General features: G+C 40.0%; 2 protein-coding genes across 2 annotated transcripts in view; both read right to left on the bottom strand.

The window, feature by feature from the left end:
* LOC113428165 (vomeronasal type-2 receptor 26-like) overlaps positions 1 to 929 on the bottom strand; it is a 15,480-nt gene extending 14,551 nt beyond the window's left edge. Inside the window, exon 1 of the mRNA XM_087946560.1 lies at positions 759 to 929. Coding sequence (XP_087802686.1) covers positions 759 to 929 — 171 coding nt within the window. The remainder of the gene's footprint in view (positions 1 to 758) is intronic.
* Positions 930 to 21,899: 20,970 nt separating this feature from the next.
* On the bottom strand, positions 21,900 to 31,273 carry LOC113428841 (vomeronasal type-2 receptor 26-like). Its single transcript, XM_087947433.1, has 6 exons — positions 31,056 to 31,273; positions 29,826 to 30,003; positions 26,863 to 27,723; positions 26,149 to 26,376; positions 24,193 to 24,319; positions 21,900 to 22,798 (listed from the first exon to the last, which is right to left on the bottom strand). The coding sequence occupies exons 1-6, from the start codon at positions 31,271 to 31,273 to the stop codon at positions 21,900 to 21,902; spliced, it is 2,511 nt and encodes an 836-aa protein (XP_087803559.1).
* Between the last annotated feature and the right edge of the window lie 40,816 nt (positions 31,274 to 72,089).

Raw genomic sequence — 72,089 nt, 5'->3', positions numbered from 1 at the left:
CCTCTCTCTCAGAACAACTGATTTTACAAGGTTGAAAATAGGAAAGAGTATTGTTCAACTTCACTGCCTCAACTTATTTATAAAAATAGAGAAAAATTCATACAACATAGAATAATAGAGCTGGAAGGGACCTTAGAGGTCTTCTAGTCCAACCCCTGCTCAAGCAAGAGATCTATATCATTTCAGACAAATGCTTGTCCAGTCTCTTTTTGAAAACCCCCAGTGATGGAACACTCACAACTTCTGAAGGCAAGCTATTCAATTGGTTGATTGTTCCCTCCATTAGGAAATGTCTCATTAATTCTAGGTTGCTTCTTTCTTGGTTAGTCTCCATCCATTATTATTTGTCTCACCTTCTGGTGCTTTGGAAAATAATTTGATGCCTCATCTTTGTAGGAGAACAAATTTTTGTGTCTCAAATTTTCAAACATCGCTATTATGTCTCACCTAGTCCTTCTTTTCATTAGAGTAAACATACCCAATTCCTGTAACCATTCTTTTTATCTTTTAGCTTACTCTGATAATCTTTGTTGCTCTTCTCTGCACTCTTTCCAGAGTCTCAACATCTTTTTTTATATTGTGACCAGAACTGGATGCAGTATTCCAAATGTCGTCTTACTAAAGCTTTGTAAAGCAATACTAGAACTTCATGTGATCTTGATTCTATCCCTCTATTAATGCAGCCTAGGATTGCATTGGTTTTAAAGAGGAAGCCACATATCAATAGGATTTTGTTTTTTTTCTTGAGCAGCAATTACCTGTGGAATCTTGTAAATGCTCAGGATGTCTTCCATAACCAGACTGATAAAAGAATTGGGTCCTGCAATAATACAAACTGAATTTCGGTCTATGTTGCATTTATAGTTGGGAACAAATCTCCCTTGTGAAGAAAGAAGCTCCATAGAAGCAAGGTAGGTCCTTGTTGCCATGAAATAACTATTAGATATCCCAAATCCCAGAGTTATATTTGGCAAGATCTGAGGAGTTTCATTGATCTCCTTTGTAGTAAAGATCAAGGATAGTATATGCTGGTAATTCTGCAGAAACATCCTTCAAGAGAATTTAATGCTTCTGTCACACATTTGCATTTCCAAACATTTTTTTTTTTACATTTCATATTAAAAATCATTGTTAACAACAAGGTCAAAAATTGGACTGTACCCACCCTTCAAGAGAAACAGTATGGAAAATATCTGTCTTCACTGTTCCATAAAGTTAAATACAGAATTACATTTTTGGCAGACAACCTGTTTGGTGTCCATTTCCTTCCAAAATGTATTATTGTACTTTACTATTTGATAGCATTGAGATATTTTTATCTCACATTGAATCAGATTTGATTGATATATATCAAGAGAGAGGGGGGAGGGACAGACAGACATTTTTAATTCTTAGGGTATCTTATTTTTGATATCAAGGGTATTTGATTAATGAAAACATATACATTTACTATGTGGTCACATTTAACAATTCTACTTTCCTTACCATCATTTCTTCCCATTTTCTTCTCTCTCCCCTCTTTATTCCAGTGTAATTAAACTACTTTCTCAACATAATAATAATGCCATGCAACAATTGATGATTGAATTTTGAAGAAGTATCTAGGATTCTCAGGTATCTAGGACTGATTCTCAGGTATCTAGGACTGATTTGGAAGCAAATTGTTTGCCATGTTATGTTGTCATGAAACCATCCTAAGGATTATCCTTCACAACTGAAGACAAGCTATGTTAAAATCTCTTCTTAAAAGCACCCAGAACTTCTGAAAACAAGGCATGGTTAATTATTCTTATTGTTAGAAAATTTCTCCTTAGTTCTATGTTGTTTCTCTCCTTGATTAGTTTCTGTCCATTGCTTCTTGTTTTGCCATCTTGTGCTTTGGAAAATAGTTTGACTCCCTTATGTTTGTAGGAACTCCTCAAAGATTGGAATATTGCTCTCATGCCATCCCTAGTCCTTCTTTTAACTAGACTAGACTACTCTTTTCAGAGTATCAACATCTTTTTATAATATGGTGACTCAACTGGATGCAATTACATCTGTTATATCTATTCCTGTAATTCTTCAAGAATTCCAGCCAGACTCAATCAAGAAAAAAGTAACATGGAACGATACAGCATAATCATATTTATATAATGGAAACAGTAGAAATGCATAGAAGGGTTTATTTAGCCTCCCCAAATGAAATGTTTAAATATAGGTTTATCTCAGAAATTTCTGTTCTGGAAATTGGTGGAAGTGGTATATTATGGAAATTTTTGGCCAGAAGCACTTGGAAATTAGGAAGCAGAGGTTGGATAAAACAACACCCAGGCGAGTACAATTCTGTTAAGTTTATGAAGATGAAACAAAGTGGAAAAACTTTGTCTTGATATTAACAAGTTATTATGAAGTATGTAAGGAAAAGGGTAGACTATCCCAGCAGAGGAAGGATAATTGAAAGGAGATGAAATTTAAATGTCAATCATTTCTAACACATAGATCCACTATCAGTTAAGTGCTGGCATAATTAAGAATAATAGATACATACACAGGATCATCAAGAAATTCTTCAGATGGAATTGTTTTGAAGGTAATCAGGTTAGACATTATGTAAATCAGAAATATAATGCCACCAATGATGAGATCACCTGAATGATAAGACTTGTATTTAATACTAAGGTTGCTGATGGTGCATTTAGCATCACAACATATAAACTGTGGAATATCACCCATAGCATGAAGACTAACATAGCAGATCATATTGCTATGGCAAACACAAAAATGTATAACAAAAACACGTTTGTTCAGGCTTTATGTTTGAATATGTTTAGGAAAAAGAACAATTAATAGCATCAATCAGTCTTGTTTGGGTTCCTGTTTTGCTTTGCTGTTTGGAGCTCTCTAGGGTCCAAAGAAATAGAATTAAACATGATAAATTATAGGGCATTGCTTGCTCAGCTGTTTGTGATATTGCAAAAGAAGGTAGGTGATGTTACCTTGGTGTAAAAGGTTTGTGTGTAGCAGCAAGAAAAAAATGTGTGTGTGTGTGTGTATACACACAAGACACACATAAAGACTGAACTAGGCACCCTGACTAAAGTACTGACAGCCAATGGCTTCCACAAAAGCAAAATCAAGGAATTAAAAATGGAACTTAAAAATATGAGAGAATTACTACAGGAAAGAGGTGAATCACTTTGTTCTGTGTTAGAAAAAATGGAAATGGCGATTGAAGAACAAGAAGAAAGTGCTTCAGAGGTGGAGGAGTCGACTTAAGGAGAAGACATCTTAAATAGACAATTAAAACAAAGGACGCTGCAAAGAAGTGGGGAAAAAGGAAGGTTAAGTTGAGACTTAAGAAGGCAATCAAAAGGGGGAATACCTGTGAAAAGACAGAAAGACCCAGCAGAAAAGGGGAAAGGAAGATATTAAGAAAGAGAGGGATATAAACTGAATTGAGAAAAGATATGGGGAAAAGAGGGGAGGAGAAGCAGTAAGAAACAGGTGCATGAAATAAAGAAATACGGAAATAGTAAAATGTTGAAAAGAAATTGTTTTTCAGAGAATGATTGATGAATTAAAAAGGGTGATGGGGGTAATAAGAATATTTCTGCAATTAAAAATATTTAGAAAATAGGGTAATATAGATATTGATAACTCTTATTAAAAATTAAGGGGGAAAATATGCTACGGAATCTAAATGAAAAGATGAAATGATTATTATTGTAACTTCTTAAAAATAATGGTTTACTGGGAATCAAGATGAGGGAATCAAGGTATATTTTAACAACTGAGGTATCACACTCAAAGCAGTTCTTTAGTGTTAAAACTTGTATTAATTTAGAATTTATAAAAAGAATGTGTAATGGAAAGGAATATGACAGACTAAAGAACCAAATAAATTAATAAGTCAATATAGACTATTAAAAGCAAGGAGAGACATTGGCAACTTTTTTATGATGATGATGATGTAAACACATATTGTTTATCTTTATTTTTAAAATAAATATTAAAGGATTCTATTTGAAATAATTGAAATGAAACAAAAAGATATTTCGATTGAGATTAATTAAAGAGGCTAGAATTAATGTGTTTGTTTCTCTCCTTACTGAAAATTTGGAATGGAAAAGGTAATAATAGAATAAAGTATGCATATATGAATGTATAATTGCTGTCATATTTGTATGTAAATGTGATGACCTGGAAATATGTTGTCCACTAAAAACAGATTTTTGTTTTTATGTGAAAAACTGAATAAAATTTGTTAAAAAAGAAAGAAAGAAAGAAAGAGACTCTTCTAAACACTGTAATTCTCTCCAGATTTTTAATATAATCTATTATATTTAGAACTTTTCTAATGGTCCAAACCAGAAATTTGATAAACAAGCATCATTATTATGAGTGATAAGTGCCAACTAGAAAACAATAAACTTTTGCCAGTGGTACCCCAAAAGCATAATGTTGGAAAACAACTTGGAGGTAATTTGGAAGCAGGAACTTCATACCATTTTTGACATTTGTAATTCCATGAGACAATATGTTTCTGTGAACCAGAATACTCCAGTGAAGGAATTCCCAGTTCTTTGCAGCTCAGGGACATATTTTGAATTTTGTGAATACATCATGAGTGCTTTCAGGCAATGCCAGATATGGGAGTGTGTTTAGGAGATGTGTTTTGTTCATTCACAAGATCTGTATTTCTGACAGGATCTTCCTTCCTTCCTTCCTTCCTTCCTTCCTTCCTTCCTTCCTTCCTTACTTCTTACTTACTTACTTACTTACTTACTTACAAATAGCAATGTAGATATTGCAGCCCATGTAGTCCTCAACTAACAACCACAATTGAAACTCACATCATTACTGTTGTTGTTAAATCAGCTACACTGAATTTTATGAGCTTTTTTTTCCTGCCCTAAGTCTGTTAAGCAATTCAAATGGAGCCAATTTATTCTAATGATTAAAGTACAAGGCTACAAGCTAGAAGGCTGTGACTTTTAGTCTGATTTTAGGCATAAAAGCTGGCTGGGTGACTTTCAGCCAGTCCTCCTCTCCCTCTCTCTCAGAACAACTGATTTTACAAGGTTGAAAATAGGAAAGAGTATTGTTCAACTTCACTGCCTCAACTTATTTATAAAAATAGAGAAAAATTCATACAACATAGAATAATAGAGCTGGAAGGGACCTTAGAGGTCTTCTAGTCCAACCCCTGCTCAAGCAAGAGATCTATATCATTTCAGACAAATGCTTGTCCAGTCTCTTTTTGAAAACCCCCAGTGATGGAACACTCACAACTTCTGAAGGCAAGCTATTCAATTGGTTGATTGTTCCCTCCATTAGGAAATGTCTCATTAATTCTAGGTTGCTTCTTTCTTGGTTAGTCTCCATCCATTATTATTTGTCTCACCTTCTGGTGCTTTGGAAAATAATTTGATGCCTCATCTTTGTAGGAGAACAAATTTTTGTGTCTCAAATTTTCAAACATCGCTATTATGTCTCACCTAGTCCTTCTTTTTCATTAGAGTAAACATACCCAATTCCTGTAACCATTCTTTTTATCTTTTAGCTTACTCTGATAATCTTTGTTGCTCTTCTCTGCACTCTTTCCAGAGTCTCAACATCTTTTTTATATTGTGACCAGAACTGGATGCAGTATTCCAAATGTCGTCTTACTAAGGCTTTGTAAAGCAATACTAAAACTTCATGTGATCTTAATTCTATCCCTCTATTAATGCAGCCTAGGATTGCATTGGTTTTAAAGAGGAAGCCACATATCAATAGGATTTTGTTTTTTTCTTGAGCAGCAATTACCTGTGGAATCTTGTAAATGCTCAGGATGTCTTCCATAACCAGACTGATAAAAGAATTGGGTCCTGCAATAATACAAACTGAATTTCGGTCTATGTTGCATTTATAGTTGGGAACAAATCTCCCTTGTGAAGAAAGAAGCTCCATAGAAGCAAGGTAGGTCCTTGTTGCCATGAAATAACTATTAGATATCCCAAATCCCAGAGTTATATTTGGCAAGATCTGAGGAGTTTCATTGATCTCCTTTGTAGTAAAGATCAAGGATAGTATATGCTGGTAATTCTGCAGAAACATCCTTCAAGAGAATTTAATGCTTCTGTCACACATTTGCATTTCCAAACATTTTTTTTTTTTACATTTCATATTAAAAATCATTGTTAACAACAAGGTCAAAAATTGGACTGTACCCACCCTTCAAGAGAAACAGTATGGAAAATATCTGTCTTCACTGTTCCATAAAGTTAAATACAGAATTACATTTTTGGCAGACAACCTGTTTGGTGTCCATTTCCTTCCAAAATGTATTATTGTACTTTACTATTTGATAGCATTGAGATATTTTTATCTCACATTGAATCAGATTTGATTGATATATATCAAGAGAGAGGGGGAGGGACAGACAGACATTTTTAATTCTTAGGGTATCTTATTTTTGATATCAAGGGTATTTGATTAATGAAAACATATACATTTACTATGTGGTCACATTTAACAATTCTACTTTCCTTACCATCATTTCTTCCCATTTTCTTCTCTCTCCCCTCTTTATTCCAGTGTAATTAAACTACTTTCTCAACATAATAATAATGCCATGCAACAATTGATGATTGAATTTTGAAGAAGTATCTAGGATTCTCAGGTATCTAGGACTGATTCTCAGGTATCTAGGACTGATTTGGAAGCAAATTGTTTGCCATGTTATGTTGTCATGAAACCATCCTAAGGATTATCCTTCACAACTGAAGACAAGCTATGTTAAAATCTCTTCTTAAAAGCACCCAGAACTTCTGAAAACAAGGCATGGTTAATTATTCTTATTGTTAGAAAATTTCTCCTTAGTTCTATGTTGTTTCTCTCCTTGATTAGTTTCTGTCCATTGCTTCTTGTTTTGCCATCTTGTGCTTTGGAAAATAGTTTGACTCCCTTATGTTTGTAGGAACTCCTCAAAGATTGGAATATTGCTCTCATGCCATCCCTAGTCCTTCTTTTAACTAGACTAGACTACTCTTTTCAGAGTATCAACATCTTTTTTTATAATATGGTGACTCAACTGGATGCAATTACATCTGTTATATCTATTCCTGTAATTCTTCAAGAATTCCAGCCAGACTCAATCAAGAAAAAAGTAACATGGAACGATACAGCATAATCATATTTATATAATGGAAACAGTAGAAATGCATAGAAGGGTTTATTTAGCCTCCCAAATGAAATGTTTAAATATAGGTTTATCTCAGAAATTTCTGTTCTGGAAATTGGTGGAAGTGGTATATTATGGAAATTTTTGGCCAGAAGCACTTGGAAATTAGGAAGCAGAGGTTGGATAAAACAACACCCAGGCGAGTACAATTCTGTTAAGTTTATGAAGATGAAACAAAGTGGAAAAACTTTGTCTTGATATTAACAAGTTATTATGAAGTATGTAAGGAAAAGGGTAGACTATCCCAGCAGAGGAAGGATAATTGAAAGGAGATGAAATTTAAATGTCAATCATTTCTAACACATAGATCCACTATCAGTTAAGTGCTGGCATAATTAAGAATAATAGATACATACACAGGATCATCAAGAAATTCTTCAGATGGAATTGTTTTGAAGGTAATCAGGTTAGACATTATGTAAATCAGAAATATAATGCCACCAATGATGAGATCACCTGAATGATAAGACTTGTATTTAATACTAAGGTTGCTGATGGTGCATTTAGCATCACAACATATAAACTGTGGAAGCCATATCACCCATAGCATGAAGACTAACATAGCAGATCATATTGCTATGGCAGTTTCTCTTGCGTTGAACACAAAAATGTATAACAAAAACACGTTTGTTCAGGCTTTATGTTTGAATATGTTTAGGAAAAAGAACAATTAATAGCATCAATCAGTCTTGTTTGGGTTCCTGTTTTGCTTTGCTGTTTGGAGCTCTCTAGGGTCCAAAGAAATAGAATTAAACATGATAAATTATAGGGCATTGCTTGCTCAGCTGTTTGTGATATTGCAAAAGAAGGTAGGTGATGTTACCTTGGTGTAAAAGGTTTGTGTGTAGCAGCAAGAAAAAAATGTGTGTGTGTGTATGTGTATACACACAAGACACACATAAAGACTGAACTAGGCACCCTGACTAAAGTACTGACAGCCAATGGCTTCCACAAAAGCAAAATCACTGGCTTGATCCACAAAAACACACTGAGACATAATGGAGACCTAGAAGATGAACAGACCTATGGAACAGCTGTCCTGCCCTACATAAGAGGTACTACAGAAAAAATCAGTAAGATACTACACAGGCATCACATCAAGACTGCCTTCAAAACAGACAGAAAAATAGCAGCCATCCTAAGAAACCCCAAAGATAAAATTGACCTGGAAAACCAAGGCATATATGAAGTCCTCTGTGCATCATGCCCTGACACATACATTGGACAGACCAATAGAAGAATAAGTACCCACCTAGATGAACACAAAAATGCAGTGAAAAAACTGGAACACACTTCCTCACTAGTCCAACACGTGAAAGCCACAGGTCATAGCATCAACTTCAATGGCCCCAAAACCCTAGCCACTATAGAAAACCCCAGCTACAGAATTATCAGAGAAGCCATAGAGATTGAAAAAAGACCTGAAAGCATGAATAGAAGAGATGACACCACCAGACTGTCAATCATCTGGAAGCCTGCACTCACAAACAAAAAAATCTCAACACCACAAGCCAAGAAAACACCTGGGCACAAACAGACCCCCCTGATACCTTCAGCTCAAACACATCCGAACCAGGCACTCAGATGAAACCTAGCTTTCTAATAAATGATAGCTGTCCATTTACTCGAAGCCAAGCCACACCAAAAGTCTCCAATACAGGAAACAAAATGTTGCCAGCCAATCAAGATTTTAAAAAATGCTACAAAACAGACAGAAGATATTAGAAACACCAATCAAGCAGAACACAGCAAACTCCAAGACCAATAAACACAGACCAAGACTCCCAACCAATCAGGATGAAGAAAAAACCATTCTGGCACAGCAGTAGGCTAGCCCCAAATTCAAATCTGAAACCACTGTAAAAGTCTGACTCACAGACAAACACAATACAGAAGCCTGATGATGGCAGATGAGATTCTGCCAAAATGTTGCTACAACTTTAAAAGCACAACTACAATGACATGGGAAAATACCCGAACAAAGCTGAATAACATACATGTAAGTACCCGCGAAAACTTAAGAAAATATCTATCTATCTATCTATCTATCTATCTATCTATCTATCTATCTATCTATCTATCTATCTTTGGTTATTCGGGTTTTCTTCCGCGTAAGATTGGAAGTATCTAGGCAACGTTTCGATGAAGTCTCGAAGCCAAACAGCAAGATCACAGCTCACCAGCTCAAATCCCCCAGCAACTAAGACTAACCTGAGCACAACCAAGCCCCCACCTGAACAGAACACACCTCCAGCCAATCAGAACACGGCCAACCCCCAACCAATCAGAACACAGCCAAACCCCAACCAATGAGAACACACCCCCACCCAATCAGAACACAGCCAAGCCCCCACCTAATCAAGTCACACCCCTACCAGCAGTTAAAAGGAAGAAGCAGCTGCAAGCTCACATCACTCTGAGAAGCATAGAGCTGAAGACACCAGCCTGAAGATGATGAATGAGACTTCATCGAAACGTTGCCTAGATACTTCCAATCTTACGCCAGAGAAAACCCAAATAACCAAAGATCCACATGCTAATACCCGCGAGAACCTCAGAAAATATATATATATATATATATATATATATATATATATATATATATATATATATATATATATATATATATATATATATATATAGTTATGTCTCACCTGTATCCAGAGGTGAGAATACACAGTTCCAAAGTTCAGATATTCAAGCAAAACAAAACCACACCCAAAAGAGTTAAGTGCTCTGTTTACACAGTCCTTAGCAGTCCTGCTGGAATCTTTCTGGCAAAGCTGAATTGTTCATAAATCACAACGCTGTAGTCAGACGCACTTCTTTCCAAAGCAAAATCCACTTTGCTTTGAGCAGGGGAAAGGCGTTAGCATGCTCCTTAAATATCCCCTGAAGGGGCGTGTCAGTCTCATTAATTAATCCTTTGCTGGACGTCTCTTTTCTAATTGAGATTGACATCTCAATCTTCTCCTAGTCTGAGCATCCAGCCAGCATCCGGCAGTTTCATTATCGCTTGAAGCCTCTGGCACACTTTCCTGATTAACAGTTAACACCTGAGATGCAATCAGGGAGGGAGTTCCAGAAAAGGAAGACGTCTCTGAAACTTCTAATAAATCAGGTTCATCTCTCAGATTCAACTCCTCCTCTTCCCCCAGACTCCTCTCAACGTCGCTCAGCAATGCAGGCTCGAATCTCAATGCCAGATCTTCCTCCTCACTCGAGCCTACATCTGCTGACTGACCTGGTTCAAACTTTGGAGGCACAACACTATCCCTCATCACAGGGCCCTTCCCCTGAGTCTGATGAGCTGGATGCGGTTTCGATGGGAAGTGTTCATGGAACCTCCGGATAAGGTCTGGAGCACAAACCGTTGAAGCATCTATCCAAGAGAGAACCTCCGATCCATTCACCAGCCGCCCGACAAAGTATTGAAATCTCCCCTTCAGCCAACGAGAATCCTGAATGCTGACAACCGTGTCATCAGTGGCGATCTCATCGCTGGGTACCAATGGAGAAGCTGTACCATCAGGAGAACGGAGTGTACATGATGGGGAGTCAGGAACCAGAAGGGAACGGTGGAAGACAGGATGAATGCGCATGGAGCGCGGCAGGGTGAGTCGATACGCGACGGGATTGCTGACCGCCTCAATAGGGAATGGACCAATGAAGCGGTTGTCCAACTTCTTAATCCGGCGATCAACCCGAAGGTGCTTTGTGGATAACCACAGCTTGTCACCCACAGCTAGTGGAGGCGTCGCCCGACGTGAACGATCGGCAAACCGTTTGTAGTCCTCCTTCCAGTTGTTCCAGTTGTAGTTCCAGTTGTTGGGCCACTAATCGGTGAACCGACTGAAACTCCTCGAGAAATTCTCGCGTTTCTGGGACCGGGGAGTCCACAATTGACAACGGGAAAAATCGTGGATGGTAGCCCACGTTCGCATAAAATGGCATTACGCGAGTAGATGTATGCTGCGAATTGTTAAAGGCAAACTCTGCCAAAGGGAGGTAAGTCACCCAATCGTTCTGCCGATGGTTGACAAAGCATCTCAGATATTGGGTGAGGATGCCAATCACTTTTTCAGTCCTGCCATCAGTCTCCGGATGGTGCGCCGATGCCAAACACACCTGCACTTGTAATGCCGTCATGAGGTTCTTCCAAAACCGAGCGGTAAACTGGACACCGCGATCCAAAACAAACCCTGTCCGACAGACCATGTAAATGGAAAACATGCTGCAGAAATAACTGGGCAGTAGTGCGGGCCGATGGCAACTTCTGACAAGGGATAAAATGAGCCATCTTGGTGAGCATGTCAACCACCACAAGTACCATCGTATAACCCGATGACGAGGGCAAGTGCGTCAAAAAGTCCATGGAGATTGCCCCCCATGGTCTACCCGGAGTCAGCAGCAGTTGAAGGAGTCCAGGAGGTGCACCCGACGCGGCCTTCGCTTGTCGACACGTAATACAAGAGGCGACGTAAGAAAAGACGTCATGTCGGACTCAAGGCCACCAAAAAGTCCGTGTGACTAGGTGAAGAGTTTTAAAGAAGCCAAAATGGCCAGCAGCAGGATTGTCATGACATTGAGTCATGATGAGGGCTCTAAGCGTCCTGGTGGGTACGTACAATAGTCCTCGATGCCGTAGCAAGCCCTCCTCTAGAGAACATGGGGAGTCAGGTCCAATTTCCCCCATTCTTTGCTGTGACGAAGCATCTACGCGCTGTGCCTCTCTTACTCGAGCCCTCAAATCCACCGGGTCCTGAATAACAGCCAAAGCTTCTGGTGGCAGGACCGTACGTGGAGGAAGAGGGTCCTCGGGACTATGGTACTCGGGTTTACAAAATAGACCATCCACTCTCCAATTTTGTCCACTGGGAACGTATGTGACTGAAAAGTTGAACCTAGCGAAGAACAACGACCACCGGATCTGTCGTTGGTTCAAGTTCTTGGCAGTGGACAAATGTTCCAGGTTACGGTGATCCATCCAAACCTCCACCTTGTGCCGAGCCCCCTCCAGATGATGTCGCCAGGTCTCGAACGCAGCCTTGATGGCCAGCAACTCCTTTTCCCCAATGGTATAATTGCGCTCAGAAGTTGTGAGCTTCCTTGAATAATATGTGCACGGGAAAAGAGGTGCGCCCTCCGTTGGGGCTTGTAGCAATACCACCCCAATAGCTACATTGGAGGCATCTGTCTCAACCACAAATGGACGATTCGGATCAGGATGCCTCAATATAGGTTCAGCAACGGCTTTCTTTAGAGCCTCAAAAGCCTGTTGCTGCGGGGGCCCTCACTTGAACGGGACCTTCTTGCGAAGGAGCTGGGTGATGGGATCCATCAGCTTGGCAAAATCCGGGATGAAGGTCCTGTAGTAATTAGCGAACCCCAAGAGACGTTGCACGTCCTTTACTCGATGAGGGGGTTCCCAACTACACAAGGCCTCTACTTTCCTCGGGTCCATGACAATGCCCTCGGGAGAGATGATATGTCCCAAGAACTCTATGGAAGTTTGGAAAAAGAGGCATTTCTCCAGCTTCGCATAGAGTTTATGCTCCCGAAGATGTTGTAATACCTGACGGACTTGGCGAAAGTGGCTATCCCTGGACCGGGAGTAGATCAAAATGTCGTTCAGGTACACCACCATGAACCGATCAAGCATGTCCCGTAAAATGTCATTCATTAGATGCTGGAAAACCGTGGGGGCGTTGGTCAACCCAAATGGCATTAGGGTGTATTCAAAATGTCCATATCGGGTGCCAAACGCTGTCTTCCACTCGTCCCCCTTGCGCATCCGCACCAGGTTGTAGGCCCCTCGAAGATCGAGCTTTGTGAAAATAGTGGCCTCCCACAACCGCTCCATCAACTCTGGAATGAGCGGCAAGGGATAACTATTCTGTACCGTAATGGCGTTCAACCAGCGGTAGTCACAGCACAAACGTAAGTCCCCCGTCTTCTTTTTCACAAAAAGAATGGGAGCAGAAAGAGGAGACGAGGATGGTCTGATAAATCCCCGGGCCAAGTTCTTATCCAGGAAATCTCGGAGAGCAGCCAATTCGGGCTAAGACATGGAATATAAACGACCCTTAGGCAGTGGGGCATCAGGTAGAAGGTCCACGGGACAGTCATAGGCTCGATGCGGTGGTAACTGATCCACCTCCTTCTCGCTGAAAACGTCAGAGAAGTCCGATAGCTCCAGTGGTATGGAAATAGCAGGGGCGGCGATGTCCTGGCCAGCGCAGATATGTCTCAGATGATCCATGCACTGGAGACTTGGGAAGGAAATGGCGTTCTGCACCCAAGCCACTAAAGGATCATGCAATCGTAGCCAGGACACGCCAAGAACCAAAGGGAGATGAAGGTCCGAGGTGATATAGAATCTAATGGCCTCCTTGTGGTCTCCGATAACCAAACGCAGCGGCTGGGTAGCAAAGCAAATGGGCCCCAACCTAAGCTCACACCCGTCAATGGTTTCCACCTTGATGAGTGGTTCCACAGCAACCAAAGGGACATCAAAGCAAGTTGCGAAGGCCCGGTCCATAAAACTAGTCGTAGCCCCTGAGTCCACCAACACAACCGCAGGAATCCTCTCCTTCCGGGACTGTAGGAAAACCTGCATGTCCAAAAGTAAATGCCAGGGAGGGCCAGGGCTCACCTCAGCCACTTCGGGTGGTGGTGAGATATGTGCCCGACCTAAGGTTTCCCCGAGGTTGGGTCTACCCCATTTTTCCCACGGCCCAGGATTTGATTCTGGCACTGGTCTTCGTATCCCCCTCCATTTACAAGAACTGGCAAAATGTCCCTGCCCCCCACAATAAAGGCACAAACCTCCCTGGAACCTTCGCGAGCATTCCTGCTCCGTCAACTGCAGGCGGAGTGCACCCAACTCCATCGGCTCCTCGGTCCTGGGCACAGTATTGCAGGATACCAAGGGCGCGGGTTGTACTGGAGGTTGCGGCCGTGAGTGAGAGAGCGGTTCCGGAACTGGTTGTTTGCTCTTGCGTTGATGAAGCTGGGCGTCAATACATAGACATTGTATGACCAAGGCATCCAGGGTTAGAGCCCGCTCTGCATGCACCAGCTCATCCTGGATATGTCAGCCAAGCCCTCCTGAAAGGCATCCATGTGGGCTGACTCATTCCAAGTAGAGTCCATGCAGAGCAGACGAAACTCCGCAATGAATTCTTGCAAAGGACGTTTCCCCTGACGAATGTCCTTCAAGCGTCTGGCCACAGTTTGGCTCTTAATGGGATTCTCAAACATGACACGTAATTGCTGCTGAAAACCCTGGTAGTCATTTAGTAAAGGGCTATCTTTTTTTTTTTTTTTGAAAACAATTTTTATTGATTTTCTACAAACAAACAAGACAAACAAAACATTAAAACATCAACTATCTTATGTACATACAGTGTGTCGGTTGGTTCATCAGTTTTGTGCATTCATTTCGTAGTCTCAATTACAGTTATGTTACATAACAACTCATATTGTCAATCCAAACTTATATATCCTAATATCGCTATTAAAAAATCATTTGACTATACTTTTAATCATTCATGCTTTATGAGATAACAATACTTTAAACAGTTTATTCTATAACAAATCATATAATCATACCAAATTTATCCTAGAAACACTTTATAGATATAATGTCAAATATCTATCCTAGAAACACTTTATAGATATAATGTCAAATAACAAAGGCGAAAGAAAAGATAAAGGTATTCCTTGCTGTCTAACATTCTAAATATTCTATTATCGTATTTTGTCATCTAGCCATTGATAAAAAAAGATCCCAAATTTCATAAAATTGTTTATCCTCTTGCTCTCTAATTTTAAATGTCAATCTACTCATCTCAGCACATTCCAATATTTTCTTAATAATTTCTTCCTGTGATGGTATTTTCTCATTCTTCCAGTTTTTAGCAAATACAATCCTAGCCGCTGTTAATACATTTACAATCAGATATTTCAAGTCTTTACTGTATGTATCTGGTAAGATTCCCAATAAAAAGAACTCCGGTTTCAAATCTATACGTTTCTTTGTCATTTTTTCCAACCACATGTGAATTTTAGTCCAATATTTTTTAGCGTCCTCACAAGTCCACCACATATGGTAATATGAGCCAGGTATCTGATGACATTTCCAGCATTTTTCAGATTTGTTCTTGAACATCCCTGCTATTCTTGTCGGGGGAAAGTGCCACCTGTAAAACATCTTATACAAATTTTCTTTATATGCTGTTGACATTGTCATTTTATAATTTTGAGACCACAATTTTTGCCATTTCTCTAAATCAATCCCATATCCAAAATTCTTCCCCAAACAATCATAGTTTCTTTAACTTGTTCTTCCTCTAATTTAATTCCCAGTAAATAACTATATAATTTTTTAATCACCTTCTCATCAGTACCCATCAAGATCTTATCTAGATCAGTCTGTTTATCATAGAATCCTTCTGTTTTAGAATCTTCATCATACCTTGAATATATTTGCACATATGAAAACCAATTCATCTTTATACCTTGTTCCTCTAAATTTTGTATCGATTTAAATTCACCCTTTTCATCCAATAGTTCCCCATATCTAACTGTTTGTTCCTTCTTATAAATTATAGGATAGGAAAATGCTTCAATAGTCGATAACCAAACTGGAATTTTCAAATAACATTGTCTTTTTATCTTCTCCCAGTTTAACCACAAAGACTCCACGTATATAATGTCTTCTAAAATAACCCTGTGTTTTAGTTCCCTTATACCATAAAAAAGCATGCCAACCCAACAGCAAATCATGACCTTCTAGTGTCAACAATCTAGTCTTTCTTAATGTTATCCATTCCTTAACCCACATCAAACTTGCAGCTTGATAGTACAATTCCCAATTGGGCAGGCCAAAACCTCCTCTAATTCTAGCATCTTGCAAAAACTTTAGCTTTATTCTCGCTTTCTTACCTTGCCATATATACTTCAACATAATTTTATTTAAATCTTCAAAATAGTCTTTTCCGAGCCTAATTGGTATTGTTTGAAACAGAAATAGGATTCTAGGTAAAATATTCATCTTAATTGTTGAAATTCTCCCTATTAATGACAATTGCAAGTTTTCCCATTTCTTTAAGTCTGTAGCTATCTGTTGTTTAAGTTTAATATAATTATTCTCTTTTAATGTGCTACATCTTGCTGTCAAGTGTATCCCCAGATACTTGACCTTATTCGTGAATTTGGATTTTCAACAGGTCTGCCAGTTCTTCTCTTTGTCTCAGTAGCATGTTCTTTGTCAAAATCTTTGTTTTGTCTTTATTTATTTTCAAACCAGCCACCTCACCATATATCTCTATCTTTTCCAATAACTTTGGAGCTGTTTCTAACGGATCTTCCAAAATAAAGGCTAAGTCATCAGCAAAGGCTTGCAGTTTAAATTCTTCCTTTTTAATTTTCATTCCTTTTATGCTTTTGTCATCTCTAATATTTCTATTCAACACTTCCAAAGTCAATACAAATAGCAAAGGAGATAGGGGACATCCTTGTCTAGTGCCTTTTCTTATATTGATAAAGTCTGTAAGTTCTCCCTCCATCATTACCTTTGCTGTCTGCTTATTGTATATGGCTTCTATTGCTTGAATAAATTTTCTAGCAAAATCCATCTGTTCCAATAGTAATAACATAAATCTCCAGTTCACGTTGTCAAATGCCTTTTGAGCATCTAGGAATATCAAAGCCATTTGCTTTTCAGAGTGTGCCTCATAGTATTCCAAAGTATCCAAGATTACTCTCATTGTCTCTAATTTGTCTCTTTGGCAGAAATCCATTTTGATCTGGGTGAATGAAATTATTTAAGTATTTTTTAAGTCTTTCTGCTAAAATTGAAGCAAAGATTTTATAGTCTGCATTTAATAAAGAAATAGGTCTATAGTTCTTAATTTGCAGTGGATCAGCCTCTTCTTTTGGAATAAGTGTAATATAAGCCTCTGACCATGTTTTGGGTATCATCTTCTTTGACATAGCTTCATTCATAACTTCTAGCAATGGAATGCTCAATGATTCTTGAAATGTTTTATAGAATTCTGCCGGAAGCCCATCTGGACCTGGTGCTTTCCCATTATTTTGTTTCTTAAGTGCTTCAGTTAATTCCATCATTGTTATGTTGCTTTCTAGCATTTCTTCGGTCTCTTTAGGTATCTTCGATAGGTTAGCATTCTGTAGATACTGTTTGACTTTTTCCTCATCAATATTCTCTTGTTTATATAGTTGCCCATAGAAATCTCGAATAATTTCCTTTTTCTCCTTATTACCATAACAAACTTGGCCTTGATCATCTATTAACTGCAATATTTTTCTTGATTCTTTCTCCTTTCTCAATTTATATGCTAGCCATCTACCTGGTTTATTTGCATCTTCAAAATAATTCTGTTTAGCATTTCTAATTTTCTGTGCCAATTCTTCTTTCTCTATTAATTCCATTTTATGTTTAATTATATCCAACTTCAATTTAATATCCTTTTTCTGTGGCATTTTCTGTAATTCTTTTTCAAGTCTTTTATACTCATCTTCCAAGGCCTTAGTGGCTTGCCTTTTCCTAATATTCTTTTTTCTTATATAATCTATTATCAAACCTCTAACATATGCCTTCATTGTATCCCAAACATTCTGTGTTGAAGTATCTTCTTTTTTATTTTCTCTAAAGAAAAAGCCAATTCTTTTCTCCATCCATTGTGTAAAATCTTTTTCCTTTAAGATAGTATTGTTTAATGTCCATCTCGATCTTTTTTTTGTCCCTTCCATTTAATTGTCATTGGGCTATGATCTGCCCAAGTACTTGTTTCAATATTTGTTTCTTGAATATTAGATATTAATTCTGTTGAGATCCAAATCATATCCAATCTGGACCATGATAAATGTCTATTTGAATAGAAAGTATATTGTTTAGCTTTAACATTTCTTTCTCTCCAAATGTCTTTTAAGGTTAATTCGTCTGTCATTTTAAAAAAGGATTTAGGGAGAGTCTTTCTATTTTGTGTTGTTCTTGTTGCTATATAGTCCATTTTATTGTCCACAATTCCATTAAAGTCTCCCATCATAATTATATTAACATAGTCCAGTCCAGTTATTTTCTGAGAACCTCAGAAATATATATATATATATATATATATATATATATATATATATATATATATATATATATATATATATATATATATATATATATATATATATTCTGAGGTTTTAAGGGTATTTGTATGTGGATCTTTGGTTATTCGGGTTTTCTCCCATGTAAAATTGAAAGTATCTTGGCGACGTTTACGAAGTCTCATTCGTCATCTTCAGGCTTGTGTCTTCTGGCTTTGTGCTTCTCGGAGTAATGTGAGCTTGCAGCTGCTTCTTCCTTTTAACTGCTAGTGGGGGTGTGACTTGATTGGGTGGGGGCTTGGCTGTGTTCTGATTGGGTGGGGGTGTGTTCTCATTGGTTGGGGGTTTGGCTGTGTTCTGATTGGTTGGGGGGTTGGCTGTTCTCTGATTGGCTGGGGGTGTGTTCTGTTCAGGTGGGGGCTTGGCTGTGCTCAGGTTAGTCTTAGTTGCCGGGGGATTTAAGCTGGTGGGCTTTGATACTTTTGTTTGGCTTCATGTTCGTGGTCATGCCACATCTTCATGGTAGGCGTCTGTTCGCTTCATGTATGGGTCAGAGGGGTTTGAAGTGGGTAGTGATGCAGCTGCGGTATGGCTTCTGGTCCGTGGTCGTGTCTCATCATCTGTGTGGGTGTGAGTCTGCTTTCTGCATGGAAGTGTGGTGGTAGTATCTTATGTGGCCCTCGTGGGTGTGGGTCTGGTGTCATTCTTCATGTTAGGTACTCATTTGTTAATGAGGGTGGATTTCCAAATGGCTGGTAGGCAGGAAGTGTCATCTCGTTTGTTCATGATGTGTGGGCGTTTTTCTATCTCTATGGCTTCTCTGATTATTCTGTTGTTGAAGTTTTCAGTTTTGGCGATAGTTCTGGTATTTTTTAAGTCAATCTCATGTCCTGTGGCTTTGAGGTGTTGGACCAGGGAAGAGGTCGGTTCTTCTTCTTTGATTGAGTTCTTGTGTTCTTCAATGCGTGCACTTATTCTTCTGTTGATTTGTCTGATGTATGTGGTGGGACAGGTGGTGCATGGGATTTCGTATACTCCTTGGTTTTCTAACTCAATTCTGTCTTTAGGGTTTCTTAGGATGGTGGATATTTTTCTCTTTGTGCAGAATGCTGTCTTAATGTTGTGTTTTTGGAGGATCTTGCTGATTTTGTCTGTAGTGCCTTTTATATATGGGAGGAGGGCTTTGCCGTTCTCTTGTTCTCTGTCTTGGATTTTGGTTGGGGTTTCTTTTGGGATTATGTGGGTAATCTTCTTTCTTGGGAATCCATTGGCTTTTAGTACATTAGTGAGAGTGTGCAGTTCGGTTTTTAGGTGTTGTTCATTGGCTAAGCATTTTGTTCTGGAGATGAGTGTCTCGGCTACGGAATTGATCTGTTCTGGGTGGTGGTGTGAGAGTGCATGTAGATAGTGGTTTGTATGTGTTTTTTTTCCTGGTAGATGGTGTGTCCTAGGGAGCCATTGGATTTTTTGTATACTAAGAAATCTAGGAAGGAAAGTTGATTGTTAGCTTCTGTTTCCATGGTGAATTGTATTTTGGGATGTAGGCTGTTGAGGTGTGTGAGGAAGTTGTTCAGTTTTTCTTTCCCATGTGGCCAGATTATGAAGGTGTCATCTACGTATCTGAGCCAGAGTTTGGGTTTGTGATCATATTTTTCTAGAGCTTGGGTTTCAAAGTGTTCCATGTAGAGGTTTGCAATGACAGGTGAGAGGGGTGCTCCTTCTATTTGTTTGTATTTTTGTCCATTGTAGGTGAAGTATGTATTGGATAGGCAGTGGTTGGTCAGATCTAGGATGTGCTTGGGGGGTTGTATTTTTTTTGGATGGCTGTCAAGGCTTCTTTTCTAGGCACTTGGGTGAAGAGGGATATGACATTGAAGCTCACTAGTAGGTCGCTGGGCTGTAAGTTTTGTTTCTTTATGATCTCAATGAACTGGAATGAGTTTCTTATGTGTGAGTTGATTCTGCATAGGGCTGTAGTTGTTTGGTGAGAAATTTGGCTAGGTTTTGTAGAGGTGAGCCTATGGAGCTGACTATTGGTCTAAGTGGGGTTCCTATATATATACACACACACAAACATACTGCACACACACATTCTCTCTCTCTCTCTCTCTCTCTCTCTGTGTGTGTGTGTGTGTGTGTGTGCGTGCGTGTTTGTATGTATATATGTTTATATATACAAAAATGGTCTACATTATGATCCAGGAATCAAAGCCTAGGAAAAGCTGGATGCAATGCAGAGAACAGAGGATAAATCCAACAAAGGACTTGCTATTTATCATTACTGCTGCAATATCAAGTTTGGGTAAAATTCCCTTTGAGGGTGAGTGAATCTCTCAGCTGGGAATTCTTTTGGCCTCCTCACTACTGATCCATCTACAGGTGAAGGGGTAGCATTCCTCCAACTTCTGCTGCTCTTCCAGTTTAATCCCTATCTGGAATGGGAAGTGCTGGTTAAACCAATATATCTTGATAATTGCAAAATGAGGCTACATTTTGGCATTGATCCTTGTCTTGGAAGTCATTAAAGATAGATAAAGAGGCAGTTACTTGTAGTTAAAGCACCAGGTTAGAAATGAAAATATTATGCATTCTAGTCTTGCTTTAGCCGTGAAAGCCTACTAAGCCAATCATTGTCTTTCAGCCCTAGGAAGCAGAAAATGACAAGCTACATCTGGAAAATCATGCCAAGAAAATTGCAGAGACCTGTCTAGGCAGTCATCTGGGATCAACAGACTTTCAACCAACATCTAAAAATGGATATGATTTAAAAGTCATACAGGCAGGGTATAAGAAATAATTTCTAAAGTCTTGATTCAGGAAATATCATGGTAAAAATGGAACAGTTTTTGCTAAGTCTGATTGGCACTGAATATTGGAGAGCACAATAGGTTATCTTTCATCCAGCTCCCTTTTTTAAGGTCCAGGAAAGAAAATAAACAAATCAAAGGATAGTAATATAAAAATAAATGCAACTGCATTGCCTTATGCTTAATATCTCTTTATCTATTCTATTAGTTATATGAAGTATTACTGATGGTCTACAAAGACTAGGTGGAGAGGATTACTTCCATGAAACCAAAGTTCATCCATTACCATGTTCAATGGATGAACTTAGTCTTTATGCATATATTCTGATTGAAAAAGATCCACCTAGACTGGTTTGACAGTAAATTTATGCTATTTACTCAATAACGTATCCACCAAAAGAAAGTTGGAAATTGCCATTGAAATCCAATAAGAACTTATTAGCTACTTAAGAGCTCTGACTTTTGGTAACTATCATCTTATACTTAGTCCTCCTTCAAAGCATCACCCAAGGTCCATGAAGATCCAAGACTAAAAAAAAAATCTGAGTAAATGCAAGCAAAATGTTGGGCAAAATTGCTATGGGAAGAAATTGTACTTTATTGGTTGACATGGATATAAATCTAGGCACATTCCAACATTAGACAAATATTTATTTTGTACATTTTAAAAAAAAATATGGCTCAGTTTTCCCAGGCTATGAAGTCTAGCACAAAAAGGAAACACAAAAGTGAGGAGAGTTTATAAGATTCGGAAACATAATTCAGATTTGTTTAATAATCTTGTCCTTTCTATTTAAATCAGGTCTCAGAAGAATAATATAGCATTTTGGGAAAAAGATACAGGCAAGCAATCCCATTGCGGAAGCCAAAATAGAGAAGATCTCCACCACCACCATGTATTTCCCCTTGGTGCTCAAATATGTGGGAACAAATGTTACCCAAACACTGCAAAAAACCAACATGCTGAAGGTGATGAATTTGGCTTCATTGAAGCTGTCAGGTAACTTCCTAGCTAGGAAGGCTACTGTGAAACTGATACCAGTCAAGAACCCCATAAAGCCAAGGACAGTATAAAACATGATGGCTGATCCTTCATTACATTCTAGTACAATTTCTTCAGCCATGGAGTGCATGTCAGAATCTGGGAATGGGGGAGAAATTGCTAACCACACTGCACAAATGAAGAATTGTATCATGGAGCATGAAAGAACAATAACATTGGCCAGCCTTTTCCCCACCCATTTCTTTATTTGAGAACCTGGTTTAGTGGCCATGAAAGCAAGAACCACTATGGTTGTTTTACCCAAAATGCAAGAAATGGCTACAGAGAAGATGATGCCAAAAGCAGTTTGTCGCATGAGACATTTCACTTGTTCAGGCTGTCCAATGAAAAGAAAAGTGCAGAGGAAAGATAGCTGAAGAGCAACGAGAAGAATATAGGTGAGATTCCTGTTGTTGGCTTTGACTATGGGGGTTTCCCACTGTTTAATGAAGATCCTCAGCACCAAAGCTGAAGTTACAAAAAACAAGACAGCTACAGCAGTCAAAGTGATTCCCAAAGGTTCTTTGTAAGACAAGAAAGTTATCTGTTTTTCAATGCAAAGATTGTGAAATTCATTTGGATATTGATTTTCTGGACATTGGGAACAGTCACCTGCATCTGCAAAAGAAAACATTAATATTTATAGCTCAGAGCTATAAAATGAAGGATCCTTGGTGCTCTCTGAGCTTGGTTGTTTTCTTGCAAACATTTCATTATCCAAAGTAGATAATATCATCAGTGCTAGTGACTACATTGATGGCATTATCTAGTTTGGATAATGAAACAAGATCACCAACGACTCCTCAAAGAAAACATTGTGGCCATATAACAATTAATGCAACTCTATTTATTTCTAATTATGTCTATTTCATTTGTATTATGGTATTACAAATTAAGAATGAGAACATCCATATGCAGAAAAGTAACCTGTATATGCTCGATCACACAGAGACAAAGAATGTTGTTTGTTTCAATCTCAATGTCATGTTGGAGGATGGAAGGATCGTGCAAGAGAAATGTTTATGTTAATTCAGAGTTTCCTAATTTATTTTCCAGAGAAATGTTGTAATATTTCTTTGTGATCTAATCTTGGACAATTAATTTAATAACTGACTTATTTTATGGAAAATAAGTTAAAAATTTCTTCTTAATAAGTGGCTTCTCTATATCTAGGAAGAGGTAATCTAATTTCTGGGAGAAATTTCCATTAACTCATCAGCTTTTTCATTTTGGATATTCTTCATGTTCAACTGACAATTATTTCACAAGAATTATAGTTATTTAAAGATCCATGAAGATTATAATTCATTGTCAGAGCAGCAGCAGGATCAATATTTATATTTCATATCTATTTATATTCCTGCTTCTCTCCAGCAAGAACAAACTCATCTTCTTGCTTCTTTATACCTAATGTAATATCATAGTATCATGAGCCATGGTGGTAGAGTGGTTAGAATGCCAGCAGTTCAGCAATTCAGTTCTCACTGGTTGACTCAGCCTTCCATCCTTCTAAGATTGGTAAAATGAGGATCCAGATTGTTGTGAGCAACATGCAGACCCTGTAAACCATTTAGAGAGGGCTGTACAGCACTATGAAGTGGTATATAAATCTAAGTGCTATTTCTATATTCAATTAATTTCCTTCAAAGATGAAAAAAAAATCATAAAAGACTTCTTCCCAAGTGCTCCAAAAGGACTTATCTTAATTTAAAAAAAAAAAAAAAACTTCTCTCACTTAGTAAGTAGACTTTTCATGATGTAGAATTTGATTCTGCATTTATGGGAAGCCAAAATCAGATATAATTCAGGGACAATACAGACCAGCAATTCAGATTTAGATTTTAAGAAAAACTTTTGAAAAAAAATCTAATATAGAGGTTGACTGTCTTCAATGAAGCCAAGACTACAAATTCTGAATAACTGATTACATTTGAGAACAATACAGTGCAGGTACACAATACTGGTGGTGAGAATCTATAAGTCTTCTCAATTATATACATGACATATCTTACCTAATCTGTTTGAAATTTTCCCCTCTGCACAAGGAAGACAATCATAGCAGCAAAATGGTTTCTCATCTATTTTTTTCTTGAGATAGCCTGGATAACATTTTTTATTGCATACAGATAGTGGGAGTGCCTATTCAGAAATGAAATCATGAGGGAGTTCAATAGTTGCATTTATACACTCATATTTCACTGTGTATATGATATTCTGATAAATCTGCATGGATTTTTGAGAAATGCTATACATGGGACACAAACTCAACATATTAGATAAGGGCATTTAATTGATGTCACCATAGCAATGTGCCATTTTCTATATGTCCTCATGGAATCATGTATTTCCTAAGATATTTTATAGTCAGAAAACCTAAGAGATTTTCAGAAGTTCAAACTGGACTTCCCTCAAATTCCATTTTGGTCAATCTGATTGGTAAATATCTGTGTCAACCCTGAAGTAAACATGGTTGAGGCCATCTTGGAGGCTTCAGGATTGCCACACGCTAGAGGGAAATAGGGGGAAATAGTTAATAGCAATAGCACTTAGACTTATATACCACTTTATAGTCCCTCCCTAAGCAGTTTACAGAGTCAGCATATTTCCCCCAACAATTTTACCCACTTCGGAATGATGGAAGGCTGAGTCAACCTGGAGCCTGGTGAGATTCGAGCTGCCAAATTGCTGCCCGAGGCTGCAGCAAAGGTAGCTTGCAGTACTGCACTCTAACCACTGCACCACTGATGCTCTAAATGAGGTTTGTAGTCAAAACAATACAACTTTCCTGTGGGAACCCAAGGACATTCACACAGGTGGCTGGCCAGAGAAGTAGTGAAGTATCCAAACTACCAGCCAGCTTGTGGATTGGACAGCATAACCAGTGATATTTTTTGGGGGGGAGAGGAAAATTTTTACTTTTAATTAGGTGAAAGCCACAGGAACTTTTAAAGTTGGCTTTCACCAGTTGTGCCAATATGATACACCCAATAAAACTGTTCTTTGAGGAATTTGCCTGCTTCAGAGTTCTAATTTCTATGGGTGCATTACTTGGAATGCTGACTATCTCTGGAGATTCTCAATCATGGGTTGAATAATGGTTGTCCCAAAGGTGCTTTTCAAAAGACAACTGGATTTTCTTGGTTTTTTTTTCCTTGAAAACATTTGAGAAACATTCAGTTCTTTGAATTCATCCAAGTTGCTTGGATGAGAAATGAAATGTTTTAAAAGGGAAAAAATAAACAAGAAAGTCCAGTTGTCTTTTGAAAAGCACCTTTGGGATGAATCTGATTAGTAATTTATGCCATGATTTATAGGTGAAATTAAACCTTGGAATTATCTGCATTTTCATTGATTCCAATCCTTTCTGTCAAATAGGTCCTGAAAAGTAGTACTATAGAGAATTTACTAATGGGATACAGAGTTCCTGTTGCATCTAATCAGCCTCGTAGAAATTATGAAATAGAGCATGTTTTAATGGTGTCAAAGTTGCAGGTTAAACTTAGAAAATAGATGGGATTTCAAAATATGTCTTAGACAATGTGCAGTTAGAATATAATCAAATTATAAAGTAGTGATTTACTACCCTTAATTGATGAAGAAAAATAAACTTGGAACAATGAGCAGGAATAAGATATTTCAAACAGTAGAGGATCTCAGTATGTAGCTTGTTTATTATAAAATAATTTCCAGCTTTTATAACTTAAATATGGTTTCCAATGTTTGGTAACCTGAAAATTGCAGCTGGGTAACTTCAGGAATTCCCATAGATATCTGGAAGGACAGTAACAAGTTTAATACTGTACAGTACTGTAATGGAAGCCCTATATAACCTAATCCTGCTCTTTCATGTTCCATCATATTTTATTGCCTTAATTTTATTACTAAAGAGTCACTCAAATGATAAAAAAGATTTTTAAAAGTCGCATGGAGGACGATTCTAGACAACCTGATATGTCAATAGGAAATACCTGGTTGAACATGGTTGGCCAGATGATATTTTCTTCAGAAACCATGAAAGACTCTTCAGAAGAAGCCAATGGGTCTATCTTTCCAATTTTGATTTTAAGAAAAGTTTGGTTTGGGAATGTGATCCAGTTGATGATATCAAATCCAGTTCCTAATTCTCCCTTTTCATTAAAGAAAACTTTTTCCCCAACACTGTTGTTAAATAAGACTGTTTTCAGGTAAGGATGGAGCTAAATGGAAGCAGATCAAACACAAATGTTTTGTGTTTGAATTATATAGGTTCTTTAGCTTTGTGTTTTAATTGTGCATGCTGTCCAGGGTTACATCTGTGAGATGGGTGGTTGTATAAATTCAACAAATAAATAAATAAATGCAAATTATTTGGAAAAAATAAATATCCTTATGCTAAATGTACAGTATTACCTTTTAAAAGTTGGAATATGACTGTGCCGGTGAATTATAATTCATCAAAGTGAAATAGCTTGACAAAGCTTCACACTGAATTATGAAATTGTGATTTAGTCAAATGCATTTTTCAAATTAGATCCTTCTTACACAGCTCCTCCATACTGCTGTCATAAAACATGAACCAGTGCAAAGATTTGTGTAATTTCTGAGCTATATGGATAGTGAACCTGAAATATACAGTTTTGCAGCCAAAAAATTTCCTGATCGCATCAGAGAAGCTTGATCAATGTAATTTCGTTTATTATTACCTGCCATGTTTCTTCCTTGAAAATCACCAGGCTTCCAGGCTCCACCCTTGCTCTGTGGTTATATTTAGCTGAAAACATGTCTTTCAAAGCATATGCCACAGCATAGATTGCATTATAAATGCTGTAACTCTGCCCGGTCATGGTGGTCTCAAATATAGAATTAGGAAGAGTCTCCAGCTTCTCTTCTCCAGTGCACAGCACTCTACCATTCTCATCTAACTTATCTTTAAAGAAAGAACATTCAAATGCCTGTTCCCAGAACAATCTTGTTATATGGTCTTCTTCTTCTGAAGTAGGGCTTCTCATCTGCAAGAATGGTTTGAACTCAGTCACCTCCTTAGAAGAAACTGCAAAAGATATGGCACCATGAATAAAGTCTAAAGGCCGTATTTTTTGAAAAGGGACTGATGTGAACTCCATTTGGCCTGGCATGATCCAAACTTTGTCTTTTCTCCTTACTGGTATATCCTCATATTCTGAAAGATAGGGAAATAGTCTGAAAATGGCAATGACCTGGTTTTCACAGTAGAGGATCACAACATTGGCAGTGCTGTTCATGACAACCTTGTACAAGTCAATAAAATCTTTAAATACAGTGTCAATGTCATTAGAAAAAGTTTCTTTGGGCAACTCTTGCATGAAGTCAAAGCAAATACCTTTCTGGGCAAACAGTGTAAGGGCATGCTGTACAAACCTCTGTCCACTCTCATCACGTTGGGAAATCAGCCCTATATAACTCCACTTTAAATGCAACAGCAACTGAAGAATCCCATTGGTCTGAAGCTTCTCATTTGGGAAAAAACGGTAAAAGAAAACTGTGTGTTCACTGTTGTCTATCATTGGAGCAGATCCATATATGAGCTAAGAAAAATAATTTAAAATAGTTGGGTTTTAGAGTCTGTGATTCAGACTATGTTGGTCAACAAACTTCAAGAGAAATATAGTCTAGAAAGAAATTAGTTTTTCCTTTAATAAGTACAAATGAAATAATATTTGAATGCCAGAGAGTAGATGATCTATTCCTGAACTTCAACAGGATAACAAAATAACAGAATAACAGAGATGGAGGTTTCTAGTCCAACCACTGCTGAATCAGGAAATTCTATAGCATTTCAGATAAATGTCAAATCTCTTCTTAAAAACCTCCAATGTTGGAGTGCCCACAACTTCTAATATATTCCACTTATTAATTGTTGTAACTGACGGAAATTTTCCTTAGTTCTAGGCTGGTTCTCTCCTTGATTAGTTTCCATCCATCATTTTTTGTCCTCCCTTTAGGTATTTTGGAGGATACATTGCCCCTCCTCCTTTTCTTTGTGGCAATCCCTTAGATATTGGAACATGACTATCATGTTACCTTTAGATCTTATTTTCATGAAACAAGACATCCCAATTCCTGCAGCTGTTCTTCATATATTTTAGCCTCCAGTCCCCTAAACATTTTGTTGCTCTTCTCTACAATCTTTCTAGTTATATTTTAATTCACAAAATCTTCTTCTCACTTTCCATGTGGTTATCTGCTGTGATATATGATGATATGACATGTGACATATGATATGATATTATGATATGATACGATACAATATATTGCCTTCCATATAAGAGACTGTGGCAGGATTACTAAGAAGTAGTGTCTCCTTGCCCCATCCTTTAAAACAGGTGTGGGAAATACAAATGATAATCTGAAAACATTAGTTCACAGTTGTACAGAAGTCAGACTACTGCAATGTGCTCTATATAGGCTGTCTTGGAAGAAAGTTTGGAGAATAGGGAAGCTATGAATATGGTTGCTAGATTACTAGTCAAGACACTTGTCATTGTCACACATACACTGTGATCACTGCCTTGATTGCCAACACTCTTCTGCACTCAAATGAAAATAAAGGAGAACATTTCAATAAAGGACACTATCTCCGGTTATTTTCTTGCAGACATTTCATTATCCAAACTAGGTAACATCAACTGTGCTAGAATATTACATATGTTTCAACTACACAAATCCTCATGATCCATCTGAAGAACCCAGAGGAGTCATGGATCTAGCCACAAGTGATAAAACTTATACCGCTGAACACCTTATCCATATCCTCAGATTCCACAAACTCAAATGAACCTGAAGCTATTTTCAAGCTGATTTCAAGATGTCACCTTGTTTATTTTGCTTGTCTCTGCCCAACTGGCACCCAAACTAGAAAAAAATTATTAGTTTGTTTGTCATATTTAGATATCACCCATCTCACTCACAGAATGATTCTAGACAGTGTACTATTTTAAAAAAACGCTAAAAACTATAGGTTCATAAAGTTTGCAATTTGCTTATTTACATTTCTATATTAATCAACACCTCTGAACCTGAGGTCACTTCTGTACAAAACACTACAATAGAACCATCTTATCTCTCTAAAACTCCTCTGACTTTTTTCTTTTATCCACTTTACACTTTCATGTAACTTTGCAATAATAATCAAATCAACCAAGTACATAGCTAGCTATACCCAATGCACTGTCATACTAGTTTTCTAAGTGTAAAGTCCAACAATGATGTCTTGTAAAGATTAAATTGAATATCAGTACAGATATAGTGTGCATTGTTTTACCATAGCTCAAACTATCTCAGGGCCAAGGAAGTGAAGCAGTAAGCAATACATAACATTGATCCAAACTGGGTTGGTCACTTGGACCAGGGGTTTAGCCTTTTAAGCTTTCATCTTGTGCTGAAGCCTCAGGGAACTTCTCTCTACTGGAATGTGTATTAATCAAGTTTCAGATTTATGCACATATCACATAACTAATATAACATAACTAATCCCTACTGTTTTGGCAGTTTTGCCTTTTTATTTTACTCAGATAGTCAATTTGTATGCAAATCTCAATTTTTTTGTAAAAAAAAAAAAAGAAAGTTAATAAAAAGCATGGGTATTAGACATTGTGAAAAAATATATTTATTAATAAGTAATTCTTACTTGTGGCATCTTGTATATATTCAGAATATTTGGCATAAATGGAGAGATATTTGCATTAGGTCCTGCAATAACAGATATTGTCTTCTCCTGGACATCACACTTGTAATTAGGGATGAATTTGCCCTGTGTGGACAGCAGCTCCAATGAAGCAAAATAGGTCCATTTTGCCATGAAGTTGCTGTTTGTGATGCGAATGCCCAGGGTCATGTTAGATAAGAGCTGAGGGTTTTCATTAATCTCCTTTACAGCAAAAATTAAAGCCAGGGTGTGTTGGTAGTTCTGAAGAAAAAACCTGCAATGAGAATTATGGATGCATAAAATTCTAGAATGAAAACCAATGTCATCTTCTGGCAGCATCTAGGATTGGGTTTTCTGCTTTCAAATATATTTTAAAACTAGCCTAAAGCATGAAATATATGTTTATATGAGCAAGAACAAACATCTTTCATTAGAAAATGGATGAATGATGAAATGGAATATTAATGAATAGTGTTACGTTTTGCTTGTCTAATTATTTCTAGTCCTGCTTTCCACATCTTCTTCCTTCAATTTTTTTCCTATAAAAGGTTAAGCTATGCAAGATGCAAGAGTGCAATTGTAATAATTCTTTGCAACTCTTTAAAACAACCATGCTGTTTGCCTGGATCATGTAGCAACTGCAGAAAGCAGATATGCAATCCTGGAGAAAAATGCATTTACTTCAAACAGGTTCAAGATATCCTTTATCCACTATAATGTCTAAAGGACCTTCTAAGACTTGAACTCAAAATGCACACAGACCTACATTTTCCTTAATATCCATGAAAATAGTTCAAATCCTAAATATTGATGTCTGATTAATTGCAAAGAGTGATCTGGGGCACATTATTGGTGATTTATTCTACAGTGTATAAATTAAATAGATTTTCATCATTTCTAGAAACAAAAGGAATTACTGCACATTTTATTTAGCCACTTAATATTATAAGTTTTGTTTTATTTTTCTTTAAGACAGGAAGCATATAAGGGTATCTATATACATACAAGAAACTTGGATCAATCAACAAGAAATACTGACTATTATTGGTATGGTTGATGCAATTATTATATGATAATTATTACTATAAAGTAATTGGAAGGTAGGATTTCCATAAGTTTTACATTCCCCCTTTAAATATAGTTAAACACTCAAGTCATCATAGTAAAGAAAGATATCTATTTTATTATATGTTACACTTAATAGCAGTATACATGAGGTCATCAACTAGTTCTTCAGATGGATGCCTTGTAAAATTCACTGCATCAGAAATCATGTAGAATTGAGAAATAATGCCAGCAATGATGAGATCTCCTGTATGATAATAATTATGCTCAAGAAGATTAGGGTTGCCCAACACACAGCTAGCAGTAGCAGGAATATGGCATACCACATCTGGAAGTAATATCATCAATGACATGAACAGTATCATATTGTACAAGAAATCTGAATTTCCTGCTGAAAAATAAAAGCCTTGTTAAAGTTTAATACATGTGTAATATATGTTCTTTTACTTGCTTGATTGGGATTTGGAATGTACAGTTTGAAGAACTTGATTGTCACAGTTCTGTCTTTTGCATCCCAGGTTTGAATAGACAAGAAATGTTATTTGCTCTATTCAATTGTATTTCATTGTTATGCTATGTTCCCTGAAGCTCCATAGAGATTTCAGAAGGAATTTAATTAATAAAGTATATTTTGGTAATTATAGGAGAGATAACCATGACTCCTTCCAGAGACACTGAATGGAAAATAACTCTTTTTTTCAGAAATAGCAAGAGAGTCTTATGTCTGTCATTTCCCCAGAAAAGTTTGTAAATACCATTAAAGCTTACTTCACAATTGATCCCAGGTTAGACAGTAAGGAAAGAAAGATTTTATAATAACTTTTTCAACACTTTTTAAAAAGCAGAATAAAAAAAATGGCTTGTTTCCCTATATCCATGGTGGCAAACCTAAAGTATGGCACATGTGCCAGAGGTGCAGAGGTGGTATTCAGCAGGTTCTGACCAGTTCTGGAGAATCAGTAGCAGAAATTTTGAGTAGCTTGGAGAACTGGAAAATACCACCTCTGACTGGCCCCACCCCCATCTATTCTCTGCTTCCCGAGTCCCAGCTGATTGGCTGGGTCTTCTTTTATTGCCCTGCACAGGAGAATGGAGCTGAAAAGCAGGTTAGTGGGGTGGGGAGGGAATGGGATTTTGCAGTAACCTTCCCCTGACATGCCCACCAAGCACATTCACCAAGCCAGACCATGCCCACCAAGCTACGCCTGCAGAACCAGTAGTAAAAAATTTTTTAATCCCACCACTGTAGAGGTGACATGCAGAGTCCTCTCTGTGGGCATGTGCACCATCACCCCAACACAGAGTATGCCCTAGGGTGGGTTTCGGCAAGCTGTGGGCTCTTTCTGCACCTCCACTGCACCTCCCTGTTGGGTGATCCCACCACCACCCCTCACTGCCCAGTCACCCCAAAGGAGTCTTTGAGGGTTGAATGCTGAGAGGCATGGATTTCTTCCACCTTTTGTGTTTCCACACCATACTGAAGTAAACCTAATGGGCTGGGGTCTCCCTCCCCACTAAGCAGCCTCACCGAGTCTACTTGTTTGGCTCACACATCCCTCCTCGCAAGCACCATTGCCATGATAGGGGTGGGGAAGGTGCATGCCCTGCCTTCTCCACTCTCGCTGGCCAAAGGTGGGGCTCCACACCATTGCCTTCCAGCTGGAGCATCATATTTGTTTCCTTGATGGCCGCCTCCAAGGAGGAAGTTGCCCTCAGGCCACCCAGGCCCCCACCATGGGAGGAGAGAGGGAGAGAGAGAGGGTGTCTCTCCAATAGGATTCAGATTGGAGTTGTCATATTTTGCATGGATCTCCAACGCTTGACTTTGCATGCAAGCCTCCACTCCCTCTCCACAGCCCAAGTGGTTGGATTCATATGACATGTGAAGTTGGGCAGGAGAACACAGAGAGAGAGGGGGGAGAGAAAGAATAACAGAGAGGGAGGTAAAGAAAATGAGAAAAAGAGAGGGGGAGGGAAAGAGAGAGGGAGGGAGGGAAAGAGAAATATTACAAAAGTTTTTCTTTTTTTAATTGCTGCTAAACATAATGTTTCAAAAGCATAAAGAATGAAGTGGCATAAAAGTGCATTTATCAGGTTTTTCTTAGAACAATTAACTGAACTCTGCCTTGTTTATCATTATTTTAGGTAGTAAAACTTCAGTATTCAGGTTAAATTGCCATGTTGGCACTTTGCGATAAATAAGTGGGTTTTGGGTTGCAGTTTGGGTACTCGGTCTTTAAAAGGTTTGCTGTCACAGCCCTATATTCATTTACTGCATATAATTATTAATTCATAATCAAGAGGTGCATGCCATAACTTAACAAATTTAGTGAGAACACGGAGTTGCAATTGCATCCATTTATCTCTTGGTATTTTAACAGCTGCAATATAAACCAATCTTTAATTGTTTATAGGTTACTTCATTTTAATATCCACTCTCTAAAGCACCTGAAGGTCAGACAAGGAACAATGGATGGAAACTGAACAAGGATAGATTTAACATGGAAATAAGAAGAAACTTTCTGACAGTGAGAACAATCAACCAAATGAACAGCTTACCCTCAGAAGATGTGTGAGCGTCATCACTTGAGACTTTCAAGAAGAGATTGGACTGCCATTTGTCAGAAATGGTTAGGGTCTCTCGCTTGGGTGGGGGTTTGGACTAGATGACCTACAAGGTCTCTTTCAACTCTGATTATCTGTTAAGAAGCAAACTCTACAGGGAAGCCAGTAAGAGGTTGGCAATAACAATCACATCAGTGAGCAAGGACTACCTGCATTTTCTTTTTCAAATCCAAATTTGAACAGATGGAAGTCAAGGAGAAAAAAAATATTATAGGCCTTTTTTTTACAAGGTCAAGAAGTCTGAACTCTATACTTCGATGAAACAGAAGGTCCATGTTACATATGATAATTACATTGAGAATCTAGGCCCTCTTGATTATCTAGGTCAACAAATCACTTGAAAAGTATCTGCCAATTCAGAAGAACAAAGGAAAATAAATTGTGAGTTTGGCTCCTCAAAATGTAATGCAGTAGGAAATCAAAATGTGTATATTAGGATTTCTGTCAGCGCAAAGATCTTAAACCAATTGTGTCATTTATGAACATCTTCATCTGCCCCTCTTAGTAGCAATTGTCTCAAGGGAATCAGAGTTAGTGTCATCTGACAGAACATGTTTGTTAGCCTTCAAGATTTTCTCCCTTTGCTTTGCATCTTTTGGCTGTCATAAGTAATGAGGGGAGGAGGGGGGATATGGTTATGGGAAGGGAGCTGGAGGTGTTACAAAACAGAACTGTATAAGTTGGGGAGGAGGTTTTTGCTTAGGCTTCTATCCTACGCTATGCGCAGCTGCAACTCTTTATCAAAATATGTCAAGGTCAACGGACAGAGGCCTCATCACCACCTGGAGATGCCCACTTGATGACATACACAAATTTTAATTGAATGAGCCAATTGAACTATTGGAGGTGGGAACGTTGCCATTATTTTGTATATGTGATTTACACACCTGTTCTGTATGATCCATTAGCATACTTGTAAACACCGCGCCCTGATTGGCCAGGGTGTATGGTGACCTGATTGGCCGAGCGAGCCGCACTGATTGGCCTGCCGAGAATCCCAGCGATTGGTGGAAACTAATCACAGGAGATTCAAAGCGGTGCCATTAGCCACGGCCGCCGCGGCCAGACAATATAAGCCGCCGATCTCCTAAACCCCGAGTTGATCTCGGGACTAATAAAGAGCTGAAACCAAGTCACTGACTCCCGAGCCTTCTTCCAACGGCGAATTTAACACTGGCGATGAGGATGGGATCGTGGAACTGATACCCACTGAGCACGTGGCACCGAGACAATGAGATCGCCGAAATGGCCAGCACCCTTTAACCAAGCTACTGAGGACTGGGAATCGTACATTGATCGGTTCCTGATGTTCCTAGAGAGTAGCAATCTCAAGGATGCAAACGGGCAGAAAAAAAGGGGTGTTTTCTTGACACACTGCGGGCCCGCAGTGTTTAAAATGGCAAAAGCCCTCACGAAACCCAAAGACGTGAAGGCGATGGACTGGACCGACCTCAAACCACTGCTACGAAGCCACTATGCTCCCGCCGTGCCCACCCTCATCAGACGGCATGACTTCTACCGCGTGAACAGAGACCCGGTGAGAGCATCAGCGATTTCGTGGTAGACCTGCGAAATCTGGGAGGCATGCGGCTTCATGGACATGGACGAGGCACTACGAGATCGCGTCGTCCTCGGGCTCAGGGACCCTGTCCTACAGAGCCAGCTGATGGCAAAGGGCGACATCTCCCTCACCGACGCCTCTTGCCGAGGCCACCGCAGCCGAGGCGACCCAAAAGTCAGCGGCCCGAATGCGGAGACCAGACACCGGGACCGAGCCACAACCTCCGAGGCAACCCTGACAGCTGAAGCGCATCCAGAAGCAAGCCGCCGAGTGACCACCACCCACCATGGCGACCTCGACTCCGCCTCTGACACCACAGACAAAGAGGAGGACATCCATCGACTCCAAACAGAGCGAGACCAGCACGAGCGGCGGAGTCGTAAGTCGGGGCTCCATGTGCTGGGTGCAGGGGTGACCATCCACGATCGGAGTGCCGGTTTTTCGACGCGATCTGCCGGCAATGTGACAAGAGAGGCCACATCGCCCGAGTCTGCCACCTCAAGAGAGCTTACAGCCCCGGCGATGAGACAACAGCGGCCGGAGGTGGGACGGCACCCCCCAGGGCAAGGGACCGCCAAACCGAGAGTCGATGGAACCGGGACGGACGGGGCCAGGGAACGGCGAGAACCGAAAGAGAGAGGAGACCCACCAGTCGGTCATTGTTAGTGTTTGGGGATTAACCCCTAGCAGAGTATTGCAGCAGTAGTCAAGCCAGGCAGCCAAACGAGAGCGGAAGGGCCCCAGAGTATACACACACTGAACACAAACACTGTTTTTAGTTTAAATAGTTTTTAATCCATTTAGAGTTTAAAGCATTGTCATTCAGTCCATTAGTCATTCACTATATTTCCATCCAGTAAGACTCACTATTACAGTCCAAGTTAAGAGTCCTTACAATATCTTTATTAGCCGATAAAGATATCTTCTCCTCCTCGGTGCCTCTCTCTAGAGGAACAATCGCTGGATATTCAGCAAGACGCTCAAACAGTAGAACAGTTGAATTCCGCAGTAAATCAGCAAACAGTAGCAGACAGGAACATCTCAGTCACAGGCACAGTTACAGTCACAGTAAGACACAGTTAGTCGCAGTAAGCTTTCCAGCTTCTAATGCTTCCTTATATTGTAACTTCTAACTGCACCCTTAATCGGCTAATTGCCTGCAGCATTGTGCTTAAAGTGATAAGCACTTAAACCATGATATCTAAGTTTTATATATTTATTCACCCAAACCATATTTGGTATCAATGTTATACCTAACATACTCCCTTTTGGGTGAAATAAATATATAATACCTTACAATCTAACCCCATATTTTTTACAACTCTCCTGGTGCTTACTGGCACCTTGGGCTTTAGTAAAATTATCAGCTAAATTGTCCTCCGACACTACAGTACTCTAGCTGAATCATCTTACTTCTTACAGATTGTCTCACGTTTAGGTATCTTAGATCTGTATGCTTGCTCCTTGTTTTTACTCCAATATTTGTGGCCATTTGAATTGCTGCCTGATTATCTTCATGTATAATTATAGGATAATCTACAGTTATACCTATATCAATTAACATTTGTTTATACATTATTAATTCTGTACATAACAGTGATAAACAGGAGAATTCTGCCTCCATAGTAGACAAACTTATATGCTGTTGTCTTATTGACTTCCAGCCTATTAATGTCTTACCCAGCATTATGGCTGTTCCTGAAGTCGACTTTCTAGTGTCTCTTTCTGATGCAAAACTAGCATCTGCATAAGCACTCAGAATTAAATCACCCTTTGGTTCTAAATACAATGAATAATTCATTGTCTTTTAAGATATCTTAATATCCTCTTAGCTGCAATCCAGTGTCTTTCATGGTGCAGAATTGAATCTAGCCAACTGATTCACGCAGTACGAAATATCTGGTCTAGACCAATTACTAATATAACTCAAACTACCAATTAAAGATTGATAAATCACCTTATCAAACTCCGCTTTGTTCATCAGTGTTGCTAAACTCCTGACTCATTGGAGTCTTAGCTGGCTTACAAAGCTCCATCTTGTAATCTTTTAGCAATTTGCTTATCTTATCTTCCTGAGATATCTTAAAACCTTTCCGTGTTTTCTTTATATTCAAACCGAGATACTTCTTTATCTCCCCTAATTGCTTGATCTTTATTCTCTTTCCTAATGATGCTATTATTTTATTTGCTTCATCATTAGTTTCAGTAATCAATGCAATGTCATCTGTGAATAGTAATAATAATGATACTTTCCCATTTGTCTCCCTCTTAAACAAACATGGATCGGCTAAACCAGCTTTAAATCCTATATTGTTAAGTTCATTTACAATATACTGGTTCCATTCATAGCCTGATTGTTTAAGACCATAGAGGCTTTTCTTTAACAACCAACAATCATTATTATCCTTATTTTCACTTTTAATACCAACAGGTTTTTTCATATAAATAGTATGTTTTAATGGGGCGTGCAAGTAAGCAGTTTCCACATCTAGATGGTTAACTATATAGTTTTTACTAGCTGCCCACACTAAAGCTGCCCTCAAGGTTGCTGCCTTAAGACTAGGTGCAAACACCTCATCGTAGTCATTGGCATTCTGCCTAAAACCTTGGGCTACTAACCTTAATCGGCTAATTGCCTGCAGCATTGTGCTTAAAGTGATAAGCACTTAAACCATGATATCTAAGTTTTATATATTTATTCACCCAAACCATATTTGGTATCAATGTTATACCTAACAGTCGTCATCGGCCATTCATCCAGCGCTGATGCCCGGAAGGTATACGTGGAAGTGGGCATCGAGGGCAAGCCATGCAAGATGGAGGTGGACTCCAGGTCCTACCTCTCCATGGCTGCATGGCAGGAAATCAAGCACCTGGTGCCCGCCATTCACAAGAGGGGACTGGAAAGCCAGAAGTTAATCCTAAAGGACTACCAGGGGAACCACATCCTCGTGGTCGGAACAGGACACTTTGAAGTTACATTCAAGGGGCGCACAGCAAGGCTTCCCTGACAGTCATGGACAGAGACCGACCCAGCCTTTTGGGACTACAGTGGTTCACGCCGTTCGGGATCGAAGTAACGGGCATTGACCACGCCGCAAAGGCAGACTGGGAGGAACAACTCGCGAGGGACTTCCAGGAAGTGTTCAATGTCACCCCTAGGCAAGTAACGAGGGCCCCCTATCTCCTTCAGCTTAGACCCCAGTGTCCCCCCGATATGCCTAAAACCATGGCGGGTACCTTTCACACTCCAGCCCAAGATTGACGAGCAGATAGACAAGCTCATCAAACAGGTGGTCCTAGAGCAAACCAATCACGCCCGATTGAAATCCTCATGTACCCCCAGCTGCAAGCCCGATGGGTGGGTAAGAATCTGTAGGGGACTATAAGGCCAACCTAAACTGCACCTTACAACAAAGCGCCTACCCCGTCCCAGTAGTGCAGCACCTTCTACACTCACTGGGGGAGGCAAGGTCTTGTGAAACTCGACCTGGCGCAAGTCTACCAATAGTTACCGGTCAATGCAGAAACCGCCGAGGCGCAGACCATAGTGACCCACCGGGGCTTTTTAAGCTGCAAGAGGCTCCAGTTTTAGTCAGCGTAGCACGGGAATTTTCCAGAGCCTCATGGAGAGACTCCTACAAGGAATCAAGGGGTGGTGCCCTACTTTGACGACGTGTTGGTGTCAGCAGCCAACCAAAAAGAACTGGAGGGTCACCTGAGGGAGGTACTACAAAAATTCAAAGACGCGGGGCTAAAAGTCAAAAAGAAAAATGCCAGTTGCATACCGAGAGGGTCGAATTCCCAGGATATCTCCTAGACTGGCACGGAATTCACCCAACCAAAAAAAAAAAAAATCAGAGCCATCAAAGAAGCCCCCAGGCCAAGGAATAAATGGAACTGCAGGCATTTCTCCGGGCTGATTAACTTCTATAATGTTTTCCTCACCGCAGAAGGCGACCGCAGCGGAACCGCTGCACAGGCTGCTGGATAAAGCAGCCACCTGGACCTGGGGAAACAGAGAGGAAGCCACCTTCAACCAAACCAAGGACCTGCTCACATCGGATGCCGTCCTCATCCAGTACAACGAGACCCTCCCATTGACAGTCACGTACGACGCATCACCGTTTGGGATCGGGCGATCCTCAGCCACACACTCCCGAACGGAAACAAAGCACCCATCGCCTTTTACTCGAGAACCCTATCAAAGCCGGAAAGGAACTATAGCCAACTCGACAAGGAAGCCCTGGCAATCATCGCCGCCCGTCAAAGGTTCCACGCAGTACCTCTACGGCAGGACATTCACCATCATCACAAACCACAAACCGCTGTTGGGCATCCTGGCAGGAAACAAGGCCACCCCAACATTCTATCTCCAAGAATGACAAGGTGGTCTGAATTCCTCGCCACCTACAGTTACCGGGCTGACCCATCGACCAGGCAAAACAATCACACACGCAGACGCCTTGAGCCGCACCCCGCTACCCAAACTGGATGCCGACCCAGCACCCACAGCATCCACCCCTGAGCATCGAGGAGCCATACCCAACCTCCCCCCTAATCGCGCGCAGACATTGCCCACGAAACAAATAAAGACAAACGATCTCTGTGCGGGTGTTGCAATGGGCGGAGAAAGGGTGGCCAGAAAAAGACAATGATGAGACATTCAGGACTTTCAGGAACAAACAAATGGAACTTTCCACCCAAAAGGGTTGTATACTATGGGGGACAGGGTTGTTATCCCGGAAAAATTACAAAAAGGTTCTTGGACTTGCTGCACGAGGCACCCAGGCATCATCAGGTCAAAAGCCCTGGCCAGAAGCTACGCATGGGTGGCCAGGGATGGACAAACAAATCGAAGCCTGGGTGGCAAACTGTAAGCAATGCCAAGAATCAGGCCAAGCCCACCCGCCGCCCCAGTCCTGGAATGGGAAACCCCAGGGGACCATGGTCCAGGATACACATAGATTTCGCCAGACCCACAAAAGGACACACATTCCTCATAACGGTAGACGCTTACTCCAATTGGCTGGAGGTGGCGACATGAAACTACCACCACCGAGGCCGTCATCAAGGAACTAAACAGACTATTCTCAACCCACGGCCTCCCAGATGTAATTGTGTCAGATAACGGGCCACAGTTCACCGCACTGGAATTCGAAAATTTCCCTGAAGCGGAGCAGAATACGGCATGCCCTGACAGCGCCGGCACATCCGGCGGCGAGCCGGTAGGGGCGGAACGAATGGTCCAATTCACCAAAAAAAATTCAAAAATCGAAACCGGGGACATGCAAGAGAAAATAAATAAACTACTTTTTATCCAATACATAACACCTAACACAACAACCAACAAAAGCCCCACAGAGCTACTAATGGGGAGGAAACTAAGATCCCCCTAGATAGGCTGCACCCCACGTGACAACCCCGAAAAACCCACCGACTCATCAAGCAGGTACCGAACATTTACACCAGGAGATGCAGTATACGCCCTCTGGATACCGGCAACAATAACCCAGGCAACGGGTCCCCGCTCGTACTGGCTACAAACAACCAACAGACGAGCATGGAAATGACACATCAATCAAATAAGATCGAGAACAACCATAGGGAAACACAACCGACACGCAAAACAGACAGAGACATAAAACCAGAAAGGGAAAAAAAACCACCCCAGCACCGACCAAGCGGGAGGGAAAGCCCCGGGAACCAACCCCAACCAGAAAGAAACCAGGAATACTCACCAACCGAAGCAGGAATAGACAGCCAGCTCAGAAGCCTGCATCGGAAGAAACAGCCAAGCCAGCTCAACCAGCCCGGAAAGACCAGGCAGGAGCGGCAACACCAGCAGCTCGACCAGCCCGGGTAGACCGGGAGGAAGCTGCGACGAAGGCCCGGCTCACCCTTCCAGGCAGTTCCATCTACGAGGCAGAGAGCAGCACAGAACCCGCCTGAACCGCCCAAGACCAGACATCAACTAACCTGCACAGGTCAAGTAGGCAAGTACGAACCCTGCCTACTTTCACGGGACTACGTCACGTGGACCGTACCAAGAGGGGAGGTGTTCTGTACGATCCATTAGCATACTTGTAAACACCACGCCCTGATTGGCCAGGGCGCACGGTGACCTGATTGGCCGAGCGAGCCGCACTGATTGGCCCCTTCGAGAATCCCGCGATTGGTGGAAACTAATCGCGGAGATTCAAAGCGGTGACATTGGCCGCCGCCGTGGCCAGACAATATAAGCCACCACCGATCTCCTAAACCCCGAGTCGATCTCGGGACTAATAAAGAGCTGAAAACAAGTCACTGACTCCTGAGCCTTCTTCCAACGGTGAATTTAACAACACCCATTTTCTCAGATTCAGAATTCTTGTGTTGCTACCACTTGATTTCCAGTAAAGATATCTTTTCTCTGATTAATGGAGTCTAAGTATTTCTTTCTTGGATTTTGAATGGAGCACCAGCTGACATTATTCTGAATCTCCACATTACCAGCCCACCCGGAGAATTAATAAAAATTTCCAAGGGGTCTGAACACAATGTCAAATCCAGCCAGAGACCAAGAAGACCTGGGAGTGATTGGAGGACAAGATCATCTGTTAGAGGCAGCAGGGAAGCCAACTTTTAAACCACAAACCGCTGTTGGGCATCCTGGCAGGAAACAAGGCCACCCCGAACATTCTATCTCCAAGAATGACAAGGTGGTCTGAATTCCTCGCCACCTACAGTTACGGCTGACCCATCGACCAGGCAAAACAATCACACACGCAGACGCCTTGAGCCGCACCCCGCTACCCAAACTGGATGCCGACCAGCACCCACAGCATCCACCCTGAGCATCGAGGAGCCATACCCAACCTCCCCCTAATCGCGTCAGACATTGCCCACGAAACAAATAAAGACAAACGTCTGGTGCGGGTGTTGCAATGGGCGGAGAAAGGGTGGCCAGAAAAAGACAATGATGAGACATTCAGGACTTTCAGGAACAAACAAATGGAACTTTCCACCCAAAAGGGTTGTATACTATGGGGGACAGGGTTGTTATCCCGGAAAATTACAAAAAGGTTCTTGGACTTGCTGCAGGGGCACCCAGGCATCATCAGGTCAAAGCCCTGGCCAGAAGCTACGCATGGTGGCCAGGGATGGACAAACAAATCGAAGCCTGGGTGGCAAACTGTAAGCAATGCCAAGAATCCAGGCCAAGCCCACCCGCCGCCCCAGTCCTGGAATGGGAAACCCCAGGGGACCATGGTCCAGGATACACATAGATTTCGCCAGACCCACAAAAGGACACACATTCCTCATAACGGTAGACGCTTACTCCAATTGGCTGGAGGTGTTTACATGAGAACTACCACCACCGAGGCCGTCATCAAGGAACTAAACAGACTATTCTCAACCCACGGCCTCCCAGATGTAATTGTGTCAGATAACGGGCCACAGTTCACCGCACTGGAATTCGAAAAATTCCTAGCGGAACAGGAATATCGGCATGCCTGACAGCGCCGGCACATCCGGCGGCGAACCGGTAGGGGCGGAACGAATGGTCCAATTCACCAAAAAAAACAATTCAAAAAATCGAAACCGGGGGACATGCAAGAGAAAATAAATAAACTACTTTTTATCCAATACATAACACCTAACACAACAACCAACAAAAGCCCCACAGAGCTACTAATGGGGAGGAAACTAAGATCCCCCTAGATAGGCTGCACCCCACGTAACAACCCCGAAAAACCCACCGACTCATCAAGCAGGTACCGAACATTTACACCAGGAGATGCAGTATACGCCCTCTGGATACCGGCAACAATAACCCAGGCAACGGGTCCCCGCTCGTACTGGCTACAAACAACCAACAGACGAGCATGGAAATGACACATCAATCAAATAAGATCGAGAACAACCATGGGAAACACAACCGACACGCAAACAGACAGAGACATAAAACCAGAAAGGGAAAAAAACCACCCCAGCACCGACCAAGCGGGGAGGGAAAGCCCCGGGAACCAACCCCAACCAGAAAGAAACCAGGAATACTCACCAACCGAAGCAGGAATAGACAGCCAGCTCGAAGCCTCGCCAGGAAGAAACAGCCAAGCCAGCTCAACCAGCCCGGAAAGACCAGGCAGGAGCGGCAACACCAGCAGCTCGACCAGCCCGGTAGACCGGGAGGAAGCTGCGACGAAGGCCCGGCTCACCCTTCCAGGCAGTTCCATCTACGAGGCAGAGAGCAGCACAGAACCCGCCTGAACCGCCCAAGACCAGACATCAACTAACCTGCACAGGTCAAGTAGGCAAGCACGAACCCTGCCTACTTACGGGACTACGTCCACGTAGGACCGTACCAAGAGGAGGGGTGTTCTGTACGATCCATTAGCATACTTGTAAACACCACGCCCTGATTGGCCAGGGCGCACGGTGACCTGATTGGCCGAGCGAGCCGCACTGATTGGCCCCCCGAGAATCCCCGCGATTGGTGGAAACTAATCGCGGGAGATTCAAAGCGGTGACATTGGCCGCGGCCGCCGTGGCCAGACAATATAAGCCACCACCGATCTCCTAAACCCCGAGTCGATCTCGGGACTAATAAAGAGCTGAAAACAAGTCACTGACTCCTGAGCCTTCTTCCAACGGTGAATTTAACAACACCCATTTTCTCAGATTCAGAATTCTTGTGTTGCTACCACTTGATTTCCAGTAAAAGATATCTTTTCTCTGATTAATGGAGTCTAAGTATTTCTTTCTTGGATTTTGAATGGAGCACCAGCTGACATTATTCTGAATCTCCACATTACCAGCCCACCCGGAGAATTAATAAAAAAATTTCCAAGGGGGTCTGAACACAATGTCAAATCCAGCCAGAGACCAAGAAGACCTGGGAGTGATTGGAGGACAAGATTCCCTGCTGTTAGAGGCAGCAGGGGAAGCCAACTTGTTAGCACAATTAAGTCTTGGCGAAAAACCAGCTGTAAAACCCAAATGATAATGCCCCTCAGCTGGGAGTCGGCTGGAAGGATCCTGAGGAAAAGCCTCCTCCAAGAGTGACCACTACCCATCGGCGTGGAAGAGAGGAGCCATGGGAAGAGAAGGAAAGAAATAATTTTCTACTAACTCAAGCCATGCATCTTCTAAATGAAGCTATCAGAGAACCTCAAACTGATCAAAGGTATGAGGGAGAGGAGGGGGAGGCAGCCCCAGCCAGAAGAATCAGAGCAGCCACCCCATAAATCAACCTGGGCTAGTGCAACAGGCAGCAGCAGCCCAGGGGCCCTCAGTGGGGGGAGTAATTGCCAGAAGACGTAGAACTCCAAAGGTGCCTCCATTGGAAATAAAATATGGTGGGGGATCCCAAGGAGTTAGGATTCTTCCTGGCACAAGTCTGGAGCCATATGGAGGAATATGGAGGGGATTTTTCCTCAGAAGCAGCCAAAGTTAGATGTGTTACCAGGGCTCCGGAGGGAACAGCTGCAAAGTGGATGGTGACTTTGTATAATGATAATGCCCCTCAGCTGATGAATGATGACCTGTTCATGACTGCACTGTGGACCAGGTTTGAAGACCCACTTGCTGAACGTAAGGCCAGAATTAGGATGGAGACCATAAATCAGGGACGGAGATCAGTGGCCGACTACACCCAGGAATTTAGAGAGCTGGCATGTCATATTCAAGGCTGGTCCCAGGGAGCCCTGATAGAAGCTTTTAAAGATGGGTTGAATGAAGATGTTTATCAAAGCTGTATTGCCAGAAGAGACCCCAGTGAGCTGTAGCTGTGGTATGTGCTGGCAGCAAAGGTGGAAATTGATCTGACCTGAAACAAAAGCTGGTGGGGTCTTGTTGGAGCAAGTCCTCCCCCACCAGCCCTCGTGAAGTCTTAAAACCTCAAAAGGGAGGAATGGAGGCAAGACCACTGCATGCTTCCGATGAGGGAAGGAAGGTCACCGGGCTGCAGACTGCTGTGCCAAGCTAGAGCCAAAGAGGGCACCAGGAGGAGGAAGAAAACCTGAAAAAAACCCAGCAAAGCCTCGTGAAATAGTGCTTAAAGCAGATGAAGTTGTAGAGATCGCCCCTCCAAAAGGAGAGGAGCTGGGAACCCCAACCTCTTCTGAAGAGAGTGAATCCGAATTGGAAGACGACTCACTGGTAAGTCCAAACAAGGGCCCCATGACCATTTCAGTGAGATTAAGGGTACCCACGTCGGGAGCCAAAGGGGAAATGCTGGCCTTGTTAGACTCTGGGTGCACAAGGTGCGTAATAAGCTTGGAGGTAGTAGAGAAAATGGGTTTAAGGCTAAATACTTTAAAAACGGCCATAGCCTTTTGCCAACTGGATGGATCGGTAGCTGGGGGCGACCCTGCACATTACATAATGGAACCAATAGAAATGATGATGGGGCCTTCCGGTTTGCGAGGCTTCAGCAGCGGCAGGGATTTGCGATCCAGCGCGATCCCTGCTGAGCTCACTGCCAAGGTTCCCCCGATCCATTTGGATCTGGGGATATAGCTGCCCTGCAGGGGCAGCTGAAGACAGGGTGACCTGGAAGGGGGCAGGGGGTGTCGCAGACCCCTCCCCAGCCAGCAAAACCCCCTTTTCCCGAGCGGAGGAGCGGCGGTCAGCAATGGCCGCCATGAAGAAACATGCAAACGGATAAGATTGTGCAGGAGGAAGAAAATCGGAGAAATTGTGAGAGTTGTTTCTGGACCGGATAAAGTTGCCAAGGGATAAGAAAGTTTCCTGGGGCTTGAAAATTGCTATGGAGAAGTTGCTACATTGTTTCCAGAGAGAGTTACAAGCGGCACACAGAATTCTAAAAGGAACGTTTTGTTTTTTTCTTCACTCTCCTTCCTAACGTGACAGCAGATGGAATAACAAGAAAAATCTGAAAATCTAGGTAATTAAATACTGAAGAGATAAGGATTTCTGAATGATTCTTTTTTTAAAAGACTTTAAAAAATTTTTTTTGCTGTGAGTGGGAAGGAGAGGGAAAAATTGGATTAGAATTTGAAAATAAGGAGAAGACTGCCTGGATTTTTAAAGAGCTATAAATACTAACAAGGCTTCTGAAAGATATATATTAAATGGAACTTTGTGACCAAACTCCAATCCCAGAAAGAGAAAGTGAAGGAGAAAGTGCTTAAAAGAATTAACCTATTTGGATTGCTTGGTGATTTTACCACTTTTGAGAATTATCTCTGATTAAAAGCACTTGGGTGGTTGCTTGGGAAAACTTTTTTCTCTTTATAATGGCATTACTTGTGGACAGATTGAAATTTTTATATCAAAAATATGAGAAAGAAAAGCAAGAAGGGAAAGATGTTTTTGATACTCTTTTTCGGTATTTAGAAATGGCGGTCTACACTTATGTAAAATTGAATGGACAACAGGACGACTGGGACAAAGAAGAAGCCATTTTTGATGAACAAGTGACTTTGGCTGGGGAAGGAAAGGAGAAAGAGAAAAAGGAAAAAGAGACTTTAAGACCTATAAAAGCAATCAAAAAGAGAAAAACAAGATGAAAAAGAGATATTATGTTAGAAGACAACAGAAAGGAGGAAAGCAGAGAAAAAGGGAGGTGGAGAGGCAAAGGGGTAAAGAGGACAGAGAGAAGAATAAGCAAGGGAGAAAGGGGACGAGAAGCCTCAATAGTAGAGAGCAAGATGTAAAGAAACAAAAGTTTTTAGAGATAATGGGTAAGCTTTATTGATAAAGGGATTCTAGAGGTACATAAGATTGTTTTTATATTTGTATTTAGAAATAATTTTAGAAAGTTGGAAATAATGTGTAATTTAAAGTGTGATAAAATGTTTAATATAACTTAGTGAAACTTGTCTTAAGAAAAGGGGAACATTTTATGAAATAAGGATTTGAGATATGATGTGTGTGTGTGTGGGGGGGAATTAATTGTGGAAAATATAAGTATTCCCAAAAGGCATGTTATTTAATTGAAATTGATAAAATGGTTAAGATATAAAGGAGTTGGAGAGAAAGATATAAATGAATGTCAATATTAATTAGATTGTGTTATTTCAGTGGGAATTTTTTTTTTTTTTTTGAAAGGAGAGATTTGAAGTAGGAGAAGCAGGAATACCTTAATGAAATAATGATTTAAAATATGTGACGTGGGGGGGAATAATTATGGAAAGTAGGTGCTCCCACAAAAGTATGTTAATTAATTGAAAAGTAATGTGCTTATGAAAAGTAAGTGTTTATGATATAAAAGAATATGAATATTAATGAATAGATTAGTATTGGTATTGATAATATTGTATAATTTTAGAATGTACCAAATAGAATCCCAATGTAAGTTAGGTATTTTATATTAAGTATTATAAATGTAGGGAAAGAGGTAAAGGCGTCATACTCCAATTAGTGTACAGGAGAAGCTTTTTTTTTTTTTTTTAAAGAAGAAAGATAAATCGATAGCTGGAAATAAACAGACAAAGAATAATAAATATTATGATTTGAATTGAGATGAGATAAATAAAATAAAATTAAGAGAATCTAAGAGAGAAGAAGCTATATAAAAAAATGAAAATGGTAATATTGATATGGAATGGCATATAAAATGAATATGAATTTGAGTTGGTGTCTGTGCAAAGAGTTTTGACCCGGGATTAAGCAACTTTCAGAAAAGATGTTTTTTTTTAATGTTTATATGTTTTGTGTTCTTATGTGTTTATGTTTGAATGAGTTAATAAAACCTTGGAGAAAGGTTAGAAAAGGACAATGGAGAGAAAGATAGAAGAAAATAAAGCAAGTTAGAAAGGAAAATATGTGATTGTAAGGAAATGTGTTAATGTTGTAAAACTTTCAAATAATTTTTTAGAAATTTTTAGAAAAAAGGTTTTATGTTTATCTTGTATGTTTTGTATGCTTTTAAAAATTAATAAAATTTATTTTTAAAAAAGAAAGAAATGATGATGGGGAAGCATAGAGAGACTTTGTGTTTTATTGTGGCTCCTGGAATGGAGCGCCCCCTAATACTGGGGTTGCCCTGGCTCTGGAAATGGAACTCTCACATTGATTGGAGGAGGGGGTCATTGCGCATACGTACTGACCAACGCCCAGAAGGGGAGGGGTAATCTCAACCGAAACTCAAGAATCCCACTGAGCTGGCCTCCACTGGCACCAAGAGCCTGAAGGGGGAGGAGAAAATTCCGGAGGAATATTGGGACTTAAAGGAGGTATTCAGTGACAAGGCCTCAGATGAGCTTCCCCCCCATCGCTCAACAGATTGCAGCATTGAAATTTTACCAGGGGTGAAACTTCCAAAACCGAAACTACTCGATGACACTGCAGGAGCTAGAAGAGCTGCGGTCATTTATTGATAAAAATTTGGAACATGGGGCTTCCGGTTTGAGCTTCTTCAGCGACAGACTGAAACCTCGTTTCTGCAAGGCTTCGATTCGTACTCGCCACTGGAGCACCCTGTAGAGGTGGTGAAGAAGGGGGAGACTGCCTGCAGGGTTGAGGAGAGCTGCATCTCTCCTCCCCAGCTGGCCATTACTCCCTTTCCCGGCGGTTGCAGCGGTGGTCAGAAATGGCCACCACAAAGAAGAACTCAACCAGAAAAGAATGTGCAGGAGGAAGATAAGAAGAGAAAGTTTTAGTTGACCAGGTCAAACAGCAAAAGCAACAAATAAAGTACCCTGGAATTTGTTCCCAAAAAGATTTTGAAGCTGCGAAGGAGAGAGAGAAGGGAAAGAATTAGGTTTTTTTCCCTTCCTTATACTGATAGCTAAGAGACTTAAGCAAGAAATTGAAAAAAAATCCACTTTGACATTAATAGGCATCTAAGCTGAAAATAAAAGTCAAAGGGATAATAAAGATTTCTAGATATTTAAAAGTTTTTAAAAGCAGGAAAGGAGAAAAAAAAAGAATAAAAGGGCAGGATCTGGAAAAATGCAGGAGACTGCCTGGAACTAAGGAATGGAACTGTAACTAAAAGGAACTTACAGTGAAATTTCAACAAGATTCATCAAAGATACATCTTAATTGAAACTTGGTAACAAAATAATAGAACCCCAGGAAGAGAAAGTGGAAAAAAGAAGCAAAAAGAAACAGCCTTGGATTATTTGGATTACTTGGTGATTTTTGGTTTTTGCATCTGGATGACTAAAATTAACAGGGTGGTTGTTTAAAAGTCTTTAAAATGGTATTACTCTTAGAAGAACTGAAAATGGAATTTAAAAATGGAAAGAAGATGCACAAGAAGGGAGAGGTTCTTTTGGCTTCGTATTTCAAATCTTAGAAATGGAGATCTGGAACTATGAGGAACAACAAGAAACGCTTGCAGAACAAGAAGATTGGGACAAAGAAGAAGCAATCTTTAATGACCAAATAATTTTAAGCGGGGGGAAGCAAAGGGGGAAAGAGAGTGAAAGGTTTAAGACTAGAAAAAACAACCAAAAAGAAGAAGAAGAATTTGAAAGATAAGAATAATATTAGAAAGCAACAGAAGAGGGGATTACAGATGAGAGAGTTAGAAGTAGAGAGACAAGGGGGTAAAAAGGGGAGGGAGAAGAAGAGGGGGAAGAAGGCAAGGAAAAGAAGTTGTAAAAGACAGAAACAAGAAATGGAGAAACAGGGAAAAGATATAAGATTGTAACCATAAGCTTGTTTAGAGATAATGGGTGAAAATTTAATTGCAAAAGGGATTCTGCAAAGGTACATAAGATAGCATTGTTATATTATAAAAAGAAATAATTTTAGAAAATATGATTAAAATGATGGATAAAATATTTACTGTAATGTAGTTGAATGTTTGGTAATAAATAAATGAATTAAAATGATTGAGAGAATAAAATGGGAACATTTTTAATTATTAGCAATGATTTATAAAAATATAAGTGAGAAATATGGGGAAAAAAAAGAATTAATTATGGAAAGTTTATAAGTGTTCCCAAGGAAGTATGATATTTAATTGAAAAGAAATGTTAAAGATGTTAAGATTTTAATGAATATTAATGATAGAATTGAATTGGAACGGAATGTGTGCTTTATTTACACACACGTACACACACACACACACACACACACATGTATGTATGCAATTTTTTATTTTTAAGAATATAGTGTGTATTTTAAGAATGTACCAAGCAGAATTTGATTGGAAGTTATGTATTATATTGAATGCTATAATCTTAAAGGTATACATTGAAGCTTAAATAAGAGTTTCAATGGATAAAATTAAAAGATATAAAGGTGTCATAGTCCAATTGGTAACTACAGGGAAAAATTTGTTTAATAAGAAAAGATAATATGAAATTGAAACAGGACAGACAAAAGTATAAATATAATGATTTGATTGAGATGAGATAATTAAAATAAAGTTGAGAAAATTAAAAGAGGGGAAAAACTATGTAGAAAATATAAAACGGTAATAAGATATGGAATGGAATATAAAAATGAGCATGAAATTGAGTTTGGTGTCTGTATGAAGAAGTGATAACCTGGGACCATGCTATTTTCAAAAAAGTTGTTTTATTTGTATTTTGTTTTTGTGAAAACCCAAATAAAACTTTCAAAAAAAAAATTTGGTATATGTTTTCATCCAACCTGCTAGACCTCGGGTAGCAGCTGCAGTATTGTTCCGTGAAAAGAAAGATGGTTCCCTTCATTTATGTGTTGACTACCGAAACCTCAATGCTATTTCAGTGGAGAACGTGTACCCCCTCCCCTTGATGAAGGATATGTTGGCCCACTTGGCCAAAGGGAAATTTTTTACAAAACTCGACCTGAGAGAAGCATACTACCGAGTTCGAATTAAGGAAGGGGATGAATGGAAAACTGCTTTTAACTGCCCAGTGGGCTGTTTCCAATTCAACATTCTTCCATTTGGCCAACAGGGGGCCCCTGCAGTATTCATGCAAATGATCAATCAGGTATTGCATGAACATTTTTACAAAGGGGTGTTGGTTTATCTTGATGATATTCTTATCTACATGGAGACTCGTGATGAACATGTGAAACTAATGCGGTCAGTTTTGGAAAAACTTCGAGCTGCTGAGCTGTATGCAAAGTTGTCCAAGTGTGAATTACACCAGGAAAAAATTGACTATTTAGGCTATCGCATCTCACATGATGGCATAGAAATGGATCCGGGTACGTTTTGTGCCATTTTGGAATAGGCCCCTCCCCGCACCAGAAAGCAACTTCAAAGTTTCTTGGGATTTGCTAATTTTTACTGTCAATTTATCTGTGCTTTTGCAAAGATTGCAATGCCTATCACAAATCTCCTAAAAACCAAAGGGGAGGTGAAACTGAAGCCTAGTAAACCACTGGAGTGGTCCATGGAATGGCAAGCTGCTTTTGAGAAGCTGAAACGACTGTTTGCTGCTGAACCAGTACTCAAGCACCCAGACATGGACGCTCCTTTTGTAATCCAAGCTGATGCGAGTGATGGGGTGGTGTTACTACAAGCAAACGAGATGGGGACTCTGCAACCATGTGCATATACTTCCCATAAACTAACTGAAACTGAAAGAAGATGGACCATCTGGGAAAAAGAAGCTTTTTCAGTTGGCTGGGCTCTGTTAACCTGGAGGCATTTCTTAGAAGGGGCAAAACACCCATTTGAGGTGTGGACAGATCATAAAAAATTGGAGGCTTTGAAAACACCTTGGAAGCTGTCTCCCAAGCAAGTTCGTTGGGTGCAGTACTTTAAGCGCTTTAATTTTTCATTGAAGTACATTCCAGGGGGGAAGAATTTCATGACAGATGCTTTATCTAGATTACCTCAATATAATAGTGCTCGCCAAGAAGTGGTACTGCCTATTGTCCCAAACAAGCAGTTGGCAGCTCCAGTGGTTACCAGAGCCCAGAAAAAGAAGGAGGTTGACTTAACAAATGATTTGACTGCACAATTAAGAGACACTCTAAAACTTGATGATTGGTTCCTTGCTCACTCAAATAACGGTATGGTTAGAGATGGATTGGCATGGGTGGGGTTCCTGAATGCATAATCTCAGACAGGGGTGTCCAGTTTACCTCAAACTTTTGGAAGGAGTTCCTGAAGTTATTGGGCTCCACCCAGGGCTTAAGCTCCACCCACCACCCACAAACCAATGGGGCTTGTGAGAGAACTAACTAGGTATTGGAACAGTATATTCGATGTTGTAGAAATTATCAGCAAGATGATTGGCTGACCTACTGACATTCGCTGAGGTGGCATATAACAATTCAGTATATAGTAGTACTGGGTTTACTCCATTCAAAGTGGCTTCGGGACAAGACTTTGTACCCATACCCAAGCTTCCACAGGAGAAACCCAACATTCAGTCATTAGATGAATGCATAATACAGCTCCAGCTTACCTGGCCAGTTATCCGTAAAGCATTAGATGATGCTCATCAAGCTCATAAAAAATTTGCAGATAAAAAGAGAACTCCACAAAAACCATATCAAGTTGGTGACAAGGTCTTTTTATCCACCAGATATTTTCAGACCGCACAAAAGTCAAAAAAGCTTGGACCTAAGTATGTTGGACCTTTCTCAATTGAACGAATTGTGAACCCTGTGGCAGTCCAACTGAAATTACCTAAAACCCTTAGACGGATCCACCCTGTTTTCCATGTTAGTTTATTAAAACCTGAACATACCTCTGACTTGAGACCAACTCAGGTTGATCCCCCTGTACCATTGCTAATTGAAAGTGAACAACATTTTGAAGTTAAAGAAATTTTGGATTCTCGAAAACAAAAGGGTCGACTCCAATATTTGATTGTTTGGAAACATTTTCCTCCTTCCCAGTCTGAATGGGTGAATAAGAAGAAGAATGCTTATCAAGGCATTCTGTACTAAATAGCCTGATAAACCCTAAAAAAAAAATAGTATGATGGTGTTACATGTATATTTTCTATTACCTTCTATTTTTATCTTTTTTAGGACTAACGTCTCTTTTGCAGGAGGGCCGAATGTCAGCCTTCAAGATTTTCTCCCTTTCCTTTGCATCTTTCAGCTGTCATAAATAACGGGGGGAGGAGTGGGATATGGTTATGGGAAATGAGCTGGAGGTGTTACAAAACAGAACTGTATAAATTGGGGGGGAGGTTCTTGCTTAGGCTCCTATCCTATGCTATGTGCAGCTGCAACTCTTTATCAAAATATGTCAAGGTCAACAGACAGAGGCCTCATCACCACCTGGAGATGCCCACATGATGATATACCCAACATTTAATTGCATGAGCCAATTGAACTATTGGGGGTGGGAACATTGCCATTACTTTGTCTATTTGATTTGCATGCCCATTTTCTCAGATTCAGAATTCTTGTGTTGTTACCACTTGATTTCCAGTAAAAGATATCTTTTCTCTGATTAATGGAATCTAAGTATTTCTTTCTTGGATTTTGAATGGAGCACCAGGTGACAATGTTATGCCTTTCCTGGTTAAAGATCTGAATTTTCCTCCTTACTATGTGTCAGATAAATTTTATAAAAGATGGTTTAGAGATGGTATGATTACTTTTATTGCACATATTCCAGATTCAACAAGATTCAGCAAGTAATGACACCTGAATGTTGTGCTATAGTAGGGAGAATCGTGAAATGAATAATATGCAGATTAAATTTCAGATTCAGAATTATTTCTTTATTAAACACCCCTTTGTGTTTTAATAAAGTCTGAAAATAATGATATAGCATTTGGGGAAAAATATGCAGCTCACTAATCCCGCTGCAGAAACCAAAATGGAAAAAATCTCCACAGCCACCATATATTTGCCCTTCGTACTCAAGTAGGTTGGAATAAATGATATCCAGACACTACAGAAGACCAACATGCTAAAGGTGATAAATTTGGTTTCATTAAAGCTGTCAGGTAACTTCTTGGCAAAAAAGGTGACTGTGGAGCTAATAGAAGCCAAGAACCCCATAAAACCAAGGACAAGGTAAAACATGGTAGCTGAACCTTCATTACATTCTGGGACAGTTTCTTCAGCCACAGAGTTCATGTCAGAATCTGCGGAAGAAATTGCTAGCCACACTAAACAGATGGTGAATTGAGTCAAGGAGCAAGAAAGGACAATAGAAATAGTCATCCTTTTCCCCACCCATTTCCTCATTTTGGAGCCAGGCTTAGTAGCCATGAAAGCAAGAACAACTAGGGTTGTTTTACTCAAAATACAAGAAAGGGCTATAGAGAAAATGATGCCGAAAGCAATTTGTCTCATGAGACATTTCACTTGGTCAGGTTGCCCAACGAAGACAAAAGTGCAAAGGAAGGAGTCCAGAAGGGCAATGAGAAGTGTGTAAGTGAGGTTCCTATTCTTGGCTTTGACAATGGGAGTGTCCTGATTTTTAATGAAGATACCCAGTGATGACAGAAAAGGAAAGACTAATAGTGGTCAAGATGAGTCCCAATAGCTCATTGTAAGACAAGAAGGTTATTTCTTTGAGAATACAGAGTTTGAGCCTTGTTTGGATACTGATCTTTTGGGCATTGGAAGGAATCAACTGCATCTGGAAAAAGAAAAGTTGATGGCCAATTTCAAGAAATATCTATGAAGCAGAACTGAATGTTGATTTATTCATAACTGAGCAATGCCTATTTGAATTTTGTTCCTGGCAATAAATGTGCCAGATTTTAAGAAACTTATATATTGCTTGGCAATAATTCTCCTATTATGCAATCTAATAAAGACTCGAATAGTAATCTTATATTGGGGTGCTTATATTGGTGCTTTTTGAGCTTGGTTGTTTTCTTCCAGATGTTTCACTACCCAAAATAGATAACATCATCAGTGTTAGTCCTAGACTAGCACTAATGATGTTATTGAGTTTGGGTAATGAAATGTCTGAAAGAAAACAGCCAAGTTTAGAGACCACCAATGACTCCTCATTTCAACCCTGATCTGCAGCTATTCTCCATTATTGAAATATTTTATCATTCAGACCTTTTTTGGAAAATAAAAAGCAAAAATATGGTTGTATTAGGAGGAAGAAAATGTATACTATATGGTATGTTATTATTTAATGGAATTAAACTCCTAAATTCAGCAACTGCATCCCAGCTCTACCCCTTTCCTTTGATACAAAAACATGCTAATACAAGTTACTTCATCATGGAAAACAAAATCTCAGCATTAATTAAAATATGTATTTGGGGGACAATCTAAAACAAACCAGATTGGATGTTTATTTTTGGATTCTCTGAAATATCATTTCACCTTTGGTGTTTATAAGAAATATCATTGAATAGAAGCCATCTGTAGATGTAGTTTAAACACTTGGAACCATTTTGAACCACACTTAAGAAGGCTAAATAGTTTTGCACAGCACAGTTCTTACCCATCTGGTTTGAAATTTTCTCTTTTGCACATGGAAGGCAATCATAACAGCAAAATGCCTTCCCTTCTATTTTCATCTTTCTGTATCCTGGATAGCAATTGTCATTGCATACAGAAAGTGGTTGAACCTATCAAGAAATGAAAGAAGGATTTATTACAAAGCATGCATTTTCTTTCAAAAATTCTATTTCAGTATGAATTTTACTTTAAATAATAAATGTTGAATGTGGATATTCCAAAATCTCCTTGATTTCGAGAAATTATAGTGAATTGTAATGAATGTGAGTTAGAAACAAAATGAAGGTACGTACACTAAGCAATGGATTATGAAGATAGCAACATTGGGCAAGGTCAGAGGTTTCAAACTTGATTTCATTGAAAGCCACATCAGGGTTGTGTTTGACATCAGAGGGGCTGAGGTGGGTATGGCCAGGGTGGGTGTGGGCAGCATAGTATCACTTGTGTTGGGGGCGACTCTGGTGGCCCAAGTATTCTGCCAGTGAAAACAGGCTCCTGATGTTCATTTTCAGCTGTAACATCCTCCTGCATACTCTCTGGTAGCAAAAAATGAAGCTTAGGGTGGGGCTATTGTGCAGCTCTCACAAGCTCTGTTTTCAGCTTGGATTGCCTCCTGCAACCCTCTGCCAGCAAAAATGAAGCTCTGTTTTCACTGACAGAGGCACTGTGGGTTGGTCCTTCGCTATTTCCAGGGAAGCCCCACAGGACAGATCTAAGCACCCCATGGGCCAGATCCAGCCCCAGGGTTTGAGTTTGACACCCTTGGGCTAGGTAAAAGTCAAGCTCCAGAAGAGCTATTCTTCATATACAAATTAGTTAGAAATAGAGATGTATATATTTTCCTTGTGTTTCAATTTTTTTCTCTCCCTTGTTGGTCATTATTTCATCAATCTGACAATTTGAAGGACAAGTTCAAATCTATATTGATGAAAAGAAGACAGAAAGGGAAAGAATGTGCACAGTTTGAAATCTGAGCAGGAAATACCTGGTTAAACATGGCAGGCCAGATGATCTCCTCTCTAGAGCTAGCTTATCTGGGGAATTTGTTGGGTCTTTCTTTCCAACTTTGACGTTAACAAAGCTCTTGTTTGGGAAAGTGACCCAGTTGATGATGTCAATTCCAGGGTTTAAGTATCCATTTTCATTAAAGGAGACCTTTTGTCCTGCTGTGATGACGTGTAGTCTCTCAAAATAACCAAAACCCAAAACATACATTAAAGTCCGGTAAGGCCTTCAACTTAACTTCACTGTTTTATTAGGCACAGTTTAAAGTCACAAAAGTAAATAATGAGGCAAAAAGAAAACCAAAACAAACTGCATTGATGAGAGTTCCAAAGCAAGCCAAGATAAACTCCAGGAAAATAACCGAGGAGAGTCCATGGGAAGAACGCCAGCAAAGATAAACCTCTTTCAAAGAAAACATTAAACTAAACTTTGACTCCAGCAATTCTGACTGTGCAGTTACAAACTTATACACATAGCAAGCCACGAGGAGGATCATGGTAATCTCCTCCTGAGTAGACCTCACTATTCCCTGATCCTCTCCTCCAGGTGTGACCAAGGATGGATAGGGGATGGGACTGGATCCTCCTCTGATTGATCAGCCAGCCTCTGCCCTTCCCCAGCCTCCTCCACCACCTCCTCCACCACACTCCCACTCCCTGTTGGCTGTTCCTCCTCTTCCTCAGAGTCAGTCTCCACCAGGGGCATGACACCTGCAGTGTTATTAAAAGAAATGTTTTTCAAATAGTGATGGAGCTAAACAGAAGCAAGGACAGAAAATTAATGGGGAAAAAGGAAGGATGGAAGGGAGGCAGGGTGGGCAGGAGGGAAGGATAGCAGTGATATTTAAATGTGAGTCATTCATTTAATATAACTGAACACATCAATAGAATTTTATTCCTCCAACCCTCCTGCTGGTTTCTTCACTGCCACAGATGTTTTAACCTCCGGCACCCGCACAGATTTTGCAGCTGCTAAACCCTTTCCCCCACATTGTTATAGGCTTGTTATCTATTCACAACTGCAAAACTTTTTAAATCTTGGAAAGATGAGGAAAATGGAGTGATTGGAGATTTAAAATCATTACTCCACTGTTTTTTGTTCTGTTAAATTACAGAGAGAACTGCAATGGGAAATATTCATTCATTCTATTATTACCTGCCATGCTTTTTGAGTCAAAAATGTTTCTCTCCTGACTTCTCTCACTCTGTGTTTCAAAGTGGGGGAAAACATGGCTTGTAAAGCATGTGCCACAGCATAAAGTGCATTATAGTTTCTGTAACTCTGCCCAGTCAGGGTGGTGTCAAACACAGACTTAGGTACATTCTCAAACTTTTCTTCTCCAGTGCACTGCTTCCTAGTATTTACCAGTGCTTGAGAAAAGGTGCATTCAAAAACCTGTTTCCAAAACACTCTCATTAACTCATCTTCCTCTTCTGAAATTGGCTTTCTCTTCTGAAGGAATTTATTGAATCCAGGGATCTCCGTGGAAGAAACTTCAAAAAATATAGCACCATAGAAAGCATCCATATTCAACATTTTGAGAAGGGAAAGTGATGTAAACTGTTAGGAATGTAAGTAACCTAACAGTTATTTGGGTTGGAAATATATAAACCAGGATAGACATTTTAATACTGTGTCTTTAAGAAAATGCTAAAACTCTAATTGGGTGTGGTTCTGTAAATGGCCATAAGATGGAGCCAGAAACCTGGGTTGTTTAGTCTCAGTCTCAGTGAGTATCTGTTTCCTTCTGTTGGAGAGAGTTGCCATTCCTCCTAATGACTGTTACTGATCGTTGGTGTAAGTCTTTTACTGAACTGGTCTTTGATACTGCACTTTGATATTTGGATTATCCCTGAACTGAACACTGACTGCTTTACCTGTGAATGACTTGGACTGCTTATCTTGGACTGTGCTTAAATGTTTATTGGAAGTAAAAAACCTACATTTACTATACAGTGTATCTGTGTGCTGTGTGTGTATTATTCTTCAATACTCTCACTAAGTCTCCCTGTATGCGCTCATTCTCTTAACGAGGAATTACTTCAACATTGGTTATGGACCCAAGCCATACCAGGCTTAGATAACTGAGAGTTGGTACGAATACACAGTACCTTATACAGACAGCTGTTTATTGTTTAATTGTGGGTTACTGTCTTGGTAAAGATGGCACAAGACACTTCAACAAGTCTATCACTGATAACCCGGTTGGATGGAACAAACTATGTTTCCTGGTCTATGAAGTGCAGTCTACTTCTGCATAGAGAAGGATTATGGAATTTAGTTCAAGACCCACCAGATGTAAATGCTTGGGATCCAGCTAATGAGGATGATGCCAAGAAGCTTGCTGACTTTAAACAGAACAACGAACGAGCTCTTTGTATAATTGGACTAACACTGAGTGACCAGCAGCTAGTCCATATTCATGTCTGCTGCTAGGTGTTGGGAGAATTTGAAGAGGATTTATGTTCATGACGGTGTAGGTGCACACATAAATCTTACACATAAACTGTTTAGAGCACGTCTTCAGAAAGGTGGAGATATGTTAGCTCATTTGAACTTCATGAAAAGAATTCTTCAGGAGCTACATGAAAAGGAACTGATATTTTCTGAGCTGCATCAAGTTTACATCATTCTTTCCTCATTGGATGAAAGTTATGATGATTACGTATCTTCACTGGAAGTCCTGACCAAAGATAAAGTGACATTGACTGACATAACCAGAAGGTCCTTAGAAGAAGCAAGAAGAAGCTGGATAGGGACCAACTGAGGAAGGAACAACCACAAGAAGATAATTTGTTTTCAACTTCCTATACTGTTAGGAAATATTTTTCTTGTGGGGCAAGGGGACATATAGCTAGATTCTGTAAGAAGGGAAAACAACAGAATTCTAGTAATCACCAGAAGGCCAAGAAGAATGTTAGTTTAGCTATGTCTAGCAATTCAACTTTAAACCATGATTTGTGGGTTGTTGATAGTGGAGCATTGCAGTGCATTACTAAAGATAGAGAGAGGTTTGTAAAGATGTCTATGAGTAAGCAACATGTATCATTGGCAAATGGATGGAAGATGAAGGCTTCTGGTAAAGGTACTGCATATTGTTCTTGTATAAATGAACATTTAACTATGTTATATGTACCTAAACTAAAATTTAATTTGTTATCAGTAAGGGCTTTAGTTAATCTTGGTTATGTAGTAACCTTTAGGGGAGATAACTATATAATAGAGAAAGAGGGTAAAAGTGTTACTGCTAATTTAGAGAATGATTTATATGTGATACATGATGACCAGTTGCAGATGGCTAACTCAATTTATAACAACATTAAGCCACATAATGAATGTTTTACTACATAGACGTCTGGGACACATTAATTTCAAAATGCTCAAACAAACTGTTGAATTGTCAGAGGGAGTAAAATTGAAACCCTGTAGCAAGTATTTAAACTGTAATGCTTGAGCCAAGAGAAGAGCAAGGTTACTCCTGCAAACAGACTAAATGGGTTTAAGACCAAAGAACCTTTAGAGATTGTTTTTGCTGACATTATTGCTCCTAAGAAACCTAGTTTAGGAGGTGCCTGCTATATTTTGAGTATTATGGACCATTACTCACGATACGGTTTCTGCTATCTCATGAAAAACAAAACAGAAACATTCCAATATTTATTTAACTGGCTAAGGTTTGCTGAGAGAAAAATGAAAAGTAAAGTAATTACTTTAGTTACTGATAATGGGAATGAATTTGTTAACAAAAGATTCCAAACAATGCTGAAATTGGCTGGTGTTCAGCATAAACGTTCTGCACCTTACAGACCACAACATAACTCATTTGTAGAACAAAGAGGGCAAGCATTACAAGCCATGGCTCGCACTATGTTATCTGATTCAGGTTTACCTGAAACACTGTGGGGTGAAGCCATAATGTGTAGCAATCATGTGTTAAACAATGTAGTTAACACAACAACTGGTGAATTGCCATTCACTCGTTGGCATAGCAGAAAACCAAATTTAAGTTACCTACACACATTTGGAGCTTCAGCATGGGTTCATATTCCCTCACAAGTAAGACTGAAAGGGCAACATAGAGCTAAGAAGTTATTCTTTGTAGGTTATGAAGCAAACTATAGATTGTTTAGATTTTGGGGTCAAGGCACAGCTCATGTTTATTGTAGTGCTCATCACAATTTCTTGAGCATGTTGGGTGGGATAAACTGGAACAGGAATGCAGAAATGATATTATTATTGACACCCAAATAGTCCCTAAAGATGAAATAAATAAACCATGAATAGCCATTAAAGAGGAAGAACAGGCACAGGAGGAAGTAGAAGAACAGGAGCAGGTGGAACAGGTGAGTCCACCAGTAAGCCCTGTATTACCAAGACGTTCAACCCGAGTAACATGACCACCTGATAGATATCAGGCTAGTGTTGTATGCCAAGTGAATACAGTTCCTAGTAACTATTGTGAACTAAAACTGTATCCTGCTAAGGATCAGGCTGCTTGGCAGGAAGCAATGGATAAGGAACTGGAATCCTTAAAAAAGTTGGAGGTATATGAAAATGTTAAGTTACCACCAGGTAAACATGTCATAGTGTGTAAATGGGTTTATAAGCTTAAGACAGGTGTAGATGGGACTGTTACCCATAAAGCCAGGTTAGTAGCACAAGGGTTCAATCAGACAGCAAACGACTATGATGAGGTGTTTGCACCTAGTCTGAAGGCTACTACATTAAGGGCAGCATTAGTGTGGGCAGCTAAGGAGAAATACATTATAAATCATTTGGATGTAGAGACGGCATATCTGCATGCACCGTTGCAACAAACTATTTATTTAAAGAAACCTTTAGGTATAAAAAATGATAATACAACTGATTGCTGGAAATTGGAAAAGAGTCTTTATGGCTTGAATCAATCAGGATATGAGTGGAACCAATGTATAGTTAAAGAATTAACTAAAATAAGTTTTGTAGCTGGCATGACTGATCCATGTTGTTCAAAAGAGAAAGTAATGGTATAATTTCATTGTTGCTATTGTTTACTGATGACATAGCATTAATCACCAAAACTGAACAAGAAGCTACTAAAATAATATCACTGTTAGAACAGAAATTTAAGACAAAACAGTTAGGAGAAATCAAACAATATCTTGGTTTAAAGATAGATAGAACTAGGGGAGGATACAAGATCTCACAGACAGATAAAATTAACCAATTACTAACAAAATTTAAAATGGAACTTTGTAAACCGGCTAAAACACTGATGAGCCCAGGAATTTAGCCATAGTGATGTTCAAAGTCCTGTTTTTTACAAGAACATTTATCAGTCCTTGATTGGTAGTTAATCTTATCTCTAATTGGTCAAGGCCAGATATAGCATGCAGTGTTAATCAATTAGTGAGATTTAACACTGAGCTGACTGAAAGGCACTGGCAAGCTGCTAAGCATGTGTTAAGATATCTGAAACAAACAATGCATTATGCATTGTATTTGGAGCCTAAAGATGAACTGAGTTTAACTGCATATGCTGATGCAAGTTTTGCTACACACATAAATACACGAAAATCTACATCGGGTACTGTAATATTATTGGGAAAAGTGTTGATTGGATGGAGGTCTATTAGACAGAAACATCTAAGTTTGTCAAAAATGGAGGCTGAATTCTCATGTTTGTCTTTATTATGTACAAATTTAGTTTTGTATAAGCAACTACTAATTGACATGGGAATTGATGTAACAGATTCTATTGTTGTTTACAAAGATAATCAATCAGCAATACAGATGGCTTCAAATATTGCTGTTAAAACAAGAACAAAACACACAGATTTAAGATATTTAAATGTGAGACAATGTGTTTAAAGTAAGATGCTTAAGCTGGAATACTGTATGTCAGAAAATAATATAGCAGATCATTTTACAAAGGCCCAAGGCTCTGTAAAACATAAGGCTAGCTGTGAGGATTATGGACTTAGAATGTAAGGTTGTATGTATTGTCCTACCCAAAAGGGGAGAATGTTAGGAATGTAAGTCTCCTAACAGTTATTTGGGTTGGAAATATATAAACAAGGATAGACATTTTAATACTGTATCTTTAAGAGCATGCTAAAACTGTAATTGGGTGTGGTTCTGAAAATGGCCATAAGATGGAGTCAGAAACCTGGGTTGTTTGGAGTGCCTCAGTAAATCTCTGTTTCCTTCTGTTGGAGGAACGTGGTAAGTTTTGACGTGGTTTCACTATTCACTCAAGTCCCAATAAGAGACCCTTGAAATCATCAAAAACAAATACCAACCAGCTAAACACCTCATGGAACTAACAGCACACTGCTTAACCAACACATATTTCATATACAAAGGACAAAGATACAAACAAACTGAAGGAGCCCCCATGGGATCACCACTGTCACCCGTCATTGCAAACCTGTTCATGGAAGAATTCGAATCCAGAGCCCTAGCCAATACCATCCACAAACCCAAACCCAAACTATGGTTAAGATATATCAAGGACACATTTGTGATTTGGCCCCACATTCATGATTTGGAAAAGAAAACCTAAACAATTTCCTAACACACCTAAACAGCACACACCCCAAAATCAAGTTCACCATGGAAATGGAAACAAACAAACAACTACCATTCCTAGATGTACTAATCTACAAAAAAACAGATGGCACACTAGGACACACTGTATACCAGAAGAAAACACACACCAACTGCTACCTCAACGCCCAATCCCACCACCACCCAGCACAGATAAACTCTGTGGCTAAAACACTAATTGCTAGAACCAAACGCCTGGCAGACAAGACACACATAAAGACTGAACTATGCACCCTGACTAAAGTACTGACAGCCAACAGCTTCCACAAAAGCAAAATCACTGGCTTGATCCACAAAAACACACTGAGACATAATGGAGACCCAGAAGATGAACAGACCTATGGAACAGCTGTCCTGCACTACATAAGAGGTACTACAGACAAAATCAGTAAGATACTACACAGACATCACATCAAGACTGCCTTCAAAACAGACAGAAAAATAGCAGCCATCCTTAGAAACCCCAAAGATAAGATTGACCTGGAAAACCAAGGTATATATGAAGTCCCCTGTGCATCATGCCCGGCCACATACATTGGACAGACCAATAGAAGAATAAGTACCCGCCTGGATGAACACAAAAATGCAGTCAACAAGCTGGAACACACTTCCTCACTAGTCCAACACATGGAAGACACAGGTCATAGCATCAACTTCAGTGGCACCAAAACCCTAGCCACTATAGAAAACCCCAGCCACAGAATCATCAGAGAAACCATCGAGATTGAAAAAAGACCAGAAAGCATGAATAGAAGAGATGATTCCACCAGACTGTCAATCATTTGGAAGCCTGCACTCACAAACAAATAAATCTCCACACCACTAGCCAGACAAGCACCTGGGCACAAACAGATTGCCCCTGATACCTCCAACTCAAACATACCCCAACCAGGCACCCAGATGAAACCTAGCTTCCTAACAAATGATAGCCGTCCATTTACCCGGAGCCAAGTTGCACTAAAGGCCTCCAATAAAGGAACACAATGTTGCCAGCCAATCAAGATACAAAAAGAGGCAAAAAACAGACAGAAGATATTAGAAACACCAATCAAGCAGAACACAGCAAACTCCAAGACCAATAAACACAGACCAAGACTCCCAACCAATCAGGATGAAGAAAAAACCATTCTGGCACAGCAATAGGCTGCCCCAAATTTAAATCTGAAACCACTGTAAAAGTCTGACTCACAGATGAACACTATACAGGAGCCTGATGATGGCAGATGAGATTCTGCTGAAACGTTGCTACAACTTTAAAAGCACAACTACAATGACGTGGGAAAATACCCGAACAAAGCTGAATGCCATATATATATATATATATATATATATATATATATATATATATATATATATATATATATATATATATATATATATATATATGTGTGTGTGTGTGTGTGTGTGTGTGTGTGTGTGTGTGTGTGTGTAAACAGATGAAGTGATCGAAAGAACATTAATAATCTTTTAAAACGTATGTATATTTCTTAGACATACTCCATCATCTTATTGCATTTTTAGTGGGGATAGGCATCAAGAATGTGCTTTGAAATATAAATGGGGACAAATATTATACAGTATATAATTCTTTATCTGGGATCATGATAGACCTTCAGTGGACTTTTAAAACAAGAAAAGATATAGAGGTTTCATTAAGAAAGACCTACATTTGTACTCCATGCATGCTCAACAACTGTTTTAAAAGTAATTCAAAGTGCTATACAGCACAACTGTTCCCCAATATTAAATGAAACAATTAAATCCTTAATGCACAGTTAGCTACAAAGGGTTATTTTTATAATAAGAACACTGATGATTCATTTAAACATTAAGAAAATGGAAGAATCATTGAAGTGAGAGATGTCATATGTGTGTTTGTGTAAAATATTTGTTTGCCCAGTAAGAAATATCAGTGTAATCAGTCTATATTGAGGAACTAACAGCAAAACACAGAATACATAATTTGTGCTCTAAGTAATATTAACAATCAACTATACCTGCACAACCCTTTGGAAAAATATATGTGGTTTAAGATCTGCCACAGTTAAGAAGGAAAAGTCTTTACACAATCTCATCAACCAGATCTTCAGATGGATGCCTTGTGAAATTAACTGGATCAGATAACATGTAGAATTGAGATAGTATCCCAGCCACTATGAAATCCCCTGGCAGAAAATACTTGTGCTTAATAAGGGGAGGTTTCCCCACAGCACATGCTTCAGTACAGAGATTAAGGCATGTAATTCCTGACAGTAACATTGGAAATATTGCCATCACTGCTACGGAAAATACCATCTTCTACAAGAGGACATTTGTCATCACATATGAACCAGATCCAACTGCAACACTGAAACATAAGAAAAAAAAAACTCTTACTAATTAGAATAGCCTGTGTTAATATTCTTTCCTAAAGAGCAAATTGCTGCAGCTTTAGCATTTTAGTCACACATTTAATAGCACCTTTCAATCCTGAATTATTATTTGGTATTTTTCCTTGGAATTCCTCAAGGATTTGAGAAGAATCTAGTTTACTTAGATTCCTTGTGTAATTACAGCAGAAATCAATGGATGATTAGTAAAGCTCCTCAGAGATTTTGAGTAGAAACAAAAAAATATATATATTTATGGTCTAGAAAAAGGTGCTCATAACTGAAAACTATATAGGAGCTAGAGAGAGGGCTAGAGTTTTCAACTCTTGGTTTAATTGCAAAATTAATTATAAATACTAAAATATAAATTAGCTCTTTTCACTCATTTCAAATAGTTTTTAATGTATATCTTCATAGTCACAGGGGGTGAACCATATTTTTTCTTGTTTGATGACTGACATGAGCCTCTATCAAACCAATCAATATACACCGTTGATATTTTATAGCCCTGCAACAACTCTTTTTGATCACAAATAATGGGAAATCATTCAGAGCACTTTTTCCTCTTTAATTGTGAAATGTAATTTGTGATACAAATTTTGCTCTTTTTATCATATGCAAAAAATGTATGTTGAATCCACTTCCTTTTAATAAAGCAAAGCAGTGACCAAAATCACGGTAGCTGGAATTTATTTTTGCTTTTTCCCATACTAGTAGTCTTTTGGCCTCATGGACAAATAAATTGGAACATGTGATAATATCCAGATGCTAAAATAGCTTTAGGGTGATCATTTATTTATAAATGTTAAATCCTTCCTTCTTTCCTTCCATGCCATCTTTTCCCCCAAAGTAAGATTGGATTCTTTTATCATTTGTGAAGTTATGTCAGTTATGTTGTCATTTGTAAAATCCAAGTTATGTTGTCATTTGTAAAATCCTAGATATCTCATTTCACCTCCATTAATTCTTCAGTGAAACATGGGGAACTATGAGTTATATGGGAGAGGATAGGTTGCATGGGTGAAATTTGATTCAAAGCCTCCTTTTTCTCAGTTTGTTCTCCTCCTAGTTGGGAGATTCTCACAACGCTGTAGAAATGCTCCGATGTTACTTTTCCTGATATGTTTTTTTGACTTTCCACGTCTAGATTGCATCTAGAAATTCTGCATTCCAGATCAACATTCCCTTCATATAAAGGGTCCTCCTCCAATTTCTCTTATGCATTGTGTTCCTTCTCCTCTTTTCTTTTGTCTTAGTCAACCCATATTTCCACAAAAATAAGGCCTATCCAAAAATAAGCCTTGGTCTGTTTTTACATGTGTGCCTAATATAACCTCTACCCACAGAATAAGCCCTACTGAAGGGGAGTCAGAATGGCCACCATAGTAGGCAGCAAGCATGTGTGGGCTGACAGTGTCTGGCAGCAGCTGTAGTCTGCGAAGCACAGGTGAGTTGGGTACCTGTGCAAGCAGCAGGTGGAAGCAGAGGTAGGGGTAAGACAGGCGATCTGGATGCACTGTGCAGGCAGCAGAAAAGCTGAGCATAAGGGGGCTGGAGTGGTTGGTGGCTCTGGGAGACTTATCTTCATGTCCCTCAGCTTGCCTGTAGCCCATTGCAGCCTGCACAGCCTCAGAGTGGGTTGAACAAGGTACCAGCAGGCTGCAGTTGCTGCCGGATACCGTCGTTCCCCATGCATTTGTCACCTTTTGTGTGCACATGGAGTCAAGGCACCCAGCCAGGCTCATCTCCTGGAATTCATGTTTCCCCCAAAATAAGCCCAAGTACTTATTTTGGGGCCCAAAAGAAAATAAGACTGTGTCTTATTTTGGGGGAAATCCAGTATTAAAATAGGTTGTGTGAATGTCAAAACAGTAACTGGAGAGGATCCTTGGTGTCCTAGTAGATGATCACTTAAATATGAGCTAGCAGTGTATGGCAACAGCCAAAAATGCTAATAAAATTCTTGGTTGTATAAATAGGGGCATGTAATTGATTTCAGGGTTTGGGTTTGTCTAATCTAGAGAAAAGAAGGACTGGAAGGACATGATAACAGTATATCAGTATTTGAGAGGTTGTCACAAAAAGGAAGGAGTCAACTTATTTTCCAAAGCACCAGAGGACAGGAAAGAAACAATGGATGGAAAATCAGGGTTAACATTTGTATTGAGTTATAAGCTTATATAAAATTCAAAATGCAAAGTAAATTGGAAAGCAGTGTGGAGGGAAAGGGGAAGGAGAAGTGTTGAGAGATGAGAAAAGAAAAAGAAGCAGTGACTTCTGACTCTCTCTGTTACAGTAAAATAAGGCTGGGGGCCACGGTGGCTCATGTGGTAAGATGTTGGGCCTGTGAACTCACTGAGATCAGCTCCTCAATTCCCATGCATGAATTAACAACATAGAGACAAGAAAGGAGCCTGCCATGATTGCCTACCAGCATTCAGGAGTCCTGCAGGTAACATCGCCTGAAAAAATTCCTTTCACAGAGGCAGCTAGACACCTTGGTGAACCCTGGCTAAAACATGCCATACCTTTTTCTAAAGAGCATTAATATTAGTGGTGGGATTCAAAAAATGTACAACTGGTTTTGTGGGCATGGCTTGGCTTCCTGGGTGTGGCTTGGTAGGTGTGGCAGGGGAAGGATACTGTAAAATCTCCATTCCCTCCCCACTCCAGGGGATAGATACTATAAAATCTCCATTCCCTCCCCACTCCTAGGGGATGGTTACTGTAAAATATCCATTCCTTCCCCACTTCTGGAAGAAGGTTACTGCAAAATCCCATTCCCTCCCCACCCCACTAACCTGCTTTCCATTGCCGTTCTTCTGTGCAGGGCAACAAAAGTAGACCCAGCCGATCAGCTGGGACTCAGGAGGCAGAGAATAGATGGGGTGGGGCCAGGCAGAGGTGGTATTTGCCAGTTCTCCTAACTACTCAAAATTTTTGCTACCAGTTCTCCATAACTGGTCATAATCTGCTGAATATTACTTCTGATTAACATCAAATCACAACTTTTTACTTTTGCCTAATAGGAACAAGCCATCTCTATAAAGATCTATCAGTCTAATTGGTAAATCCCAAAGTCAAAGTTTCATTTTTCTTCACATCAAGCATGAAATTCAGAAGCAGATTCCATGTACTTATGTTCTTTTATTTGATCAAAGTACTCAATTTTGCCATTTTGCCATTTCTGCAACCATTCGTCCATGGTAGGAATCGAAGCGTCCTGCCATTTTTGCACATACAATAGTCTTGCTGCTGTCAACATGTCTAATAACAAAGTTCCATTTTTTCTCTAATTCCTTTTCCATTAAACCCAAAAGGAAAAATTCTGGTTTTATTTTTATTTCCATTTCCATTTTTTTTAAAGATGTGAATCATACTTTTTTTTTTTTTTTTGCTTCATCACATGTCCACCATAGATGATAAAAAGTCTTATTTTTACTTTTACACTTCCTGACATACCTTTGTACATCTTAGATAACTTATCCAGTGTTAAATACCAATGATGTGTCATCTGAACTCTATCGAACACGGGTAAGATTTGCTACTAAGGCCTACCTTGTGGCGCTTTGTGAGGCAAAGTGTAAATACTTCTCCACACTAATTGCATCTGCATATAATTGCCCAGTGACCCTCTTTAAGGTGAGCTGTTTCCTCCTAGGGAAGGAGGAGATTGAAGTACACCTGAAGGGGTGCGCTGAGGAATTTGCAGATTTTCTGGAAGACAAAATCACTCAACTTCATTCCCAGTTAGATGCTGGCATGGTTGCTGGTCCAATGGAAGCTCCTCAGGCAGGTTCTTGCCCTGTTAGCTGGGAATGGTTTGACCCTGTTTCTCCTGAGGAAGTGGACAGGATCCTAGGGAGTATGCATGCAAGCACCTGTATTTTAGACCAATGTCCCTCCTGGCTTGTGAAAGCTTCCAGGAGGTGACAAGTGGATGGACTCTGATGGTGGCTCTTATTAATGCTTCTCTACAGGAGGAGACGATGCCCCAGCACTTTAAGGAGGCTGTGGTCCACCTTCTTAATAAACCATCACTGGACTCCACCTGGTTGGATAATTTCTGACCTGTCTCCAATTTTCCCTTTGGGGGGAAAGTTGTTGAGAAGGTGGTCGTGCAGCAGCTCCAGAGTTTTCTGGATGAAACAGATTATCTCGACCTCTACCAGTCAGGATGCAGGCCTGGATTTGGTACAGAAACGGCATTGGTGACACTTTTGGATGACCTTTGGTGGGAGCAGGATGGAGGTAGTGCATGCATCCTTGCTCTACTTGACCTCTTGGTGGCTTTTGATACTATTGACTAAGGGATTCTCCCAGGGCAGCTTTGGGCAATGAGAGTAGGAGGCCTTGAGCTGTCTTGGTTCACTTCTTTCCTCTGAGGCCACTCTCAGTCACTGTTGATGCGGGGGAGAGATCCATCCCTCGCCCACTACTTTATGAGGTTTTGCAGGGCTCGGTACTCTCTCCACTCCTGTTCAACATTTATCTGAAGCAGCTGGGTGAGTTCATCTGTCACCATGGCCTGAAGTATCACCAATATGCTGATGATACTCAGTTGTATATCTTGGCCTGTGGTGAGTTAAGTGCTGCTGTGTCCTCCCTCTTGCAGTGCCTCCCTCTTGCAGTGTTAGGGGCTGAATGGGCAGCAACAGGTTGAAACTAAACCCTTGCAAGACCGAGTGGCTCTGGATTTGGGGTTCATTGGCTCAGGGAAAATTACCATCTTTAGTCCTGGATGGAGTGGCACTACCCCAAACAGAACCTGTGCATAATCTAGGGGTTTTCCTGGACTCACGACTCCTGTTCGAAGAGTTATGCCCTTTCCTGGACCAATGGTCCCTACTCACAGTCACTCATGCCCTGGTCACTTCCTGTCTTGACTATTGCAGCACGCTCTACATGAAGCTGCCCTTAAAGAGCATCTGTAAGCTCCAGTTGGTACAAAATTCAGTGGCCCACGTGTTTTTGTGCAAACCCCGGTGTGCACATGTGTCACCTCTCCTGCAAAAGCTGCATTGGTTGCTGATTTGCTTCCGAGTGCAATTCAAGATGCTGGTTGTCACCTTTAAAGCCCTTCATGGCTTACGGGGGAACATCTCTTACCAGTCACATCTATTAGAGCGAGGAGGCAGGGAATGCGGCAGGTGTCACCCCTGAGGGAGATACACCTGGTGGGACCCAAAAGAAGAGCCTTGCACAATCCTACCACAATTACCAGTTGATACCGACACATCAGAAGCCCAAACAATTGTGACATACAGAGGGGCATTTAAATGCAAGCGGTTACAATTTGGGGTCAGTGTTGCCCCAGGGTTGTTCCAGATTCTAATGGAACATCTCCTACAAGGGTTAGATGGCGTAGTGCCCTATTTTGATGATGTCCATATTTTGGCTTAAAACAAAGAATAACTGCGAGACCACCTAAAGGAAGTATTAACCCAATTCAAAAATGTGGGACTAAAAAGGAAAAAGGAAAAATGCCAACTAGCAGATGATAAAGTAGAATTTCTGGGTTTCCTGATAGACTGGAAAGGGTTCCACCCCACAGAAAGTAAAACTAAAGCAATTAAAGAAGCCCCCAGCCCCCCCAAAAAACAGACTTACAAGCCTTCTTAAGACTGATTAACTTTTACAATATATTTCTACCACAGAAAGCGATAGTTGTGGAACCTTTACACAGGCTGCTTGACAAAAAGGCAGCCTGGGCCTGGGGGCAAAAGGAAGAGGCCACATGCTGAGACATCAAGAATATAATAACATCGGACCGAGTATTTATACAATACAGCGAGACATTACCCTTAATTCTAATGTGCGACGCATCACCATTCAGAATTGGTGCCATCATCAGCCATAGACTGCCGAATGGAAAGAAGCACCCATAGCGTTCTATTCAAAAACTCTATCTAAACCAGAACAAAATTACAGCCAACTGGATAAAGAAGTGTTAGCAGCAGTCACTGGAATCAAGTGATTCCATGAATATGTCTAAGACAGGAAATTCACCCTGGTCACCGATCACAAACCGCTACTGGGAATGATTGAGGGACACAAAGCCATACCAAACATCTTGTCACCTAGAATGATGCATTGGACTGAATTCCTGGCCGCATATGACTATGACCTAATATATTGGTCTGGAAAAAACATCGACCATGCCAACACCCTCAGTAGATGTCCCCTACCCAACCAAGATGTTGGCCCAGCCCCTGCCACCTCCACCCTGCTGATAGAGACACTTGAACAAGCACCAGTGATGGCTGCAGACATCGTAAGATAAGCGCAAAAGACAAACTATTAGTATGAATTTTGAACTGGGTGGGGAGGGGATGGTCAGAAAGTGAAACAGCCAAAGAGACTAAACCTTTCTGGATTAAACAAACAGAACTATCTATATTGAAGGAGTGCATGTTGTGGGGAGATCGGGTAGTAATTCCGGAAGAACTAAGGGAACAAATACTAGAAATGTTACATGTGTGGCCCCCAGGAATAGTTAAAATGAAGTCACTAGAAGCTATGTATGGTTTCTGGGGATGGGCAGGGAAATAGGGATCTGGGTGGCAACGTGAAAAACCTGCCAAGAATCAAGACCGGCTCCCCATGCCATTCCAGGCCACAAATGGGAAAAGCTGCGAGGACCATGATCAAGAATACATATTGATTTTACTGGGCCAGTAAAAGGGCATACATTTTTGGTAGTGGTGGATGCATACTCAAAATGGCTAG

Source organism: Notechis scutatus, chromosome Z (genome assembly GCF_049901735.1).
Source record: "Notechis scutatus isolate UNSWTSFEM ecotype Mainland chromosome Z, rNotScu1.2, whole genome shotgun sequence".
Taxonomy (NCBI): Eukaryota; Metazoa; Chordata; class Lepidosauria; order Squamata; family Elapidae; genus Notechis; species Notechis scutatus.
The sequence above is the reverse complement of the archived record's forward strand: the minus strand, read 5'-3'. Positions and strand labels throughout refer to the sequence as shown.

Bases quoted from the DNA above. Each gene is read 5' to 3' on its own strand.
- LOC113428841 (XM_087947433.1), bottom strand. From the start codon at position 31,273: ATGATACTGTTCATGTCATTGATGATATTACTTCCAGATGTGGTATGC. The intron at 27,724-29,825 runs GTAAGAATTACT...TATTTTTCTTAG, and splicing joins ATATATACAAGATGCCACAA to CTCATATATGGATCTGCTCC. The intron at 26,377-26,862 runs GTAATAATAAAC...GCTTCCATTTAG, and splicing joins TCAAGGAAGAAACATGGCAG to CTCCATCCTTACCTGAAAAC.